General features: G+C 42.6%; 2 protein-coding genes across 6 annotated transcripts; one reads left to right on the forward strand and one right to left on the reverse strand.

The window, feature by feature from the left end:
* The first annotated feature begins 331 nt into the window (after window positions 1-331).
* RTF2 (replication termination factor 2) lies at window positions 332-58499 on the forward strand. Of its 2 annotated transcripts, none has more exons than XM_066623074.1 (9): window positions 332-446; window positions 2624-2718; window positions 2819-2912; window positions 5561-5700; window positions 8078-8156; window positions 48394-48507; window positions 56050-56104; window positions 56834-56926; window positions 58146-58499. In XM_066623074.1, exons 1-9 carry the CDS (start codon window positions 378-380, stop codon window positions 58334-58336), a joined length of 930 nt encoding a protein of 309 aa, XP_066479171.1. In that variant the 5' UTR covers window positions 332-377; the 3' UTR covers window positions 58337-58499. The 2 variants fall into 2 exon arrangements, with proteins under 2 accessions (XP_066479171.1, XP_066479172.1); XM_066623075.1 differs by having other exon boundaries at window positions 58149-58499.
* On the reverse strand, window positions 24044-38247 carry LOC136647498 (beta-1,3-galactosyl-O-glycosyl-glycoprotein beta-1,6-N-acetylglucosaminyltransferase 7-like). 4 transcript variants are annotated; one of them, XM_066623072.1, is made up of 7 exons: window positions 38196-38247; window positions 37381-37416; window positions 34546-34706; window positions 34012-34145; window positions 31514-32545; window positions 27833-27928; window positions 24044-25833 (listed from the first exon to the last, which is right to left on the reverse strand). In XM_066623072.1, the coding sequence occupies exons 5-7, from the start codon at window positions 32538-32540 to the stop codon at window positions 25607-25609; spliced, it is 1350 nt and encodes a 449-aa protein (XP_066479169.1). In that variant the 5' UTR covers window positions 32541-32545; window positions 34012-34145; window positions 34546-34706; window positions 37381-37416; window positions 38196-38247; the 3' UTR covers window positions 24044-25606. The 4 variants fall into 4 exon arrangements, with proteins under 4 accessions (XP_066479169.1, XP_066479168.1, XP_066479166.1 ...); XM_066623071.1 differs by lacking the exon at window positions 38196-38247 and adding an exon at window positions 37572-37878; XM_066623069.1 differs by lacking the exon at window positions 38196-38247 and having other exon boundaries at window positions 37381-37878.
* Window positions 58500-71300: the final 12801 nt, after the last annotated feature.

Raw genomic sequence — 71300 nt, forward strand, 5'->3', positions numbered from 1 at the left:
GCCTGGCGGCTGAACAGGCGTGTACAGGATCGGAGTGTGCATAGAAAGAGCAGACCTTCTTCTCCCGTCTCCCAGCATGGAGTCCATCTGCTGCAGAACAAAATTCCAGCTTTAGTCTTCAGCCCTTCGGATTATGAGCAGCCGCAGACTCAGAAGTCAAATGACGAAAAAGAACCAGAAAAAAAACCTTCCAGCAACTCAGCCCCCTTCAGCGAGCGGCAGGAAAGAGGCGCGCTGCAGGGAGACCCCTGGCGGTTGCTAGGGGCCCTTAGCAACGCGTGCCGCCTGCGTCATCACCCCTCGCCCCTCTTCCTGCCTGCGCCGGAAGTGCAGCTGCTGTGCGACGTGCAGTGCAGTCCCTGGGAGGCGGCGGCGGGATGGGCTGTGACGGGGGCACCATCCCCAAGAGGCACGAGCTGGTGAAGGGGCCTCGGAAGGTGGAGAAGGTGAGCGGGGCTGGGGAGGGGAGGGACTGTGCGCTGGCCAGCCCTCAGCCCCAGGCCTTGAGCTCTGGCCGGGCACAGCAGGGCAGCCCCGCGGGTCAGGCCAAGGGGGCCCGCCGAGCCCCGCCTCCTGCTTCTCCCAGTGGCCCACCAGGCGCCTCAGACAGCACACCACGTCCAGTGGCAGGGAGTTCCATAGGCTCACGTCTCCCTCCCAACGCTCAGTCTCAGCGGCTGCCCCCTGGTTCTGGCTGCCCCCCCGTTCATTCTGTGAGAGGGAAGAGAACACCCCTCCGACCACTCTCTCCACACCGAGGCAGGCAGGCCAGATGCTGCCACCACATCCAGTGGCAGAGAGTTCCACCGACCAATATTTTCTTTTAAGAATGTAAGGACAGCCCCACTGGGTCAAACCAGAGGGGACCCACCTAGTTCGGCCTCCTGCATTTCACAGTGGCCCACTCAATGCCTTAGGCGGCACTCAGGACAACACACCACAGACTGGAGTTCTTTAGGCTGGTACTGTCTTGACCCACAGTTTGAGAAATACTGATTTAGACAATGAGAGTTCAGAAATTGTTTTTTTCTAAGCTAGCAGAACGTGTCTAGAGACAAAGAACCTCAGGTTATTTCTTTCATGCCCTATGGCAGGAGTGTCAAATATAAGGCCTGGGAGCTGGTTGCGGCCCGCGGAAGGTTTCTATCTGGCCCAAGGGCTCTCATCTTCTAAGCAGTCCTGAGGTGCTACTTCTGAAAGGGCAGCCCACATGAAAATTGGGCTCTCCCATATCTTGAAATATGATCAAGATTTGCATGTTTGCAGCTAATGATGTCCTGAGTGAGACAAAGTGCTTATTTTTGGTTATGACTTGTTTATTGACATCATTTCCTGCCTAATGACATCACTTCTGACCTTCAGCAGGCATCACAAATGCTATTCAGCCCTTGATTTGAAATGAGTTTGACACCCTGCCCTATTGCATGTGGTGTTCATGTATTTCTCTAATTCTTAATGGGGAACTGCAACAGAACAGATAAAGGATTGTTTTCATAATTGCTTTTCTTAACAGGCAGGTTAAGGTAGGCACTTCTGATGCCTTAACCTTAAGTTAAGGCACTTCTTAACCTTCTGACAGGTAGGCAGGCCTGTCAGAAGTCACTGATGAGCTTAGTGGTCACCAGGTCTGTTTCAATTCATTTTAGACTATGTTACTACTTGAAGGTATAAACAGATTCGCTATTGAAATGATTTGGTTCCTGTAAACAGTTGCTACTTACATAAGGATGAAGATTTCAATATCCTCTTGCAGTTCAACTTTTAAGAACATGAGAACAGCCCCACTGGATCAGGCCATAGGCCCATCTAGTCCAGCTTTCTGCATCTCACAGCGACCCACCAAATGCCCCAGGGAGCACACCAGATGACAAGAGACCTGCATCCTGGTGCCCTCCCTTGCATTGGCTATCCGACGCAGCCCGTTTCTAAAATCAGGAGGTTGCACATAATCTGAATTTGAACTATTCAAAATTTGTCTTTTGCTCTGCCACCCACATATAAGACGTTGCATTTGATGATTAGACATGCACATTCTTACACTGCATGTACATGTTGTCCACATGTACTGGATGCTCATGGTGTATTCTGACTTTCCAGCATGTGCATACGCAATATGCATATGAATCTGCCTTATGCTGAGTCAGATAATTGGTTCTTCTGACTTTAGTCTACATTGACTGGTAGTGACTCTCATGGGTTTCTGATAATCACCTTTGCCAGCTATACCTGGAGATGTCTGGGACCTGGTGCATGCAAAGCAGATGAACTATACTATAGCTTCATCTGCAATAAACATTGTGTGTTCTTGATTCCTTTGTTTCTTTTCTCAGCAAATTGTGCATATAAACACTGCAAAGGACTACCTGGAAATCTTTACTCATGAATTTGAAGGGCAGCCCTAGAAATCTCAGAAATCAACATGTTTCTTTGAAGAAGCACTAATCCTGTACTTGTCAACTGCAAGCAATTCTCCCCCCTCCCCCATTTTTAAAGCAGAATGTGCACGAAATGTTCTGCGGAAGTGGGATTTCAAATATGGAGCCAAAGTGAGGAAAGATGGGTGCTAAATGTTTAACTTTGATGCTGATAATGCCATTTTCAAACTGTGTATATTGTTCTTCAGGTTGACAAAAATGCAGAACTAGTGGCCCAGTGGTACTACTGCACTCTGAGTCAAGAAAAATTAAGCAGACCTATAGTAGCTTGTGAACTTGGCAGGTATGATTTCAATTTTGTTTTTCAATAAAATCATATTAATTTCTGAATCAATTCCAATTATGAAGTTAACTCATCCTTCATACTTCACTTTTGTTTGTAGGCTATATAACAAAGATGCAATCATTGAGTTTTTGCTGGATAAATCTTCTGACAAAGTCCTCGTGGAGGCTGCATCCCATATCAAGAGTATTAAGGTAAAATTACATGCTTCTGACGCATGGACGTTTTAGATCAGGGGTGCTCACACCTTTTTGGCTAGAGAGCTACTTTGAAACCCAGCAAGGCCCGGAGATCTACCAGGGGGGAAGGAAGCGTCTGACAGACACCCCCTTTAATGTATGGAGCCCCTGCTGGAGTCTAGTCAGTTTTGTCAGTTTTGTTGCTGCATGCCTGAAGAGCAGCTAAAGTGTCAGTTTCAGTTTAGTGTCAGCTAAATATGTCAGTTTCGTCTAGTCACTAGACAAAACTGACATATTAACAGTTTGGAGATACAGGGCTCCACGATCTACTCATTTTGCCTTGCGATCTACCGGTAGATCGCGATCCACCTATTGAGCACCCCTGTTTTAGATATTCAGGTCAATAGTTACTGGGCAGAATTCTAAATTGTGTATAATTTTGTAGCATGAGTTGTCACATTGGTTTAATGAAACTGGGGAGCACTATATTTCTCTGGTATGCTCCTTTTGGGGTTTTTTGGGGGGGCATTCTTGAGGTGCATTTCTTCTTATACATGGCAAGAGTCCATTTATTTCTCCTTGCTGCTTGAACTCCTTCCCCACTCATCTGCTGGTGAACCACTTGCTTTCTTTTTCCTACTCTTACCTTTGTTTCTTTTGTCATGATGTTCCTTATACCGGAAGTAGTATTTCCTCCACTACCTGCTAAGTAACTTCTTCTTCAGGTCTTCAAAATGTTTTTGCCGTTATATCTTTTTTGGATAGTCCATAGCCTTTTCCTTATTTCTACCGTACCATGGTTGGACCCTTTCTACTTTGTCAAGCTCTCTGTTCTCCCTTTCGCTTCTTTGCCAGAGGGCTCAGATTGAGAATCTTCTGGGCAGACACAATGCTATTTCTGTTGTCCCTATGCTGTTTGGCACAGTGGCACTAAATTGTTAAATAATAAAAAATAGTGTAACTCAATTTCAGTGAGTTGTGCATATACAATCAGCAGTTAAGAGGTAGGCATAGACTGAAAGTAGCTTGAAATTTTCTGGTTGATCTCTGGAATATTTGCACTAGATTGGCAATGGTTTCTGATTCCCAGTTGGGGCAACATAAGGGTAGATTTTTGTTTGGAAGGATTGTGAACTCAATTATGGTACTGAGAATGAATTCCTGAACTAAACGTGTTTTTAGGCAACCTGCTCCTTAGTTCTTATTAAATGGCCACTCCCCTGAACCAGAGTGTTTTTCCTGGTCTGCTTGGTGGATCTTGGGGTTTAATAGAAAGCAAAATAAATCTCACAGGCTGAAGTATGTCCCCCCATAGTTTTAAGAATTATTTCCTGTGTCTTGTTCTCTATAAGTTGAACTGTTTTGTTAAATATTGGTGAGATCTGTTACAGTTGAGTAGATCTGTGAGTAGAAAAACAAATAGGTGCCGCCCCAAGAGGTGTTTGTTTCCAGTGAATAAGATAGGATTGTGCCCTTAGGCTGTAGTACTAACTTGCACTGAAACAGGCAAGCCAGGAGGCTTGTGCTGTATCCAGCATAGGATTGTGGTCAGCAGCGGCTTAGCCAGAGGCAAGGGGAAACTTTTCCCCTTACCCCTGGGTAAGGGTTGCTGGCCACAATGGGTCTCCTCAGACTTGTGCCACCTCAGGAGGTGGCACAAGTCTGAGGAGAGCGGAATGGCTTGAAGCCGGTCCGTTCTCCCCGGGGACAGGGATTGGAATCCGACATGACTGCCGGATCCCAGCTCCACCTCCACTTCTCCGCCTGCCCCCAGGGCCGCCCATCGCCCTCCCTTCCCCCGCCCAGGATTGCCCCCCTCCCCGTCCCCCCATGCCCACCTTTCGTCTTTGCATTGGCTCATACGAGCTAATGCAAAGAGCTGGGGCGGGGGAAGCTGGCGTGGAGGCTTCCGTCAGCCTCCGCAGGCCGGCGCTTTTCAGAGCGCTGGCCTGGCTTCCTCCTGAGGAGGTGCAAACGTGCTTTACGGCATGTTTGCGACCCTCCCAGGCCGATCCAAGGGACTTGAGCCGGCATAGGGCGCAGTTAGGATTGCATCCTAAGTCTGTCTTAGTCTGTGGGCTTACTTCTGTGTTAGTGGACTTACTTTTGAGTAAATAACAGTTTTCAAACATCTCTATCCATTACATTTTGTAAAGAAGTTTTCAGCCAGGACCAACCTTAAGTGTTCCATAGATGGTTTTGTTATCTCAGTATTGTATCCTAAGAAAGATAGCCTGGACCAAACACTATTGGGGAAAAAAAAATGACTGACTTAATTTACTTGAATTTCAGTGTAACTCTTTTTAGGATACAACTTATGCAGCATATGCATCCTATGCATATTGACTTAGAAGTGCCACTGTGTTCATTGGGACTTTACTCCCAGGTAAGTGTGTAGGATTGTAGTCATAGAGCGGTAGAGGTAAAAGCTAGAATGTCTTCAAGAACATCAGTTCTTCAAATCCCCACTCAGCCATAAAGTTTCCTGAGACCAGTCACTATCTCTTAGCCTCAGCTGCCTCCCAGGATTGTTGTGAGGACAAAAGGAGGGAAGGAACCATGTATACCACCCTGATCTCCTTGGAAGAAGGGCAGAATAAAAATTGGAGAAAAAAGTAAATTTAAAAGTAGCTCCTGTATAATGTGAATTTTTTTCCCCCCAGAATGTCATAGAACTGAATCTCACAGACAACCCAGCCTGGACTGGAGACAAGGGGAATACAAAAGGAGATAAATATGATGACATCCAGAGTGCACGTTTTATTTGCCCTATTGTGGGATTGGAAATGAATGGAAGGCATAGGTTAGTGTTATTTCATTGTAACCCCCCCCCCCCCCCAAAAAAAAAATTATAAACAAACTGTGTATATCATTGTAAATAGTCATCCCTGATTGTCTTGTTGATATAGTTCATGCACTTCATCAATTCTGATCTGCTGAACTGTGACCTTCTGGCAAAATGGTCATCAGTAAATGAGTAATCTCAAATATTAGCTTTTTAGCAAGCAAAGGAAAGGCAGAATAGATGTAAAACCTGGACAGGGAGCCAGGGTGGTTGAGTGGTTTGGGAGGTGGAGTTAGACCTGGAAGATTCAGTTTCAATCCCCCCTCAGCAGTGAAGCTTCCTGGGTGACCTTGGGCCGGTCACTTTCTCTCAGCCTCACCTACCTCACAGGGTTGTTGTGAGGGCGAAAGGAGGGGAGCAGCCGTGTACAGCACCCTGAGCTCTTTGGAGGAAGTGCGGTATAAAAATGCGGAAGATAAAATAAAATAATAGTGATGGGCAGTTGACTCCTATGGTGGAGAAGCCTTATTTGATAGTTATGACACAATCTTATGCAAGTTTCCTCAGCATGCTTAGGAGTTGGTAGGACTCATGCCCTCTAGTAAGTGTGCATGAAATTGGGAGTAGCACCAATAGGTCTGCTGCTGACCTCCTTAAGGATGAGAAGGCTTCCCAATGAGGGTTACAGTGGATGAGAAGGTTACAGTGATTTAACTTCTGGGTTAAAGTGGAGTGCAGAATGGTGGTTTTGTGATATTTAATATGTCATATGTAGCCTAATCCTATGTATATTTATTTGGAAATGCTTCCTACTGTGAACCAGGGCGTATACTTCCAAGTAAGTGTGCCAGGGTTTGAATCCTTAATGACGCAATCCCTAATACATTAAATATTTCAGTATGAGAAAAATTGTTCCCAGTTTGTAAGTGCTTGAGTACTACATTAAGAGATAGTATATGTACACTGTAGATCAGGGGTCTCCAAACCCCAGCCCGGGGGCCAGATGTGGCCCGTGGTGAGCCTCTATCCGGCCCGCAGCCAGCCTCTTGTCCCCTGAAGAGGACTCTGGCCCACTCAACTGAACATGGCCGGAGCTGTGCTCTGGTTGCGTCTGGAGGGTGTTCTGAGGGCCGGATGAGTTGAATAAATGAGACCATTCAGTCATTTATTCACTCATCTAAGATCCACCTCTCATTGATTTATTTAAATTTTATATTCAAATTTTTTTTCTGGCCCTCATCACCGCGCAAGATATTTGATGTGGTCCTCTGCCCAAAAAGTCTGGAGACCCCTGCTGTAGATTAAGAGCCCAATCCTATCCAGTTTTCCAGTGCTGGTGCTACTGTGCCAATTGAGTATGCACTGCTGCCTGTGTTGGGGAGGCAGTCACAGAGACCTCCTCAAGGTATGGGAACATTTTCTCCCTTGCCTTACGGCTGCATTGTGGCTGCACCAGAGCTGGAAAATTAGATAGGATTGGGTCCTAAGTTAGGAATGGCTAAACATGTCATATTCCAAATGTTTAAGTAAAAAAAGAAGTCCATAAAATGCAAATATCTGATTGTGTGATTTTTATTGTGTGTGTTTGAACAATCAATGCAATAATAAATATTACAGTTACGGAGAGATTTTTTCTTCTTCGTTTGTGTTTCCTGTGTTAACCACAAGGGGGCATTTTGGGCATGTTTATGACAGATTTGAGTGGCTGATAAAGTTTTTTATGTGGGTCCCGATGCTAAAAAGTTTGGGAACCACTGTTATAGACAATATTGAATTTGATGGATATAGCACAGTGGTTTTCAAACTCTCCAGGAGCATTTGAGCCACTGTAAGTTCTTGCGGCAGTGGGGGGGAGGCAGCGGGGGTGGGTGGAAGGCAGCGACACGATTCCCAGGATCACGCCGCTCAGGGAGCTGTAGGGGCTTGGGAGCACTTACCGAACGAAGCCACCTGCAGCCTTCCCAGGGTGCAGGGAGCCCGGTGTGCACCTTTGTTAGAGCTTCCTGCAGCAGTGAATGTAAAAGTGGAGTACTCGCACCCTGCCTCCGCTAAAGCAGAAGTGGAGTGCAATCGCTCTGCTTTCACTGCTGTGGGGAGCCCTGCCAAAGGTTCGCACTGGGCTCCCCGCACCCTGGGGAGGCTGCAGGAGGCTTGGGTAAGTGCACCCAAGGCCCTACAGCACCCTGAGTAGCGTGATCCTGGGGATCACGCCGCTGCCTCCTCCCTGCCTCCAGGCCACCCCTGCCCCTTAAGGGGGCAGAGGCCAAGGCCCACAGTCTGGGACGTTGTGACGCCCCAGTTTGAAAAGCCCTGATATAGCAGACAACGCTCTGACTTGAACTAAGGCAGCTTCCTGTCTTCCTAACATTGGTTTTTGTGTCTTTGCTTCTGTAAGGTTTTGTTTCTTGCGAAACTGCGGATGTGTGTTCTCTGAACGTGCCCTCAAAGAGATTAAAACTGATGCTTGTCACAAGGTAAGTTTTGTTCTTCCTCTCCTGATGCAAGTTTATCCTGTATTCTAGCCCACAGTTACATAAGTTCAAGTCTTATTGACTAAAGTGAAACATTACACAATTGTGGACTACATAACTCACAGCTCTGAAGGAAGAATTCATCCTGATTTCACCTTGTATGCCTGTGTTAAGTAGGACACACATTATTGAGCCTACAGAGCTTTTTGACTTGTGCTTTAGTTGCCCAGAGAAAGTAATTCAAGCTTGTAGCTTTTTTTCTTGTGCCACACTGTGACAGCTTGTTTGGTCAGTCAGTCCGCAGGGATTCAGCAGATACTGGAATCTGTGGGGGCCCTGGCGTGGTGCAACAATTACTCATCTGGAGGGGTGCCCAGTCCTTTGGAGGTCACGCCAGCTTCTCAATCTCCTAAGAGGGCTTTCTGGACATGACCAGAAGTTGCCAGCAAAAGGTGGCTTCTGGTTGTGTCCAGGAGGTCCTCTGAGGCCCTTTGCAGTGCGGGCTCAGCATCTGCAAATCCTCAAGCCAGCAGATGCCAAGCCTGTGAATAATGAGGGGCCACTGGTTTGGGTTTATGACAGTCATAAACTTATTGCTGTTTTGTTCTTTACAGCCGTATGAGGTAAATTGTAACATTGCCTGGTTTTGTCTATCAAAGTGAATTCAACAATGGGCAATGAAGTGTCACTTTCAGAAATGACATGATGATACTGAACTGTGACCTGCTCCCTTGGCTTTGAATATTAAGATGTTTATAGAGGCTGATCTATTAAGTCTTAGATTGTGGTTCTTGTCTTGATTCTCCTTGGAGCTGGTTTGTTATGTTCTCCTGGCTACTGGCAAACAAGAACATGTTTACAGTGATATGCTCCGTTTTGGCTGCTTAAATGTTAGCTGGTTGGAGAAAAGGAACTTGGGTAGCAAAGGTTGTTATAAACTCCGTCGCCCTTTCTTACTGTTCGTATTGCAGGAAAAGAGGATTTAAATCCATTTGTATTTTTAGCTTAAGGCATAAAAATAGTTGAGGTGCATAATATGTGGGTGGTGGTTTTTTTTTTTGGTGTGTAAGAGGCACCCCCTTGGTTCAGGTGCTGCGCTAGGGGGCAGGCATAGGAAGTCTGGTGAAAGACCTGGCAGCTCTGGAGGAAGGACTAAAGCAGCTTTTGCCTCGCCTTGATTGCAGTGAGTGCATGGTCGCAAATCCCACATAAGTTGAAACCCTCTGATGTGACCCACAGATGTATTTTCCAATGGAATAAACTGATTGTTTGGTCCGGCCCTAAGATGAAATTTGATTGACCTTGTGGTATTTCAGGGCATCCACTTCTAAATCTAGTGAAAAACTGAAATACACCATGTGGAAGGCAGCAGTTGGGTCCCTACAGCTCACTCCTTTTTCATGTTCTCTCCTTAGATGAAGCAGGAAGTGTAGAATACGCTGGGGCTGCTTCCAGCCTGACTCACACTTCCTGTTTTGCTCCAAGGGACCATGCAAAGGAACAGCAAGGTGAGTGGGTTGGAAAGTGGATTGCTCCATTCTGCGCAGTTTTAGGGGACGTGCATGGCAGCAGCTCACTTTGCTACCCCTTTACTTTGCTCCTTTGCGCAGTCCCTTTGAATAACACAGGAATAAAGCAGGTGAGAGCAGCTCTGTCCACAGCAAGCTGGAGCGAGGCAGCACAGATTCAAAGCTGAAGGCATCTACTGCCACTCCCTGTGAGCCACATTGCTGTCATCATGCAGGAGCATGCCTTAGTAAGGATTGTATAGCTCAACTGAAAGTGAAGTGCATTTCAGAAATCTATATTCTTGAGTCTGAATTGATAAGATCTCGGTGCTGCTTAACTCATTTGCTACAGTGGCATTTGCTCTATTATTTGTGCTTTTGGAGGTTATAGTAACCCCCCCCCCAAAAAAAAAAAAAAAAATCTCCCAGGTTGGGAAATGACTATGAGATGTCCTTAGGGAAGCATTTCACCCTCCTTTTTCCCAGTCTCCAGCTCACTGTAACCATCTCCAATAAGAGGGTGATGCCAGCCTACCTTCCAGAGCGGCAATCAAGACTATTGCATTAATAAATACATGAAGCCACCTGAATGCATGAAATGGCCTTAATGCTCATTATGCTCCTCTACGCTCCTTGTGCTTTTCAAAATCCTGACATCCAAGTCTCAGGACAGAACTAAATTAATTGCCCATGATGGATCAGCACAATTTGCTCAGAATGCATTAGGTCACAGATTGTTCCCACTAAGTGGTGAGCAAAAAGTGTATGGCCTTTCATTTCCCATTAAGATTTTTGAAGTTACATGCCTGAATAAACCAAGCCTTTGCAGCTCTAAAAGTTCCACTTGAGAAGACTTGGAGGCATAGCAGTTAGGAAACGCTTCCTGTTTAGGAAACTCTTCTTGTGATACTAATCATACTAGAAAGATTACAGCTGAAGACTGTGTGTCAGGTGTGTTTCTTGGAAGGAGGGAGGATATTTGGAAGACCCCTCTCAGATAACTGACTAAGTCTTTGCTGGAAAACCTGGAGGTTTCAGGAAGGAGTTAGGAGTCCTAGGAACCATTTGCACCAAACAGCATCTGACCAATTGACAAAGATGCAACTCGATATCTGGCGCAAGGCCAGATTTGCATGGGAGAGAAAAGTACTCAACTGATAGTACTCAACTGACAAAAAGATAACAGAGCAATTTAACATACATCTTCCTCTAAAAAATGTACGTTCCAAAAGTTTGCAACAAGTATATTGACATGTACATCCTACTGCATGTACATCCTGTTTCAATAAATACCCTTGTTTGAGGCTTTAGTTTGCAACTTTGATGTTTGTGTGTTTTCCTTGTGGATCTAACAGACAAACATTTTTGTTTTGGTTCCAAAGAACGTATACAGAAGGGTCCAGTTTGGCATGGAATAGACATACACACCTGTAATTTCTCCTTGGTGTTTCTCAATCTGTTGTAAATACTGGAACAGACTGTAAGCTACCCGTAAAGGTATGATGGATGATGTGTTCTTAAGATGAGCAGAGGTTTAGTAAATGAGTCCAGTGGGAGTTGGTTGCTATGCGTTTGGTAGTTAATGTTTTGTTTTCATTTCAAGCACCAATTAACTGTTTGCGCGACTCCGTGCAAACTTGTTTGATACAATATACTGTACATCCCTTAAGAGTAGCAACCATTTCCATTTCCCTCAGACTCTCAGATTAAAAAAAACAAAACACTTTTAAAGAGAGCTTCTGTATTCCAGCTAGAGGTATGCTTTTGTGCTGACAGCTAAACACGGGCATTGTGGCTATAGTTCATCAACTCTACCACCAGACTCTATTACTTGGCACAATAGAGGATAATTAAGCACTCTTGTTTTATTCATTGCCTCCATTGCCCATTCATCAGGATTGAGACTAAAGTGTATTGTTGTGATCACTCAGCACCTCCTGCTGTATTTCTGTTAGGTCACTTGGCCCAGTTTGAATCCTTGCTTCAGGGCTCACTATACCCCCCCCCCCCAAGCACTAGAGATGCAGTCTGTCCTGCCTATACCCCATTTAGGCCTTCAATGTAGTATGCAAACATATTTGAATGAATTTGCTTTTTGTTTCCGTGTGGATGGATTTCTATGTGTAGTTTTTCTGTCCTAGAACAAACTCTCATCGTTCACCTTATATGGCCTCTTGGGGGCCCCTGTTATATTGGTGGTAGGTTAATATGTAGTTATTGGGTAGCCCTCATGCAATTTGTGCAAGGGCAAGCCACCTTCCCTGTTTCAACCCTTCTGCTTAGAGCAATCACTGAGAGTCAGGGAACCTCCACAGAAATGTGGAATGTGACATAGGGGAGGCTTCAAAGCAAGCAAGAATACCCAGAAGCCAAGGCTGGCAACTGCTTCTGAATCTTCTCTTCCTTTGCCCTATGGTCTTAAATGAGGGCCCCTGGATCCTCAGCAGTGGGTTTTAGGTGGATGGGTGGGAATGATGGCTTGCTTTTGCACACTTTGTGAGAATGTAAGGTGGTGAATTCTACCCTTAGGGTTTTTATTCTGCGAAGTTTTGCTGAGTGCATTTAGTGCTTCTTTTGTTGCTGGTGTTGGTGATGATTATATTTTGCATATCTGGAATTCTGTTGCCTTATAATGTTAGTACTGTGAACCATTTTGCTATTTTGATGAAAAGGTGAGCTAGAAATCTCTAAAATAGAATTCTTACAAAAGCTTCTTTTAGATGGTAGAAGCAGTGGCGTTAGTTGGAGACTTTGGTTGTCCATTTAAGCAGAGGCAAATTCATTTAAGGCCACTCAAAACATTGATGTTGGAACTGATCCAGTGAGCAGCCTGTTTTTCCTTTGTATGCATCCCGTAAGTTGTGATTTGGCTTGTGTGATTTGCATGAACCATCTCAAACAATTGATTCTAGGATTTTTTTCCATACTTGCTCTCTTTATTAATATATTTGATACTTACCCTTATTACAAAAATAAGCTAACTATTATGTCACAGTGGTTTGCATCTATAATAGCACTTTCCCAAACAAACAAACAAGCTTAACCAGCTCTGTCTCTCTTTTGCAGCCTCACCCCTTAAAATCTGCTCCTAAGTGTTCAGGGACTCTTGGTAATGGGAAATGCAGGGTCTCCAGGGGATGCAGGGTCGGAGTGGACTCCTGGAAACGGATGGAGTTGTGTTCCATCTCTCATCCTTCCCATAGGTGATCTCTCATCCAGGCATTAACCGAACCTAGACTGGGTTCATCAGGGTGGCTACATTGTGTGCTCTAGACATACAAGAACTGTCTTCAAAGTGCTATTCTCAGTTTTCTCTCTAAAATGGAACCAATTTGTTTTGATAGAGATAGAAACGCACTCTCTCTCTCTCTCTCTCTACAGAAGTAGTGTTTTTATTAATGCATAGATTTAATCAGTGAATTGATTATCCAGAGTTTTCCAAACTTTCTTAATTCACAGCAACCTTAGTATCTTAGAACTTTTTTCACAGTGCCCTTAGTCGGAAAGAAATAACTGTTTCCCTTGAAAATTTAAAATATCCTGCAGCACCTCTGTGAGTTTGCTGCAGTACGCTGAGGCACCGCAACGCAGTTTGGGAACAGTTGGATTACACTATTATTAGTATGCTATTATGTATTTAATTAGATTGTGGTACTTATCTGCAATCTTATTTATGCTTAATCATTGCCTTGGTGCATCAGTTCTTGGCACATCAGTGCATCCGGGCAAATGGACAGTTCATTGACCCATAAGTAGAGGTGGATGAAAACTTTGTGTATGTGTGTGTATTTTAGTCCTGGTTACTATGCTCTAAAGAAGCTTTGCCTGCGTGTTTGAGAAGTAGTCGATATGCATCATTATTTATACAATGTGATGAGAGATCTGTTTCTTGAAATTGTTTTTCCTATGGCTCCTCTCTTCATTCCTAGTTGTATATGAAACACCTGATCAAAACGTAATTGAGAGATATCAGCCTGCAGATTAATAAAGCAAGAAACCTCCTTTGCGTTCAGCTGGAGTGTGTCAATGTGTGAGACAATTCAAGCATGGTGTGACAGGTTCAGTTACAAGAGCAGTGACTATGTAGTTGCATGGAAATTTATAAATAAGGTCATACAAAGCGCATTGTGCATCAAGATATGCCCTTCAGTTTACCTTTTCAGGGTAGAACGGAAGACTTTTACATGTATATGAGATGCAGAATAGTGCATATTACTTGTCAAATGTTGCATAGCCTCAACTTGTTGTAATTGTTGTGCATCTTACTACTATTAGAGAGCAGAGGTGGGTGAGTAGATGGAAGATTAATGAGCTTGGTCATTCAGGTTTCAGTTCTGAATTTCAGCAAAGGAAGAAGGGAAGGCACTGTGTGCAGGAGCAGATCTCAAGGAGCAGAGAAAATAACCTGTTGCCCGATTTGTTGCATTCTAATCCTCCATCAGAGGCAACTGTAATCCAATTATTTCAAAGCGAAGTCAGAATGATTTCGTCTTGTTTTGAGATGAAGTGGTAGTTCTGGTCTCTCTTTGAAATAACTGAATCAGCGCCACTTCTGATAAAGAACAACTACTCAACATGTGATGGACAACAGACAATTCTGTTTTTAAGGTCTGTGCTCCCTGCGTATGGATTTCATCAGGCAGAATATATCAAATCTTCCCTTGGTGGTGTGCAAACTGCATTGTTTGGTCAGACAGAGGTCCACACCCATCCTCTTCCTACTGAGAATGTAAACTATAGAGTTCTGAAGTATATTTTTGCATGTTCAGGGACCAAAATTCAGTCCTTGTTAACTTTTAGTTAAAAGATCTCCAGCCAGAGAGCTGGGAGACTTTGGAGAAGCCCTGCCAGTCAGATTACTGTAGCTACAATTGGGTTTGCTGGACAAGTGATCTTATAATTAAGACTGCTTCATTTGTCCTACAAATTTCTCTTAAAATAGTGTGAAAGTTCTATTCTTAAAAAATATATAATGCTTTGATGGATATGCAGCTTTCTTCAGTAGCTAAATGCAAATATCTGTACTCCACCTTGGCACACACAAGTGCAAAACTTTTGCTTTTCCTAGCTATTGCTGAGAAAAACGTGATTCTCTATAGTTGTGCAGCCATACAGAATTCTCTGATTGCTTCTGAAGGCCTACCAGTGCTCATCATTCTATTCCTGCAAAATTAAGTCCTTCACAGATTGTGACTGTGCCTTTTAATCCATAAACGTCTCAGTGCCAGAACTTTGCTCCAGGGATTCATGAGAGGCTGCATGTTGTGCCACCCCTCTTGCAGCTGGAAGAGCTGTTCTCTGGAATCTCAGATTAGCCGAAGGCATATCTCAGTAATCCGGCTTTACCAGAAATGCCTGTTGGAATCTACATTTCCTCCACTATTTGCAGGCATCATATAGATCATGTTGCTGTTGTGGACTAACAACAGTTTCACAACATCATAAGAACTTAGTGGCTCAGTGGTAACAAGTGTAGTATCTATAACTCTGGTACATTTAGACGCAGGCACTCATTTGTGGTGCATTGTTAGATCACTGTATATTACGCTGTGTGATCTTTCCATTTAGTTGTACAATTAAGGGTAGCTGGGCTCAGTCGGTCCCACTAACTTCTACAGTGATGTAGATTAGTTATATTTATGGTGACTGAAATTATGAAGAGAATAGTCTCTTCATACAGTTTAAAAACAAGTTTCATGGCTAATCAGGGATTGTATAAGCAATCAGATCCTTGCAGCCTTCTCAGATCCTTGCAGCCACTTCTGGGTGTTTGGAAACCCAGGCATTTGTCGATGTGTGATAATGTCGTGGCTGAGTGTCTGAGCCCTTGTAATGAAAAGGTTGCCGACCCCTGTCTAATGGCTTTCCACTGTCATCAGAGGAAGCGGGGCCAGAGGAGGCAGCAGTACTGGATGCCAAAGAAGAGAGGTGACAGGTGGGCAAATGGATCCCACCTATGCAAATCATTGGTGGTATGCACATGCTGGGCAGGCAGTAGAATTGGGGTGGGATTCAGGGACTGTCCCTGGATGTGACTGACTGACAACCTTACCAAGCAGCTGAAATGAGCTCTCCCAGGACTCGTAGCAGGCCCACAAGATTCACTTTTACAGCTTTGTCTTTGTGCAGCCATCTAAATGGGAAAGGGGCAAGGGAGGCGGAGGACTTCATTCAGTCTCAGACAGCTACCAACTAAATGAGGAGAAGCCCTTCAGTCAAGAACAGTGATGAAGGCAGTTACCCATTTGCTCTCTGGCAAGCACTAGCAAAGAAAGTAAGTTTTAGCTGCCCTCTGGCTGCAGATATGATCTCAGTACTGCCCACTAGCACATGTACACACTCTTCCACTCGCTCTGCCACAAAATCAGTGACGTAGAGAAGAGAGGTGAACCAAAAAAATCCTGCTTTGGTGCTGCCGGGTAGTTTCACCCAGAGCAATGTGTGTTGTAACAAAACAGTGTTATAGAAGAGATACTCACTCTTGTACTCACTCACTGAGCTCTGCCTCCCCCTTAAAGGTCCTGCCTGGATTTGAATCCAAGTGGATCAAATTGTCACCTCCAAACAATTGGTGTGAAAAAGCTGAATCTTTGAAAAATGGCTAATTGTATGTAGCCATTTGGTCTCTCTCCCTTTAGTTAGTTGCATCTCACCTCCCCAAAATGTTCTATTAAATGTAAATGCAGCAACTGTGTTGCAATAAGTGGTAAAAACATTTGCTTTGTTTTTGGAGATCTTTGCCCATGGAAACAACTGAAGCATAACTATGTCTGTTGTGAATCAGTAGAAAGAAGAAAGCTCTTCATGTAGAAAGCATTTATCTTATCTAATCTAATTAGACTACTTTGTTCAGAAATTGTGCTAGTTGCTAGGCTCTCTGAAGGAAAATGGTGTAGCACTACCAGGTTCATTTATCCTCAGACAAATTGTGCAAATCTTTTTTGGATAGTTTGCAGATTTAATCCCCCCCCCCATTAAATAAGCCATTTTTCTTTTGCTGTTATTGCTATCTTCCATCTCTCTGTTGGCACATCTATATAATAATAATAATAATAATAATAATAATAATAATAATAATAATAATAATAATACAGGTATTTATATACCGCCTTTCTTGGTCTTTATTCAAGACTTTATTCAGGGCGGTTTACATAGGCAGGCTTATTAAATCCCCGTAGGGATTTTTACAATTTGAAAGAATGTTCTATCTTACAAGAACCACAACATTCAGGTGTTACTTTCTTGATCTGGTTTCACATTCTGGCCTCCATCCTCCCACACTCAGAGCAGATGGAATAACTCGGCTCAGCTTGTCAGCTGCTTCAAGGTTGCACGGTGCTGGTGGCCTCGAACTGGCGACCTTCGAATGTTATCTTCAGGCAAATAGAGGCTCTACTCTCTAGACCAGACCTCCTGCCCACCTGTATGTCACCTGTAAGAGATAGAACCAACTTTGTTCATTCTGCATACATTTCCTGATCTGGAGGCAGTTTTTAGGCTCCCTTCAGACATTCCTTTTGCAGAAAGGAGCTGTACTGCAGCGATTAAAACATTGTGGAGGAAGTGTCAGAATGGTCTGTTGCTTGCCACAGCCTTTGTGCGTGTTTACAAACTTGACTAAAATGCAACCTTTTCACCAGATGGGTCATAATATCTCATTGTTGGTCATAATATTGTTAACTGTTTTCATGGAGTACACCTATCCATCCAGTTTGTTGACCCTTCCTGATGCTCTCAAATGTTACATTGGCTGTAACATTTGAATAGCATAGGCTGATTCTGTGTGGTTGTGTTTTGAAACAGAATAAACTGTACACGTGATTTTGTATGCATAGGTTGTATTCTGCTGTTATGGCTCCATGTGAATGTCTGAAGTGAGGCTTGAGCAGACACACTTTCACTCCACTTGGCTTGTACGTGGTGGATCGGAGAGAAGTACGTTCCAGTCCAACCATAATTTGTATAGATTCTCACATGAAGGAATTGGAAGTACTACCAAAGGAAAACAAACAGCCCAGTCCTATGCAGGATGGGGTTGCTGGAGAGTGCACTACAATTTCCATCCCATAGACTAATGCAGGGGTGCCCAAACCCCAGACCTGGGGCCACTTACGGCCCCCAAAGCCTCTCTATGCGGCCCTCAGGGAGCCTCTAGTCTCCAATGATCCTCTGGCCCTCCGGAGATTTGTTGGAGCCCACACTGGCCCGACGCAACTGCTCTCAGCTTGCGGGCAACTGTTTGGCCTCTCGAGTGAGCTGTGGGATGAGGGCTCCCTCGACTGCTTGTTGTTTCACATCTGTAATGCAGTAGCAGCAGCAAAGGAAAGGCCAGCCTTGCTTTGTGCAAGGCCTTTTATAGGCCTTGAGCTATTGCAAGACCTTAATTCATTCATACAAGTTCATCTTTAATATATTCATTTATGTAAATTTATTCAAATTTATTCAAATTTATGTAAATTAATTCGGCCCCCGACAAGGTGTCAGAGAGATGATGTGGCCTTCCTGCCAAAAACTTTGGACACTCCTGGACTAATGCATGTGATTGGTTTTAAGATTCTCCCCAAGATCGGATGTCCACCCAGGCTCTTCAGCATCATCAGATCTTTCCACAAGGACATGAAGGGCACTGTAGTCTTTGATGGCTCCACATCAGACCCCTTTGACGTTTGAAGCGGCATGAAGCAGGGCTGTGTTCTTGCGCCAGCCTTGTTTGGGATTTTCTTTGCTGTCCTGCTGAAGCAGGCCTTTGAAACTGCAACAGAAGGCATCTGTCTCCTGACCAGATCAGACGGAAAGCTCTTCAACCTCTCCAGACTGAGAGCAAAGTCCAGCTGAAATGTCTGCGTGACTTCCTCTTTACCAACGATGCAGCTGTCACTACACACTCTGCCAAAGATCTCCAGCAGCTCATGGATCGTTTTAGCAAGGCCTGCCAAGATTTTGGACTGACAATCAGCCTTAAGAAAACACAGGTCATGGTTCAGGATGTGGACTCACCTCTCTGCACATGAACTGGAGGTTGTCCATGACTTTGTGTACCCTGGCTCAATGATCTCCGACACTCTTTCTCTCGATACCGAGCTAAACAAGCGCATTGGTAAAGCAGCTACCACGTTTTCCAGACTCACAAAGAGAGTCTGGTCCAACAAGAAGCTGACGGAACATACCAAGATCCAGGTCTACAGAGCTTGCATCCTGAGTACACTTCTGTACTGCAGCGAGTCATGGACTCTTACCAGCGCTTTCCACATGTGCTGCTTCCGATGCATCCTCGGCATCACCTGGCAGGACAAAGTTCCAAACAACACAGTCCTGGAACGAGCTGGAATCCCTAGCATGTATCTGCTGCTGAAACAGAGACGCCTGCGTTGGCTCGGTCATGTTGTGAGAATGGATGATGGCCGGATCCCAAAGGATCTCCTCTATGGAGAACTTGTGCAAGGAAAGTGCCCTACAGGTAGACCACAGCTGCGATACATCTGCAAGAGGGATCTGAAGGCCTTAGGACCTCAACAGGTGGGAAACCCTGGCCTCTGAGCGGCCCGCTTGGAGGCAGGCTGTGCAGCATGGCCTTTCCCAGTTTGAAGAGACACTTGGCCAATAGTCTGAGGCAAAGAGGCAAAGAAGGAAGGCCCATAGCCAGGGAGACAGACCAGGGACAGACTGCACTTGCTCCCGTTGTGGAAGGGATTGTCACTCCCGAATCGGCCTTTAAGCCACACTAGACGCTGTTCCAGAACCACCATTCAGAGCTTGATACCATAGTCTTTCGAGACTGAAGGTTGCCAACAACATGCTTTTGTAGAGACTTGCTAATGAACAAAGTTGTTAGGGATTCTGCAGGGTACAGTTCACCTAAGAACATCCATGCATGTGCCATTAGTAGAAGTACATTGAGTGTGAACCTCATGCGAGTTGATAGAATGGGTTTGAATGCATTCTTGAAAATGATTTTTCCCCTATGCTGTAGCATACTTTTTTGCATTGGTTCCCAGTGTGTCTTTATTATTTATGATTGGGCCTCATTGAATCCTGTATATATACATGGACACAGCAACACAAAATGTACAAATGCCTTTGCTATACACAGCATTATAAGACTGTTTGTCTGTTAAGAACGTAAGAACAGCCCCACTGGATCAGGCCTTAGGCCCATCTAGTCCAGCTTCTTGTATCTCACAGCGGCCCGCCAAATGCCCCAGGGAGCACACCTGATAACAAGAGACCTGCATCCTGGTGCCCTCCCTTGCATTGGCTTTCTGACACAGTCCATTTCTAAAATCAGGAGGTTGCACATACACATCATGGCTTGTAACCCATAATGGATTTTTCCTCCAGAAACATGTCCAATCCCCTTTTAAAGGCATCCAGGCCAGATGCCATCACCACATCCTGCGGCATGGAGTTCTACAGACCGACCACACGCTGAGTAAAGAAATATTTTCTTTTGTCTGTCCTAACTCTCCCAACACTCAATTTTAGTGGCTGTCCCCTGTTTCTGGTGTTGTGAGAGTGTAAAGAGCATCTCTCTATACACTTTATCCTTCCCCTGCATAATTTTGTATGTCTCAATCATGTCCCCCCTCAGGCGCCTCTTTTCTAGGCTGAAGAGGCCCAAACGCCGTAGCCTTTCTTCATAAGGAAGGTGCCCCAGCCCAGCAATCATCTTAGTTGCCATCTTTTGCACCTTTTCCATTTCCACTATATCCTTTTTGAGATGCGGTTACCAGAACTGGACACAATACTCCAGGTGTGGCCTTACCATCGGTTTGTACAACGGCATTATAATATTAGCCGTTTTGTTCTCAATACCTTTTCTAATGATCCCAAGCATAGAATTGGCCTTCTTTACTGCCACCGCACGTTGGGTCGACACTTTCATCGACACCAGTTATCCAGTTCTTTGAATGAAAATAACGACAGCCCATCATATGTCTGTTAATATAATAAGGGTTTTAATGCTTTTCCTTTTGGCTCATTACCTTTTCCCCCTGTTTTAAATCATTTATGCTGAACCCTTTTTCAATAAAATTTCGTGTAATATAAACATAGCAAATTCAGATTCTGGAACTAAGTACTGTGGATTCTTTTACATTAGCTCTCTCAAGAAGACCAGGATTATGTCCACTTGCTATCAAAACTTGTTGACAAACTAAACATTGCTGTCAGCTTGATACTGGGTTACTCTAAAGGCTAATTTTAAATTACAGTTGACATCAGAAAAACCCTTCTGTGCAGAACAGCTTTTGGCCTGTTTCTGTGACTTAAAAACAGTAAAAATGCTATTAGGATTAATTTGATTTTCCTGGAGAATTTTTTCCAGTGAAATCTGTGATTCTTTAGAATAAAAAGTACCCAAGATTAAATATGCTCATACTTCAAGTGTCTTTTTCAAAACAAAAAAAGAAGAGAGAAATAAAAAGGATGTATGAGAGAGATGCACATAGGGGCTAATTTTCCCAAGTAAATAGTGGAGCAAATGACCAGTGCTAAGGTTGGAGGTTATTTAAAATAAACCCTGCTACCAAAGACATTTCTCATAACTGTGGGAAAATGTTTAATTACTTGTTCCAATGGCTTTCTGATTAAGCCATAGGTTAGGAGGCCAACACTGGGAGACTTGGCTATTTTTTTCATTGCAGTGGGTGGCCTCAGTCCAACTGCAGTACGGTAATTCTGGCTTAGCCCCATCGCTTTTAATTGGTAATCAGTTGCTACTGTCTCACTTCTCTGTGACTCAGATTCTCCATCTACAAAACTGAAACAAATCCAGCCCTGAAATTTGTTAGATTGATGGCTAGATTCAGGGATAAAGTTATTAATAAATTCTTCTGTATGTCACTTAGGATCATTTATCGAAGTGCAAAATGAGTATCTGAGAATGCACCTTAATAGAATTCCTCTATTCCCATGGACATATTTAAAGGAGCATTCAAAAGTAGATGGTGACAATATAAACTTCTCTTTATAATCTTGTTGTGCTGTTAAAGTATCAAAATACATACTGCTATGAATGTCTGGTCTAGGTCAGGGGTCTCCAAACCCCAGCCCGGGGGCCAGATGCGGCCTGCAGCGAGCCTCCATTTGGCCCGCGGCCAGCCTCTTGTCCCCTGAAAGCCTCTAACCCACCCAACTGAACATGACCAGAGCTGTGCTCTGATTGCATCTGAAGGGTGTTCTGAGGGCCAGAGAGGCTGAGTGAATGAGCCCACTCATTCATTTATTAATTCATCTAAGTTCCATCTCTAATTTATTTATTTAAATTTTATATTTAAATTTTTTTCCGGCCCTCAGCATTGCACCAGATATTTCATGCGGCCCTCTGGCCAAAAAGTTTGGAGACCCCTGGTCTAGGTCATTGACGTGGCAAGTCTAATGTGTACACTGTTTCTAACATCTTGATATCAAAGAGGGAGTACTGTATATCCAAACAGCAAGCTGCTATCAGCTCCCCAAATCATCTTGTCAAATACCTAATTGCAAAGTAGGACTAGCACTGCCTTCCTAGAAATCAAGAACTTTAACCCGGTGGTTCCCAAATTGTGAGTCAGAAGTTACCAGTGAGTTGCGACTTGATTTTTGGTGGGTTGTGAAACTGATAAACTGATAACTGACAAGGAAAATGTATTGAGCCCTATGGAAATTGAAACTGAGCAGAACGTGCATGTTTGAGAGTAGGCAAGTGTGCCTTGGTCCACTTGAGGGGCAGGCCGAGGGGGAATGCAAGGCCACCAGAACAGTCCCTATCAGATGAATGTGGAGTTCAACCATGTTGTGAATGTGGAGCTGAAGGGGGAATTCCCCCACAGTAAAAGGGAGAAAAGCAGAGGCTTGAGTGACTGGTAAAATGAAACTTTTTTTTCTAAATCTCAGTAAAGCTAGGTGGGTCCCAATAGAGTGCTGTTTTAAAAAGTGGGGCCCAATGCTAAAAAGTTCAGGAAACACTGCACAAACCCCAGATCAAGCAGCATCAGTGGTTTATGGTTTCTGGGTGGTACGTTCTTCCTGTGGCTTTCTTTACAGAGATGATTCTTGTTCAGGGGCTGACGGAAATTGCTTATCTGCTTTTCTTTTTCTTTTTGGGTCTTCAATAGTACAGTAATCCTACGCAGCACTATTGGGACTGATTTGATTGTCCAGCCGCATATAGATTCCCTTTTTGTTCTCTATCAACCTGCTCGGAAAAAGACCCACCTTAGTTGGCAACTCAGTTTCAGCAGTTCTCCCTGAGCCCTTCTTCAGGGTTCTGTAGCACACTAAGCTGCAGTGAAATTGTGCTTGTGTAAGTCTTATTGATTTCAGTAGCAACATCCATAGGGTCAGGATTTACAGGTTCACATCTGATATCTGTTGTTAAATGATTTCTGCAGTGTAAATGTACTGGCAAAAGCTTCAGATGCTGCAGATCATGCCCAGATTTGTATAACTGGAATATAATTTGCATACTCAGGTCGCAGAGCTTGAATAAGACAGCTGTATGGGGAGATACTTATCGGGTGATACGTTTGCTTCAATTGACAACTGACAAGTTCCACATGAACTCTGAAAACAAGTCCATCATAGTCTCTTCCACATAACCACAGAGGAAGACCAGTCATGAGTCTGGTTGCATCCCTCACCTCAAGCAGCAAGCTGGGGAAAGGTGATATACTGGCAGGGGATGCTCTCCTCTGGCCCACCTCCTTCTTATATGCACAAAAGGCAGTGCACAAAAGGAAGAGCTTACCTCTTACTCCAGCTCTGCTCCCATTTCTTGTAAAGTAAGCAGTGGTGTAAGAGCTGGGAGCATAGAGATGGGAGCATAGAGGTTCCACTCCAGGATTCTCCCAGCCAAGCTACTTTACAAAAGGATCAGTGGAGTGGGAGCAGGAGAACGAAGATTGTAAGGTGCAGCAGGTGTTCTCTTCCTTACCACTCCATTCTGCTGCTAGTGGAGAACTTTCCTTAGACTCTTCTGCTGTTGCATGGCAGTAGAAGTGGTTTTGGTAGCTATGGCAAAACCATTAAATGAGATTATCCCAAATGGTCCAAAACAAGGACAACCAACTTTGGGGTGGGGAGTCAGGAGTCAGCAGACAGTGTGCTGGGTTCTAGAAGGGAATTCTCTCACAACTTCATAATTGATCAGGTACTACCTAGCATTGTTACTTAATGGTTATGGCAAACTTGATGAGACCGGGGCATCATTGTATTGTCTTTGTTTTCTTAAAAATGAGGCCTCATTGGGTTCTCAGAATACTTTTATCATCTTTTCCCTTTCAAGTAAACATGTGGACCAAATTTTATGTGTGATACCAACAATCTTGTGGACCAGATTTTGTAGACAAGATTTGGCCATCCTTGCTTTAAAATTCCCGAATACTGTATAACTTGGGGGAAAAACCTAACGTAGTTCTGAAAACCTAAATAATCATCATCATCAGTATTTATATACCACCTTTCTGGTCATTGGATTACTCCTTTGACTTTATTCAAGGCGGTTCACAAAGGCAGGCTTTCTCTAAACCCCCAAGGAGCTTTTTACAGTGATGTAGAGGTTCTATCTTTCAAGAAACAAACATTCCAGATGGATCTTTCAAACGGTCTGGTATCACTTCTGGCCTACCCCCCCCCCCCCCCGTTGCCTCCCACGCTGGCTGACAAGCAGCTCCTTCATCTCTCACTTGAAGGGTGGCCAAGACACTTCTTCGCACACACTGAAGAGCAGGTGAAAAAACTTAGCTCAGCTTGCCAGCTACTTCTCTAGTTCTTGCTGCTCATGGAAGCTTCTGGTGATCTTGAACTGGTGACCTTCAAATGTTATCTTTGGGCTAAAGGCAGTTCTATCCTCTAGATCAGATCTCTTGCCCTCAGGCACAGTATTTTTCATATTCGCTCACACACACAAAAAGATCCATATACTCAGTGTAGATACATCCTCTTTTGATAACAGGAAACTTGTAGTCTTTGCGGTTATAACTTCAGATTTTCCATTTAGATAACATAGGTGACAGTGAATATAGTGGTTTATATCTAAAGTGTTTGTTATAAGATTGCGTTCTCGCTGTAAGTCTTCTTGCAAACTTTCTGTTTGAAATAGATATTGTATTGATATTCATCTGAAACCTGAAGTATTAACCATGCAACATCTTTGTTCAGTCCATTTGGTCATTTACTGTAGTTGTCCTCCCAGCAAACTGTAATTTCCCCTTCCACCTGAATCTAGGCATGTGGAACACTATATTTCAGCTCAGATCTTTTCTGCAGAGTCTTCACTTAGTCTCATGGCTAGTGCCAGATGAAAATGTTTTTATTTCAGTTGATCTTTCCCTCTTAATTGTGTTGCTCATTTGGTTATTTAATCGATTAACCATTCTAGTTAATAAACACTGCAGCCCTGGCTTTGGGGGAGGTATCAGGGAGAAGTCTATATTGGTAAAGATATGGATTCAGTACACGTTGATCTGTTAATCTTTTATTTTACCTTTCATACTATTATTAGTATGGTAAACATTGAATCTGTATAGTACCCAAAATGTATAGCACACTTTGGAATGGAAGGTTGTTTTTGGTTTTGTGTAGGTGTTTTTAATAATAATAACAACAACTGGGTATTTATATGCCGCCTTTCTGGTCATTGGATTAGTCCTCTGATTTTATTCAAGGCTGTTTACATAGGCAGGCTGTTTCTAAATCCCCGAGGGGATTTTTACAATCATAGAAAGGTTCTGTCTTGCAAGAAGCACACAACATTTCAGATGGATCTTTCTGACCTGGTATCACTTCTGGCCTCCAGTTGCCTCCCACGCAGGCTGACAAGCAGCTCCTTCATCTCTCACATGAAGGGCAGCCAAGATTCTTCTTCACTCACACCAAAGAGTAGGTGGAATAACTCAGCTCGGCTTAAATCCTTTTTTTAAAATCCTTTTCTTGTCCCTCTCTCTGCATTGTTCTCTCATGGTTGGCTTAGATGTTCAGCTTCATATTAAAATGAACATGTTCTTGCAAATACCAGTGTTCTTCCAATGGAACTTCAGCCTGCTGCAGGAGTTTCAGCCTATGTCGCCTCTCTAGACACTCCATAACAAGTGGGTAGGTTGTTGGCTCAAATTTGTTAGCAAACAAATTAGGAGATTCAATGATCCACTTTAAGTCTCCAAGTCCATACACACAAATATCTCTGATATAGTGACCTGAAAGAAAAAAAATTAAGAGAAATTAAGAGAGAAAAAGAGTATACCATTCAGAAAGTGAGATGTACAGTGGGCATTAAATGTTGGAAGTGGGGAAATACAGTAGCTTAAATGAGTGATGATGATGATTTAATTCCTGCATGTTGTAAGCTGCCCTGGATCCATAAAAAGGGCAGGATACAAATTTTTGGGATAAATAAAATAAGCCATGCCCATGGAATCCTCTACCCAGTCCCTTGCAGATCCCTTAGGTTCACACAACTGCCAGGTGGCGAAGCAGTGGCGGTCCACCAGTGCTAGCCCGGTGCCGGCCAGCACTGAGCTGGCACTGGCACTGGATCAGCACTGGGGGCCACAGACGTACCTTACGGCACATTTGTGACAGTATGCGCCAGCAGTAAGCTGGCACGCACTGTATAGGTTTGGACCCTAAATTACTTGCCAGTTCGTAGCAAACTATTCTTATGTACAGACACCCATCTCTTGTCTGTCATTAAACAGACACCCATCTCTTGCCTGTCGTTAACTCTTCCACTTTACATATAAGAAACAGAGGTAATTGAAGAAACATAAATGACTCAACCAAAGCCAGAGAATGAAACTGTTGGGTACAGTTTGCATTTGTCCAGCCCTATAAGAGCCACTCTACAGCTCAACTCAGGGGTGCATGATATTGAAGAATGAGTGGGTGCTTCTGTCAATGGCAATTGCAGTAAATGGTTGTTTGCCAAGACCCACTTTTTAATTTGAGTTGAGTTGGAGAGTGTCCCTTTTAACTCTGCTTGCCCTTGTTTTGTATAGCTAATACACTCTTCCTGAACAAAGTAGCACAGTGGCTTGTTCAGATAGAGTGTATTGGCTATAAAGAACAAGGGATGGTAAGCAAGATTCTGAAGTAGTAAGCTACCTTGCATGCCAAAGCTGTTATGGAAATAGTCTGCGTAAGGGAAGGGAAACAAAGTTGGGAAACAATTGGGAGTTGTTGCCTTGTAGACTTGCCTGCCTTTTGCTCTTGTAATATTCTTTATGACGTAGTAAGAAGTCCATATGTAATGATTCAGAATTCTCATTCTGATAATTATTATGAATGTTACCCTGATGAACTCGAAAAGGTTGGCCACTCCTGCTTATATTAGTGGATTCAAAGTTTCCTAGAATATTTCCTTAAGGTTCTGACTAATGATCCTCAACGCTAATAACTCATTCTTTCAGCTAATGTCATTTGATTGTAATTTCCCTTTCTGAGTCATTTTGACAATAGATACACATCATGGTCGCACCACCTGTATTGCATCAATAGATACTTGGGTCTTAAATGTGCAGACATGACCAGTTACCTCTTTCCAGGAGAATAATTTCTTTGGCTCTTTAGCATTATTTCAGCAGCCCAGTGGTTCACCTTTGGTTATGGGTCTATCTGAAGTCTCAGAGGAAAAACATTGGGGCGGGGGCAGCATTTCTAACTCGCCATCAAGAAATAAATGTACAAGTCAGTTTCAAAATTCATGGAGCGTTGGTGAGAAGAAAAAAAAAACCCACCTTTTTTCTGGTATACAGATGCTAATATCCAGACTGTTAAAATTGCTGGAGGACTCTCTACCAACTACAGCTGCATATGTACATGCATGTTTTATTTTTTAAATGCTTCTTGTATGAATATTGAGGTGCATGATGTGAATAAACATACTGGTAAGCAAACAGCATAGGGAAGAAACTGCAACTGAAACTCATAAATCTCCCTGGTTCAACCTTCTCAGCTGGGCTGCTGTGCAACCTCTGTTTGCTTCATAGTGTGTGTGTGTGGGGGGGGGGGGGAGGTTCCTGGACTTTTTGTTCAAGCCCCATCAAAGTGAATGGAGGTTGTGCATTATCAGTGCTTGGTGTGCTTTGGACTCAGCGTTTTTAAAAAAAATTTATCTTTCAGTTTACTTGATAGATCACCTTTTAATTGAGGTAATTAGGACTGTTCTCACAACACCGTATTCAATAATTGTGTTACCTCTGCATCCATTGTGGGATTTTCCTTCTTGATCTCTCCACTTGATAGCACGTATACCTCCTTCCCATTTTGCATCTGGTGTGGCACCTGGAGCATCTAACAATCGGCATGGAAGCAGAATTACCAGTGATTCTTTTTTTTTTTATTCCTAAGAGAGTTACTTCTGCCATACTGGAGCTTCCTGTTCTTGCAGGGGTTTTTTTTTTGTGTGTGTGTTTTTTTTTTTGCAGCTCCCTTTTTTTTTGCAGTCACAAGATAGATTAATCATGTAGTGTTCTTAGCTTTCTTTAGAAAAATATTGCTTCTCCTTTTGGTGGTTTGGGGATGACATGCACTGAGAGAGAAGATAAAATCTTCATATTCTTAGCAAAACTGAACAGGACAGCCATGTGCATGGCTGCCCAGTTTATAGAGCTAACGTCTTAATCCTACCCCCTCCCCCCCCCCACTGGTACAACCATCCCAAAAACGGGCACACTTTATCCTGTGTGTGTGGAGGAGTGCGGATTGGAAGACTTAAATCCCCCTACGCTGCTGTACCCTGCTCCACCATGGATCTCCTTGGACCTGCATTAGTGATTTCTCTAGGGGAAAGAAAGGGGGTGGAGAAGCTGAAAGGAAGGGGATAAGATCCTGCATGTGCTATCACTGCTGGGTCTGCAGCCTCCCCACCCTCTGACCCCCTCCCCTCCCAGTTTCACCCCTCCTCACCCCTGTCCTACCCCCCCCTCCATCTCCTCCTGCCTCTCCCATTGACTTACCTACTCAGGCAGGAAGACTCCAACCTCCCTGCTGGTGTCCCAGCAGCATACTATTCAACACACTGTAGGAAAAGCCATTTATGACACATTTTCAGCAGTAGCTGGCAGTAGAACATGTGTTCTGCTGCCAGTTGGCCCTGATAGGATTGGTTGGTTGGCAACCTTCAGTCTCGAAAGACTATGGTATAAGCCTAAAGCACCCAGTATTCCCAGGTGGTCTCCCATCCAAGTACTAACCAGGCCTGACCCTGCTTTGGAGGAAATCTATACATCTCGCTGTCTGCAGAAGTCACATAGTATTCTGAGAAACCCCTTCCATCCAGCTCATAAGTTCTTTAAACTTTCCTTCGGGTAGACAATACAGAGCTATTAGAGCAGCACCACACGATTCCTGAACAGTTTTTATCCCACAGCCATAATTGAATAAGGCAATATAGTTGTTACCATAAGGCAGTATAGTTGTTACCATGCTCCTAGGCATTATGGTCTGTTATACTGTTTTTATATTATGATGCATGTTGTATAGAATGTGTGGGTGAGTGTATAGAGTGTGATTGTTGGAATTGTAGTATATGTTTATGCTAGTATCTCAAAGGTGCATAAATTTCGTTGTGCTGTAGCACAATGACAATAAGGTTACTTATCCAAGATCAGATGTGATCGGGCACGTGCTGGGTAACAGTTGCTGATAGGATTGGTCTGTAACCATGCTAATCGGATGGAGACCAGCTTTTTTTTAAATTTATTTTTAATTAACACACACAGACATACAAACATATAACATACATTTAGGAGTGTGAAATATCATTTACCATTGCTCATTAATCATACTATATCTCCTAATCTACTACTCATCTACTTCTACCTCTTATTAGTTTATCCATTTATTTGTATAATATATACTAAATTTTCCCTAATGCCCTGTACTATATTTTCTAAATTTTCACTTTCTATCAAACATAAACTTACTTCAATATTACTCATTAATATTAAAACAAAATAATCTAATTACCAAAATATAACAACGTATAAAACAATTCTTTCATCTACTTCTAACTCTTCTACTCATTTATATATTTCTTATATCAAATATAATAGATTTTTCCTAATTCCCAATAATATATTTTCTAAATATTCACTTTTTATCATCTCAACTAATTCAATTACTCATTAATATCAAATAATAATAATCTAATTTCCAAATTATAATAAAACCAACAATCTCTTGTAATATGTTCTTTACCATTCTCCAATCTAATTCTCCAATCTGATTACATTTTTTTCCTTTATCATAATAACCACCTATAAAACAATTCATCCACACGCTAACATTTCCAGCTATTTTTTCTAATTCATTCTAATTCATATATATCAATTTCGTATGTATTTGTTTTTTAAGTTAATTTAAACCAGTTATTAACTAGATAAAATCCTACAAATTTTCTTTAACCCTCAGGTTAACCTCAGGACGGAGACCAGCTTTAAAGTGGTGCTGCTCTTATATTTAACCGGGGGGGGGGGGGGGGAGGGCTGTCCCTGTTCACGCCAGCATAGCATCTTTTCTAGTGGCTCTTTGCTGATGTTCCTTCTGTTTCAAGATTGAACCCTAATGGGACAAGAAACTATTTATTTTGTCAGGTAAACTGCTTTGTGAACTTCCTTATTGACAAATGGTGTGTGTGTGTGTGTGTATGTATATATATATATATATATATGCTCTTATTAATAATTCTTAATAATAAGGTGGGATTAGTATTTGCAAGTACAGAGAGTAGGGGAGGCGAACCTTCTCCCACCACTTTGAGCATTTTTCCCCATTGCTTTAAGTGGCTTTCCATGGCCCAGTGTAAAACCAGAAGTGAGCTCTTGGGGGAGGGGGAATTACACAGTGAGATAAGGCAGGGGTGGGTAGTTTTACTTCGCATTTCTGTTAAGAGTAGCATTGCCCCCTCCCAAAAAGAGTAGGTCATTCACTCCTACTTTATCCCTAATTTGCATGTGGGCTGGGCAAACTTGGACAAAATATACATGGCTGCCCTATCACATCTTAGACTCAGTAATGCAAATAAATACCTGTGATGTTATTACCTGTTATTTCTCTTTATCTCTGGAGAGATACATGAGTCATCCTAGAAAGAAGACGATGTGGGTCCTATTAGAAGAGAGAGTATGGGCGTTCTGCCAAGTGTGTGCTTGTTCTTTTTAAAGAACAGATGTTCTTTAAAACATCTGTGTGCAAGCAGTTTGCTGTGAGAGAGCTGCCAGTCTAATCTAACACAACTGTGCCTGAAATGGGAATACTACTTCAGTGCAAGACTGTGGCATAAGGGCCTTTATAACTCACTACTAACTGCAAGGAGCAGCATCTCAGGAATTTCCTAAAGGATGGAGCAAAGAAAGCCCAGGAGGTATTGGCCACCCTGGGAACCAGTGTGCTGGCTTCTCCATTGATGTCATTGAGATTCGGAGCAAACAACCTGGATATACAGCTGGGTAACCTTGGATGGGAGAAACCTTTTGACTTCATTCCCCCATCTCATATTGACCCACTTATTGTATTCAATCAAACCCTCAGGGCATTGGTCCTCCTTTGTATTTATTACATACTTATTTTCCGGCCCTTGACACTGTGTCAGATATGTGATGCAGCCCTCGTGCCAAAAAGTTTGGACACCCCTGTTCTAAAGAGTTGTCTGAAATAGAGAGTTACCTCCTGTTTGTTAGATAGATAGTTCATGTTTTAAGATCTGTCTACTTACCAAAGTTGAAAATTAGGTTTTTGGTATGTTGTGAATACTGGAAGGCTAAAATGAATGATGAGAAGTCCGCAAATTGAAGTTAATGGCTCCCCGTAGACTTCCTCAACGTGAACATTCAATACCTGGTGGAAGAATGTGTAGTATGACTAACTCTTGCTTACCTGGCAGCCGGTTCAAGGTGATCCAGAAGTGTTCATCTGGACTATAGGTGTCCCTTGACCATTCGAGCAAATCCTTTGCACGTTTATCAGTCAATGTAAACTCTACAAATTTTCTTGTGAGTATGTAGTAGGCACCCCCAAAATATATAGTCAAATTATGAGGAGGCTGGCTTTTCACATTCTTTGTTGGATACACATAGGCTTTTCCCGAATGTATATATTCTTTGTAACTCACATGTGTTCGGTGTTTTATATGAGGCGGCTGAACGATTCCTGGAGTCATGTTTTTACCATTCCATTTGCTTTTGATATACTGTATAATTTCCTTGTTAGTTTTGATTGGATAATCCTGGCCACATAGATTAATGACATAGTTCCATTGGTTTTTTGAATGAATCAAGTCCTTCATGCAGTTGATATCTGCTTGTAATCTGGAAAATCCTGCGTAGATAACGTTCTCTCTCTTGGAAGCAATGAATATGTTTTCAAAGCAGTTAACCAGGGTTTTCACAGCCGCCTTGTAATCCTTTGATGATTTGTTGTCAATGTGTATGCAGTAAACATTCTGAGGTGCATAAATGGCTCTGAGTAATTTTATAAACATGTCAAGCTCCTTGTGAATGGTGATGATGTACGCCAAGGAGAAGTTCCCTTCTTCTTCCGACAGTGGACTTGTAATGAAATGGAGTCTCTTCTGAACCATTGAGCAGTTACAAGGTGTTCGTATACAGGCAGAAATTTCTTGTCCACCAAGGGCCTGTTGGCATAAGTGACCAATTCGAGGAGCAGCCTCTTTGCCTTCAAACAGAGCTGAGCAAAGCTCGTCGGGGTAAAAGCCACACTCTGCTAATTCTGGAACAGCTTTGTGCTCATTGTCTTCTTTGGGGATTGTATTCCATACATAGATAAAAGCAAAGATGAAAACGCTGCCCACGATGCATACCAAAAAGCCAGATTTCACAGTCTCAAGTTGGGTCATCTTTTGGATTCCAGGTTTTTTCTGATCATAGTTTGGTGCAGCATTCATTCTACCTGAGAAGGGGAGGAAAGAGGAATTCTAATTTGAGCCAGTTCATTCTTATGAAGTGATAGTGATTCGTCTGATGTATTGGGGTGGTTGGGTGTATCTTTTGGCACTGAGTGTAACGTGAAGTTTCATAAGCACAGGTGTTCTGAAAGACATGCTCAACTGTGCATTAAGAATTGTTGTGTGGTTTGGCTATAGCTTTTTTCTGCTAGCTAAAACTTTTTTTTCCTATTTAGGCATCCCATGGGATGTGGTGGTGATGTGTGTCTTTTCATGTGTCCCTTCCATTTATGCATAAGGCAGTGTGATGTGTCTTTAATTGTTAAATGAGTGTATGGGAGAGGAGTGCCTTCCACGTTCTCCTTCCTCAGTTTGTTGCTCCAACCACTTTGTCCCTTCTTACTCACTTGTGAGGCCAGAGCTGGGAGGGAATAAAAATAGCTAGAGCAATTGTGTGAATGATGGCCACGTCACATGTAGTTTTCTTCATACTGTCTAGTGTCAAATTCACAATGCTGATGCAGCTTAGTTTATTTTGTCTTATAACACTGGACAACAGATTTTTACATAGGTCATGTCCCCAAGATTGAATTAGTCACTTTTTATAGAATTTGAGATGTTGAATATGACAATGAGAATGCAAAGTTGGCTACAGTTTGTGAGAGATCCACAATAGACAGTTCCATAGACATGTGCTGGTAAATGTCCACTTCTTTCCTACCATCTACGTAGGCAATACCTTTAGTTTCTCCTAAACTAGAACCAATTGACAGATTTCATTGTCATTTTCGTGTTCAGCACATTGAAATTAGTAAAGATTAGCTGTTTTAATTTCAGACAAATTGTGTTACCAGTGCAATTTGTACTTTTCTTTATTTTCTCCCCTGCCCCCCAGGCCAGTCCCACAGAGCTACATAATTGTACTCAAAAGGTTTTTGAAATGAGTTCCTCTTTGCTGTATCACAAACTGCTTTTGAAACTGCACTTAATTGCAGACAGAGGGCAAGGTTGCTGTTGACACAGCTACAATACCCTATTGGTGATATGAAATTAATTGCACAGTTCTTTGTCTCTTTTTAGAGAATAGGTGCATGTCATAGATTTGGCTTACTGTTACTTTACCTAACTCATTTTCATCCAAGTGAGTAGAGAAAAATCTGTATGCTCTGCTAATGCAAATGACACAACATGCTCTTGCAAGTTGGGTTTTTTTTGGGGGGGGGGGGACAACTGAAAAGACCACTGTTATAAAGACAACCAGAACTATCTTATGCTTGCCTGTTACTTATATTGGCTTAATTAGCATCAAGAGAGTGCTTTTGAGCACAATATTTAAAATGAAAGAAGATGTAGTTTGCCACACTGGAAACTGCTAAGTAGAAAGCACGACCCTTTCAGCACTGCTATATGTTCCTACGCTAGTCAACGGTAACATTTCTATTCCCCCATTAGCAAAGTTGCATACTTTTACCTTTCTGGACATGTTCTTATACAAACTTGGCTTTGTTGTTACATGCCAAGCCCCTCACTGCTGCATTGTGTTCTCCTCGAGCTTAGAGGCAAAGTCTCCATCCTTGAACTCTCAGATGCTGGGTACGTGCAACACTAAAAAAAGAGATTTAGAAGAAGGAACAGCCTTTTGAAATGCTTCATAACTTCCCCATGGACAGTTAACCGGCATTGATTTTATCTTGCAGCTGAAATAATGCTGATACTTGAAAACAAGAATATTGTGGTGTTGCCATTTTTCATCATCTAAGATAACTGAATTTCTCACTGATATCTTGTGAACTGCTATCTCTGCCTTCGGACAGCAAAATCTGTAGCTATCTATATTTTTAAAGAGGTTTTTCTTTTCATAATCTCCATAATTGGTTTAAATCAATTATATTTCTTTAAATTGCATATTTATTCAGATTTCAGGCTTTCAAAGGACAACATGCAAAGAAAAAATGCGTACTTAAAATATTCCATATTATAAAGAATAGTTCTCATTTAACCTTACTGTCATGCTGTGGACTTCAAATCAGAAGGCTTGCCTTTCCCCCACTTCATTTTGTTCAGATCTGTTCCGTGGAGTGCTAGATGGAAGGTGCATCCATTTTGCTGTTTGGTCCTATCTCTGCCTTAGTCACACTGTTCTTCCATGGGGCTGCCTTTGCAGGCCTAAGAAAAACATCAGGAAAACCAGTCCCAATAGAATAGCATTTGTCTAGAGGCTCATATAGGCGTACTGTGTAAACATACACATGGAAGCAAGCATCTTCTTAATATGAGCCCCAAGCGTCCACTGAATCTGCACATTCTCAACTCTTGCATCAGTCTTTGTATGATGTGGGTGGGGGGGAAGGGGAGGAGGAAGTCTTTGAAAGGTGGCTGTGAGATTTCTGAGCTAAACAGAATCATGCTTGGTCGGAGATTGCAGCCTTCTGCCAAGTGACTAACAGAGCCAAAAATAGGGTGGCATAATGAACATTGTGTACCCTGTAGGGTTAAAGATGTGTGTGGGGAGGGGTTTGATTACGGTAGTGTATCAGTGGCTGCACCAAACAGCCAGAACTGCTGTGTTTCATGAACAAGTAATTAAAGAGAGAACAACATTATCATTCCAGGTTAGACAGATGGTTGATGTTATGCAGCACTGTCCCTGGGAAGAGTGTGAATGGCACATGAAGGGGCAGCATAACCTACAGTTCAGTAAAGCTTTTTAAACCCCTCTGCATAAATATATCACAGGAAAGTAATTTTTGTTTTGTTCAGCTCTTGTCCACTGAGGGAAGACAGACTCTCTGAAATGATTGAAGCCATTTGCATTTATAACCATCATTACTCTAGGTCTGCCTGAGATTCAGCTAACTTTCCATTTCCCTGATCAAGAATTCTCTGCAACTCAAAAGTGTGAATAACCCTGCAGTGTTATTAGCATATTACTATATCTGATTTTTTGTGAGTGTGTTTTGAATTGTTTGTTTCCAGACCCAGCAGAAGCAGCAGCCTCTATATTGGCTTAACAAAATAAATAAATGAATACTTAGAGGAACTCAAAAGTATTTTCATCTGAACCATGGGAGCCCCTACGTAAGCCCCTACGTAAGAAAAAGAGGTAGGAGCTTAATGACGATAGCCAGTGATAACTACATTCAAGGTCAAACTGTGGCAAGATAACACAGCAGCCTCTGTCAATGTTGACAGCAAGTTCCAGCCATACAGTTCTACCAATACATCATAATGTAAAAATTACATCCAAAGATTCACAAGTAGGTATATTTAACAGCCCTATTATCACAGTAAGGATTACTGCATGAACAGCAGCACCCAGAACAGATTGCCAGAGGCTCTTTTCCACCTGCTGAGCTCTGTACTAATGTAGTCTGGAGAAGACTATCCTGCATGGATTTAAAAACAAACGCAGGCTACTTTTGATTAACGAGACACTAGAAAAGTATAAGTACTGTATAAAACAGGACCAACAGGTTAAAATGAGCCCAACGTGAGAAATGGCAGGCTATGTGGATTGATTTGCATCTAATTTCTAGAAACCCAGAGAATGAGACTGAATCTGAACACATGCAACTCAAGTGATACACACTGACAAGAGGTATCCCTGATAAACCTACATCCAGAGCAACATGGGGTAGTGATTTGATAGGGGACAGATACCAAGGGGAAAAATTCCAAGACAGAAAGCAAGGGGACTGTTGTCACACATGACACTGTAGTGTGAGCTAGGCTGCTGCAGAGTGGTCTTTACATCAGCCATTGCCGGATTTGGCTGATCTCCCCACCAAAATCTCCCCAATTTTCCAGTGAGTGAGACGAGTTGGGCCATGGAACCTTCACTCCTTGTGAGCAAAGTCTTTTCCTTGATTCTTACAATGCAGTAGTTGACTATAGCCACTTAAAGGGATTTATTGATGAGTAATGCTCAGTTTGGGGGGGGGAACCCCTATTTTACTTAAATGTGTTAAATAATTAAAGTTGGTGAGCTCTCAGAGTTCAGGCTATAAAATGCTGAAGAATGCACCCAAGAGAACACCAGTGAGAGCTTCCTGCATCCTGTACTTTCTTATTCCAATTAAAGCTTCTTAAAGTTTTATTTTTAAAAATTATGTCTTGCTGTGCCATTAAAAAAGAATGCTCAAGGCATTTTTAGAAACAACACCACAAATTAAAACAAAATAATATCAAAACCAGAGATAACTTATTAAGAATAAGCACTTAATAAGAGGAAGTGAAAGGGGGTGACCAGCTCAAAACCAATGACTTTCAGAAGGTTAGGGAGGTTAGGTTATTTTTGAACCCTCCAAAGGGCCCGCCAAGGATTACTGAACACTTTTGCACCCATAACCTTCATGTCAGGGTGACTATCTCAGGGCCTGCCCAGGTACAAGGGGGCACCTAGTAGACAATTTGCTGAGTACCCTATGAAATCTTGAAACTGTTTCTGGAGTAGATTAAAGTTTTAGCTGCCCTTTTGGACTTTGGCAGACACATTTAATCAAATGCAGGAGCAAATGATTGAAAACTGTGTTCCGAAAATTCTAAGTGGATAAGCACAGACATGAGCAGTTTTAATGGGGATATCGACTGGCAATCACTGAGATTTTGTCTTTAAAATGAACCACATTCCCTTATCTCCTATGAACATTTTAAAAGAACATACCCAAGAGAGAATTTTCAGCCAAAAACATGTTACTGAATAAACTTGTTCTAGAAATGAGTGGTACGTAGTAGTGAGATCTGAGCCATTTGTTTTTTTTTAAGTTACAAGTAATCTTACAGCAGGTTAGAGCTTTTAAAGAAATGCATGCTGTATTGAAAGTTCAGAAACAAAACTCACCCAGTCCTGGAAAAAGACAGACGTTTGGAGCCAAATCTGAAAGAAATAAAAGGAGAAAATTCTTAGGATTCATTGCCCTTGAGGCAAGTTTGGGCTTTCAGTTCTTTCCCTGAGACCATCCATCACGTGGAAGGAGTTAATATTTAACATGAAATGTTTTTAATTTAGGGTTAGTTCAGGTTTTTCTTAACCTCTTCATTCCGTTGTTCTGGAATTCAACTTCAGTAATGTTCCAAATAATATAATTAAAAATAGCCTGCTTTTTCCTGGATTTTTTCCCCCCTGTCGTTCTGACAGCCTTTTAAGGCAATGAAACCAGTCTTTGTAAATGAGATCTGTAGATACTGCATTGCTGTTGATTATAAATAGTCTTAGTATGGCTTTAACCTCTAGGCTGCTAACAGAGTACAGTGAGCAATGTAAAAAAATCTTCTCCTTTTTTTTAACTCTCCAGTTACTGAAATTTTCCAAGTGGTGACAGGCAGAGTAAAGATTTCTTTGAACTGCCAGAGAAGCATGAAGAAATCATAAATCAGAGCTGACTTTTGTGCCTTCCTCCTCATCTTAATAGTTTTCTTCTTTTCAACTCCCTAAGGAGGAGCCATGCCTTGATTTAGTCATTTTGTCCCCCAGTATTGAGCAGTATGATTACTGATCTTTTTGAAGAAGGCTGCTTGACTGCAGGATTCTAGTACACCTAAGAGGATATTTTAGAGATGTGTCACTGTACATGCAGTTCTTTACACATTTATTTTTTTAAAAGAGCTACTCCTATAAGATCACTAATATTTTAGATGGAAGTAACTGTTTCTCACCATTTGTGATGCATTCCCAAGATACCTTCTTGTATAACAGAAGCAGATGTATCCAGAAAGCAGTCAGCTCCTTTTGTCTCTTTTCCTGCTACACCCTTAGAATTGATTGCCCTATTTGCCCTCTATCACTTGCTGTCTCATCACAGTTCCACTGAAAAAGAGTGTCTGACTGGTTGTTGAGTGATATGAATGTTCTAATTCCAGTGAATTAGTGGTGGCTGATTCATTTGATGTTGCAGTTAACAAATATTCTTGTTTAAGATGGCCCTAAGGCTGTCTCTAAGCTTATTTTTATTCCTTGGAACAAGCAAGAGAATGCTAGTTTTGTTTCTCCCTCTTAATCTTGACTGATTGTGCCAACTATCTGCGACTCCATCACCAAGAGAAAAGATCAGTTTCTTTTATATTTCCTCACACTGACTAATTAGATGCTTCTGGAAAGCTCACAAATAGAGCATGAAGGCAACAGTTCTTTTCCATTGTTGGTCGCCTGCAACATAGGGGAACCTATGAACCTGTATTCATAGGTATGAATGAACCTGTATTCATAGGTATGCCTCTGAATGTGGAGATGGCTCATAATCATCTAGTTACCATTGATTGGCCTAATTTTCATGGATTTGTCTAATCCTCTTTTAAAGCCACGTGAGGAAGTGATGATCACCACATCTTGTCGAAGCAAATTCCATTGATGAATTATGCACTATGTGAAGGAGCAGCAGTTGTGGAGACATAAGACTGGGTTGTATTAAAGTCAGGAGGGAATATACAAGTGTGCACTCCTTAGTGATGTTCCGGCTAATGGTCACGTGGTCATTTGGGGGGGGGACATACCCCCACCCTCTGAAAGCAAGGGGAGCTCTGCTCCCATTTCCTCCGGAAGGTTGTCTGAACCTCCCAGAGGCAGCGCATGTCCAAGCGCTGCCTCTGCAAGGCTCAGACTGAGAGAAACTGCAGAGGCAGCGCACAGACATGTACTGCATCTGGGAGACTCAGAAAACCCTCCTGGAGGGAAGGGGAGTAGAGCATCCCCTTCCTGCGGAGGGTTCACATTGTGTCAAGCACCGCTTGACAGGGATCGCAGTCCCATCACTGTTGTTAAGTGGCTCATGACTGTACTTTTGTATGGTATTGTATATCATGGCTCTAAGGTGCCGTGAAAAAGTATAGCATGTTTCAGGCCTTTACATTGATAGGACAAGCTAATAGCCAAGTTCCATTTCTTTCTTGGGGGAGAATCTTTCTTGATTGAATGTTTCCATTAATGATCTGTTAGATAGATTTTTTTCCTTCCTTCCTCTCTCTCCTCCCCGCCTTTGTCCCCATCCCACCTTGAAGTTTTAGATAAGCCTTAACAATAGATGGGAAGGGCACTTGTATATTCTTGTGCTTAATCACTGTTTATTGACATCCCTCATAAACTAGTCCTCTGTGACCAAGACAGCTTTTTTAGAAGTCCACCAGGTTCCAGGCATTGTATTACTCATTCAAGTTTGAATAGCTTTTCAATTTTTGTTCTGTAACCAGAGTACCCAGTATACTTTTCATCATTTGTAGGAATACGGATGTTGTCTTAACCGGTCTCCAGTATAACAGTTCTGTTCTGCAAAGGGGAAAGTTAGCCCTCACATTATGCTTTGTAATGCCCTGGTCCTTGATGGGCATTTCTCCAAAGTTGATGAGTTGCACCCGTTTGCAGGGGAGACAAAGAACTGCAACTGGTTTGCCCAATCTGAGAGTGTTGAAAAAAGAAACCTAAGGAAAAAAATTAATATGTAGTTCACAGAGCACCCATTCCTTTTATCACTTAACACTGTTTGAGATTCTAATAGCATCTCTTTGACCTCTGTTTAATCCCGTTGTACAAATGGATGGTAAGACCACACCTGTTGTGTCCAATTCTGGTCACCATATCTCAAAAAGGATATAGTGGAAATGGAAAAGGTGCAGAACAGAGCAACCAAAATTTGCCGGGCTGGGGCACCTCCCTTACAAGGAAATAATACAGTGTTTGGGGTTCTTGAGACGCTTGAGGAGGGACATGATTGAGACATACAAAATTATGCAGGGGTTGGATAGAGTGGATAAAGAGATGCTCCTTTCCCTGTCACACAATACCAGAACCAGGGGACATCCACTAAAATTGAGTGTTGTGAGAGTTAGGACAGAAAAAGAAAATATTTCTTTACCTAGCGTGTAATTAATCTGTGGAACACTTTGCCATAGGAAGTAGTGATGGCATCTTGCCTAGATGCCTTTAAGAAGGGTTGGACAAATTTCTGGAGAAAAAGTCCATCACGGGTTACAAGTCATGATAGATATGTGCAAGCTCCTAGTTTTAAAGGTAGGCTACCTCAAAATGCCAGATGGAGGGGAGGGCACCAGGATGCAGGTTGTGTCTTGTTGTCCTGTGTGCTCCCTGAAGCATTTGGTGGCCCACTGTGAGATCCAGGAAGCTGCTGGATGGGCCTTTGGCCTGAGCCAGCGGGACTCTTCTTATGTTCTTATGTGTAGCATCTAGACTTCATGCTATTTTATTCTCAGTTTCTTTTGGATCAAACAAATAGTTCAAAGCCATCTTGGAAATGGATTTACTCTCAACTGCTTCATGTAATGCCTAGAATAGTATATGGCAGTGATTTTCAAACTTTTCAGTTGTAACTTTTTTCATGATACCCCTCACTGTGTTTCTCTTTAAATATTCTTTGGCACCTTTAAACTACCTTGCAGCACCATGACAGCCATTTGAACTTGTTGTGGCTCCCCACAGTGCAGTTTGGGCACTGCATATGTATGTTGTAAAAGACTATTCCAGTTTGTCTTTGTTTTCATTACTAAAATGCTTTAAAATTAGTTCATCTGTGGTTCTGATGTCCCCTGAAGTTGAATTTCATTACTAAATGAAATGCTTAGTTGTGATGGAAAAGATGTTTTGAAAGAGGTACCTACTACTGCATGTGGTGCTCTATAGTAAAATCTCTAGTTTTTAGATTACTGTGTTTGCAGAGAACATGCTTACACCTCAAAATTGTGGGTGTCAAGATTTGTGCACTAGTTTTTAAAATGACTTCTTAAGAAGAGCCATGATGTTTTATGCAGTGTTTTAGTTATTTTTCTATTAATTGCTGCAAGATTAGAAATTGTTCTGCATTAATGTGATTCTTGCTATGTCTCTTTTGCTGAACTCCAAAATATACCAGTGTGACAAATAGTCCTTGGAGAAAAGGTAAAGTTGATCATTTCAAAGGTCTGGCCAAACCTGAAACATTTTGTAATAAATTGTTTGCCTTTGTTATGTAAACAGATGTATGTGCTTTTTGTGTCCTAGTGACTTGCCATCATTTGAACTCAGGGAGAGGTGTGCATGGTTAGTGTTTAAATTTTGTTCCTTTTGATTTTCTGCTGTTATGCAATTGACTAAGCATGTATCTTGTTTGGTTTTGGTGCTGTATGTTTTTAAATTCTTATATGTAAAAACAGTTTCAAAAGCACCCCCATGTGCTTTTATATTTGAACTGAGAGGTGGGGACAGAGGATTGCAAATAGAATTAGGCTCATATTCTGTGAATCTAATACTGCCGTTATATCTATCTCTGCACCCACAGAATGTGCATTCAGCTATGTGTTTGTAAATGAACAAGGCATTCCCCAAATACCCAAACTCTCTAGTTTTGTTTTCTTCAGAGAAAACTTAGCCTGTGAAGGTTATTCTGAACTTCTCCTCCCTGCAGGAAAGGGAGGTATGAGCAACATAACGGAATCTTTTACAAGCAGCATTATGGTTGCCGATATCTTGTTTACTGAAAACCCTTTATCTTGTTTACCCGATATCTTGTTTACTGAAAACCAACATCCTCGTTTGAGTTGACATGTTAATGGTTTTCACCAGCTATTAAAATAGTTAATTCTCAGTAGCTGGGCTAATAACCTATTAGGCTTATCAGTTTAAAAAAAAATACAAATTTTAATGCTTCTTTTTTGAGAGGTTAAGTTCTTTTATCCCACTCACCGCCCACCCCATTTTAAGATCTTTAGACGTGTTTGAAAAAATATATTTTTAAAAATGCCTACTCAGACCATGACTACAGGGGGATCTTGGGCATTCATCTAATGTTCCTGATCTGTATCAGAGACAGCTTTTGTGCAGAGCCCATGCAGATCTCCTGAAGCCTGCAATCACTGGTTGTTGCTCAGACGCCCCTTTCCTGCACTGTAACATAACTATTGGGCAACCCAATTCTAATCTGCATTGGAACAGTATCCAGTGCAAGTTAAGGGCAGGCTGGAGGTCACCTGGGCTAAGAGGATATTTTCCTCAACCTGTGTCAAATCCAAGCAGGTCGTTCAGGCCTGGGATGGAGGTTAGAATTTGTTCGAAAATAAAATTGAGCATCACTCTAGCTCAGGGATGCTCAAACCCTGGCCTGGGGGCCACTTGCGGCCCTTGGGGACTCCCAGTACAGCCCTCAGGGAGTCCCCAGTCTCCAATGAGTCGCTGGCCCTCTGGAGACTTGCTGGACTCAACTGCTCTTAGTGTGAGGGCGACTGTTTGACCTCCCGCATGAGCTGTGGGATGAAGGCTCCCTCTACTACTTGTTATCGCACATCTGTGATGTTGCAGCAGCGGCGGCAGCAAAGGAAAGGCTGGCCTTGCTTTGTGCAAGGCCTTTTATAGGCCTTGAGCTATTGCAAGACATTCATTCATTTATATAAGTTCCATGTCTAACACATTCATTTATGTAAATTTATTCAAATTTTAAATGTAAATTAATTCTTTTTTTCCCCGGCCCCCGACACTGTGAGAGAGATGATGTGGCCCTCCTGCCAAAATGTTTGGACACCCCTGCTCTAGCTGATCAACTCTGTAGAGACTGGAAATGAATGTGTCTCAAGGTCCTTCAATTTCCCTCTCCTCCTCCCAAACTTTCCCCTGTAGCCTGATTGCCTATATAACCTAGCACTACGTCCACAATTACAAATCTAATTCAGTTTTTTTAAAGCTAATAATATCTATTGTAAAGGAACAGTCAGAATTTTAATTATTGGTTATGGTTGTTCCCTTAGAGAAGCTGACAGGATTGATTTGCACATTCAGTGACTACAACATCAAGTGTTAGTTTTGCTTTTAACTATATGCAATATAAATCAAAACTGAAACATCCCATGCAGTTTTCCTGTTTGCTGTACCATCTCATACAATATCTGCCAATGGAAAGTGTTTCCACTGGTTTTCTTGAGAGGCTTTAAGTTATAAATATGCACTTGTGAATCAGTCGTAAAACACATGTGAAACCCGTTTAAATTTATAGTGAAGCTGCCTTGGTCGTCCTCATGTTCCTACTGTGGCTCACTGCACTTTGGCTATTATAATTCTCACAAAATCCCCAGTCTACACCCATAGTGGGTGCAGCTTCTGCTTTTCTGACTCCACATTTGGAACGTTCTTGAAAACATCCTAAGACTTCAGCCAGAGAATCATTCAGCAGCACCTTGAAAATTGAGAGGGCCATAGTCCCCTGAATGTTTCTGACTCCCAGAAATGTTAACTGCAACTTCTTCTAAGTATCTGGGAGAACAAAAGACTTGTAGAATTTCGTGGAAAAAAGAAACTGGTGGTTGTGACCCTGAAGAGGAAATGGGTGGGAAACTCCCACATAGTCATATTCTAATTTCTAGCCTTTCCTTGAAACAGCCCATGTGCTTCTGGGTCTTTGGTTTCTTTTCTTGTCACATGTGGCTTAGAAACACTTTCTTAACAGGAAAGCAGAGAATGTTTGAAGTTCTTTTCTTCAGTCATTGACAATGACAGAATTTCATCCTTGATCATTTTCAAGTCAAGGAAGGCCGATTACATTAGATTCATAGCAGCATTAATCACAACCTGTATTTTAGATTGTAAATTCCTTGAAGCCTGCTTTGGCCTTTGTGCTGTATAAATGATAGCTGATAATATTGGTTATTGGTCCAGGGTAGGTGACACACAGTAGCAAAGATTAGCAGCAGGTGCAAAGTCATTCTAGGGAATATAGAACATGAAGGATCTTGGTAACAACAGATTTTTGTGCATTCTGACAAACCATTTGTGAGTTTACAGCCCAAGTGTAGACTTCCACATCTGGAAAGTCTTTGCACTTTTTTCAGAGGGGTAAATACAATTTTTAGTATCCCTAGGGGAGTTTGAAAAGGAGGGGACAGTGTCTGGGGGAAGGGTCTGAAATAATAGTGCCTGCTAGCTTCTAGTGGTAGCATGATGGTGGTGGGATGGGATTGTGCACCATTCCGGTTTCCCATTCCTGTTGTTCCATTTCTTCCTGGCACTACTACCTTCTGATCCCCAAACTCCATGCCTTTTCTTCCTACATTCTCTTCCCTCCTTGACCTGCGCAGTCAACTATTGTCAAAGAAAATTCTTTACAGAATAAATTATGCAAAGGAATATGCAAGTGTGCTTAATTTGAACATCTTGTTCTGACAGCAGAATATGGTTTTCTTTTGGCACAGTGTGCAGAGACTACTATAAAGGATATAATCTCAAATTGTCGCCAAAGCTCAGTAAGGAAATGACAAGTGTTTCTGATGACTCCCTAATTGCCTTGTTTGTTGTACAAAGCTTATCAAGAGTAGTCTAAGTAAACCAAGATCAAGTAAGCCAGCAAACTTACCCCAAAACGTAGACCGAGAGCAGCACAGAGCCAGGATCTTCATTCATTAACAGCACAAAGGAGCATTTGCCTAGGAACTGACTTTGATACTGTGGCAGAGGAAACATTCAGGTTTCTGTGCGTGTGTGTGCATGTGTGTGTTCTCCGTTCTTTTGTAACAGCTTCCCATTGCATCAGTCAAAGTGAGAGACTGAAAGAAGAGGAAAATTGCGCAACTAAAATCTAAAGCTAGATGTAAAACTATCAAGTGATACACGGTATCCTGTCCTTTTTCTCTTTTTGTTTCATGTTTCCATGAGCAAGCATAATTTTTGGCTATACAGTACCTGTAGGTGTATGCCAAGCTAATGGTGTGTCAGAATTAAACAGTAGCAGTCCACTGCAATGGCCTGACTTGCCAAGGTAGTTCAAGGAGAGCACTTGCTGATCCAGCACTCTGCAAATGATCTCTCTCTCTCTCTCTCTCTCTCTCGATCTCTCTCATTCTCTCTCTCTCTCACACACACACAGACACAGACACACACACACCAGCAGTCTCCGCTCTGACTCTCAATCAGTCACTCTGTGTCTCTTTTTTAATAGGTGAGTTAGGTACCGGATATTCTGCCAGGGATTGTTTTGAAATAAACTATTTCTTCTTGAGTAAAAAGAGTTCATGCACAGCACATCAAAGAATAATATACCTGGGCAACATTAAAACAGTTAGTTAAAATACATTTTCTAAATTGATATTTATTGGCTCTTATTTTGCTCTACCTTCTAGTCCAGGGATGTCAAACTCATTTCATACAGATGGCCGAAGTTTGCATTCATGATGCCTGCTGAGGGCTGGAAGTAACATCGTTAAGCAGATGATAGCCAGAAATAAGCACATCGTTTTCACATAGAAACTCATTAGCTGCAAATGACAGAAGAGAAAATGTGCAAATCTTGTTTTCATATTCTGAGGATATGAGAGAACCCAGTTATCTAGCTGGGAGAGCCCATTTATAACAGGAACCAGATAAATAGCTTCTGGGTGCCACATTTGGCCCGCGGGCCTTATGTTTTCACACTGGTCTTGTCTAACGAAGCTTATTACCCTGATTATTTCTAGTACGTTTATAGTAACCATTTTAAATATTGCTGTTGACTTTTTAAAATCTAAATTCTTCTAGCCTTAATATTTCTTCCTCGTACTGCTTCAGCTGTCACACCTCAACTGACAAATCCTTTGTCTCTCAAAAAGAAGTGACTTACTGTGTGACCACTTCAAATACAAGTCAAATGGACAGTCAAATGCAAGACTGTAAACTGTCTCCCAGCCAATGAATACCAATTTAGAATCCTAACCAACAGAACTCTGAATATGTATATAATATTTAAATATTTAGTAATCAAACACAACTCATTAGAGATGCTGTAGCTTAGCAGGAGTTGGACTAGATGACCTCCAGGATACCATCCAGTTCTACCATTCTGTAAGCCCAATCCTAACTAAAATTCCCACATGGTGATTCAGCGTCATCAGTGCTGGCTCCATTGCATCCTGCAGGGGAATTTTGACTGCTGAGGACTCTCGGGGTAAGGGGACATTGGTTCCCTTGCCCCTGGGTAATCTCCCATAACCGCAGTGGGTCAACTTGGAACTGTGTCAGTGATTTTGCTGGCACAAGTCCACTTTGATCCGTGTTGGGGGATCATGCCCAGGAAGGGGAATAGGATAAAGCATGTGCCAGCTCTGCCGATCCTGTCCCCTCTTGGGCCCAATCCTCCCCCCCATCCCTGCACTGGACTTACCTTATCTGGCGGGCATTCCTGCGGCTGCCAGCACCAGCGGGAAGGGTCTGGCCTTCCCACCAGCATGCCTGGCCTTTGCGCTGTCACAAAGCACCGTACGGTGTTTTTGCAACAGCACACGTCAGCGGAACACATGTTCTGCTGGCCCTACTAGAGGTTAGGATTGGTCCATAAGATTCTATACAAGCATGACAGTTCTCAACAGAAAAAAATATCAGGCTTGTTCTGTTGTCTAAATCTAGGTATTTTGGGATAGAAAAATAGAAATAATGGAGTAAAGGTTTCATGGAGTTTGAAAAATATTGCAGAAGCAAACGGGAGGTCATAAATGATTAAACAGTTTTGGCATACTGTGCTTCAAATATTTGCTTTGGGGGATGTGTTTTATTTCTCACTAAATGGCGAAACACCACTTTCTAATATTTTATGAGATGTTAAGGTTGTGAAATAAAAATGAACAGATGCAGTGAGACATGCTTCCATTTAAGAAGTCACAAAGCATAGTGGATAGAAAGTTGGATGTGGTGCGAGAATCCCAGTTCAAGTCCAAATGCAGCAACAAAGCTTACTGGGTAGCTTTGGGCCTGCCACTGTTTATTATTTTGATCTGCCTCACAGGATTATTGTAGATAAAATGGAATGTCATCTTGGAGCCCTCCTGAGCTCCTTGGAGGAAGGGTTGCATTTGCCATCAGTGTGTTTCTAGGTGTGATTCAAGATTCTGTTACCTTTAAAACCCTCACTTATTTGCTTGCTTGCCCATCCATCCGGTGTACACACCTTGCTCCCATCTCCATCTCCCCACAAAGTAGGTGATAGATCCCTGTGAGGGGCACAGCAGGTTGTCTCTGTCTTTGGACAGAGATACCTGACAGACCACCTTCCTCTCGATCAGTTTCCCCATCCATTAAGATCTAGGGGTGCTCTCTTTATGTCCCACCTCCTTTTGAAGCTTGGTTGGTGGTGACACATGAGAGGGTTCTTTCAGTAACAGCCCCCACATAATGGAATTCCCTGCCGTCTCATGTGTGCATCTCCATCCTTGCCAGTGTTTTGTCAGAGACTGACAACAGATGCTTTCTGAGTTTTTATGCTCTCCTTCACTGTGTTGTTGCATGTTTCCCTTGGGTGTGTTTTTAATTTCCATTGTTGTGTTTTTAGGACCTTTTTGTACTATTTTGTTTTATTATAATATAAGCTGCATTGAATGGAGAAAAGTGAGATATCTATTTTTTCAACATTACTAAAAGAATAGGATACAAAGTTGATTCCATAAATTGATTACTTTAGGTTCATATAAAACCAGTATTGGGGTGGGGTCTTTGTTGAGTTGAGAGAGCAGATAGACCTGAACAAGAGAATGTGTTTCATTTTGGCCCTGTTAAAATTGATGGGGCATAAGTTAGTCCAAGTTGACCTGTCTTTCATTCCATGTGTTACTAACTTATCTGGATTGGGGTCTTTGTGCATTTTTGTGAAGAATTTGGCTGCTTAGAAATGAGAACATTAAGTAGTTCCCTCCAAAGAATCAGTGTCCAGCAAGCTGGGACATTTCAGAAATGACAGAGAGCTCAAATACCTGGGTTAGAGGAATAAAGAAAACATGGACTTTTGAATCTACCTTGATGTCTTTAATTTTGTGTTCAAGCAAGCAGAATACAGGTGATATAATTTGTACTCTTGCTTTTTAAAAATCTCTGCAGAAGGCATTGCATCTTTTCAGGGCTAATGTTTACATTCTCTCTTTTCCATTGAAGTGTGGGATTCCTTTTCAAGATGATGATGTGATTGTGCTGAATGGTGCTAAAGAGGATGTTGAAATGCTGAAGAAAAGAATGGAAGAGAGGAGACTGAAAAGTAAACTGGGGAAGGTAAGATTGTTGTACATGTCTTGTCTGGAGTACTTGCACATGTGATGACGCATTATTTTAGAACTGAGCAAGAACTGATGGATTGCTCATTGAGCACAGTTGTTCTTCAATCATGAGAGTCGCCATTGGTGACGAATGCTTTGGTTTTCTGGACAGTGACCAAGATCCAAAGAATTGTTTTTGGCTGGTGAAGGGTGTGCCCACTGTCACAGGGTTGACCAAATGACCTTTCCCTTTAAGAGAGATTTCAAACTGGTTGCTAAGTAGAAGAAGATGAGAGGTAATTCTGGTGTGGTTAATTTGTAATTTGGAGTATCAAACCGGGGTGTGGGTTCACAGAGAGGAGGAAGGAAGCTTGGGTAGCACTCCTTAGGCAGGAGCATGTTAGAAGGCAGCTTATGGAGTGTTATGCTTCTGACTATCCTGCAATACTGGTAATTCAGTAGCCTTGCTATCCTGTTAGATAAGCTAGCGAACTTGTTCTTGTTTTGCATGCTACTGTAAATACATGATGGTAATATTTATGGAGCAACAAGTGATCTCTTAAGAACTCACCTTTTCTTGTAATAAAGTTCGTCTGTTTTGAAAATTAAGTGCAATCCATTTTATTGACCAAGGGAATGCATTTTAAAAGAACCTGGGTGCTTAACGGACCACATTTTCCTCAAGCGCTATGTGGATTAGGCTGGTGAAAGAAGGTGTGGGTTGCATCCTGCCAGGGTTTAGAAATTTCCCCAATTTGCCTTTGGGTGATAATTGTGACATGGTAGACAGCAGTGGCTCCTGTTTAGTGTCTGGCATAGTGTATAGTTAGATGGTGTATAACCATCTGATAGATGGTGTATAAACATCTGGTTAGATTGTGTATAACCATAGTGTATAGTTAGATTAAAGACCGGGTAGATGGGACTCGTCAGCCTGGGAAGGCAGCTCATCTGAGAGAAGGAAAACTCTGATCCCAAACCTCCACTGCCTTGTGGCTACATCCAGTTATGGAAAAGGCTTCAGGAGTCAACCTCGAGGCAAAATCCAGAGCCGGAGTCCCTGAGGCAGTTCATGGCTGAACACAGTCACATTCTGGCAACTCCTGCGACGCCGCTGGAACCAACCGTATTGGCCTCTGCCTTTCCATTGGACCATTTCAGCGACGTGGAGAGGGGGGATTTGCTGCATGGGTAACAGCCTATCCTCCATACCTACTTTACCCAGGCTTCGCGCACTGGAGAGGACACTCTGTTCCGGAACCACCATTCAGAGCGTGACACCATAGTCTTCCGAGACTGAAGGATGCCAACAACAGTGTATAGTTGTGGTTGCCTCCAGCTGTGACTTGTTGGGTGGTGGTGTGTGACAGGGTGCTTAGTGGTGTACAGCTGTACATGACATAGTTAACAGGGTTGTTTGGTGACCTGACACTAAATTTAGTGGTATTAACTACTTGAGACACATGTTCCTTGGTCAGTTTGCACTGGTCACAATGCATTTTACAGTAGCTGTTTGTTGTTGTTGTTTGTTTTGTGGAGTGAGGAATAGAGCAAGAGATCAGGACAGATAAGGGAGCTGTTGAAGTAGTTCCTGAAGTGGTGCGGCTTCTTGTCAGTGATTGGGAGTTATTGTGGAATTTTCCTACACCCAAAACTGAGCACTTAGAGTTTTATTTGTCCCAGAAGCAAGAGGGTGATGCAGTGATGTCGGCAGTGGACAGTTTGACCCCTACTACTAATCCTGGTGACCTGGCTGGGTTGCAAGAGTCAGAGGAAGAATTGCAAGTTCTGAGGCAGATACTGAAAGTTCAAATGCAAATGCTAGCCCAGTACCAAAAATTTGCTGAAACTAATTTCCATGAAAAACAAGCAGCTACAGAACAACTGACCTGGCAAGAAAGAGAGAAAGAACCAATTGATGTATTGGAGTTATCCGATGTGACATCTGAAATAGACGCATCTGATTCTGCAAACTGGAGGCAACCAGTGGAGCAGTGGAAATTGGAACCAGTGAATCAGCTGCATGCCAGGAAGTTGGCAAAGGAGAAGATGTGTAAGTCTGGTGGAGACTATGCTGAAGTGGCAAGCAAGTACAGTTCCTGCAGAAAAGTTGGCAAGTCTGGTTGAGATGCAACTGGAATTTGACTATGAGAACTTTTACAGAAATAGAACTGTTGCTTCTTAGACCCAAGTTGTGGCCCAGTAAAACATAAGTAAGGCTGGAAAGGAGGTTTTCAGGAAAGAAGGGGTTAAATAGATCTTACTAGGTGCAGGAGAGGAGGAGACTATGGAGGTGTCTGTTAGCATTCCTCAAGGGCTGAGTGAGTGAAGGAGACAAAATTGTATCCCAACTGCTTGTTTGCCTCTTGAAAAGCAAGTGGGAAAAGATCTATTTCATGACTTATCTGGACTTTCCTTAACATATTCTGAAGTAAAGGACTCCTCAGAGGAATTGTTTCCAGGAGTGGATGATCCATTGGAGTCTGTTTTATGGCTGACTGAAGTAAACTTTTCAACTGAATTGTTCCCTTATAGTTATGAAATGATTGAACCTGTTTTATTAAGAAGTTAGATCTGCTGAACCAACCCAAGTGGTAGTTGAACAAGCTCATAAATTTCAGGTTGTTTTACCTGGGTAAGAGTTGAACAGGGTAGATAAGGCAGATTTAGGGACTCTGCAGTTCTCAGCGCAATTGCAGAAGCAGTCTCTAATCCCTGCAGTTGTTTCATGTAAGCCAGTGTAGGAATGCTTCAAAATGCCAGGTTTCTCTCCCCCCCCCCCCCCAATAATTGGAGAAGAGGGATGGGGTGTGTGAGATGTCAAATTCAAAGTACCATCAAGAGGTTATAAAGGGTGAAACAGTGGCTTTAGTCTTTTACCTGGCCAAAGTTTTCCTTTTGTTCTTAAACTTTCTTTACCGGTACAAAGCTATCTGTACATTTTGAGTTTGGATCCAGCAAATCCATCCCGTGGAATCTGGTGTGCTTACTTATTTTTTTGCTTCAGTTGGACTATGAGTTTTGCAGAGGTTTTTTTGGCTGTAGTGATTCTGATTCAATGGAAGATTTCTGGAACTGACAACCTTGCTGATGGTGGAATATTGAAAAGAGTACATGGTACAACATGTTTTCCGTAACCCCCAAAACTGGCTATATTTCTGTAAGGGAAATGCCGTGGGGGACTTTTGTTCCTTTGTCGGATACCTGTTAAGGTATATGTCAGTAACAATTATAGTATGTAATTTCCTCTTAGGTACTAGTTTTCAAAATGATCGTAGAACAGTTGACATCAAAGTTTGGAGAGTATATCTTCCAACCAAAAGATTTTAGGGTGGTCCTTATTTTTACAAGATAATTCATATAATTCTGATATCAGGAAAAAATTCCTAATTTCCTGCTGTAGGGGGTTGGACTAGATGACCTATTAGGTCCCTTCCAACTCTATGATTCATTTTCTGTTTCCCCTATTCCCCTATTTTAAATTCTGTGGCAGATTCATTGTCACTCTGGTGGGAACCGCAGGAGAACGTTGAAGAAAGGTCTTAAAGTGGAAGTTAGCATTCTGAGCAGAATTAATTCAGAGTAAAACGTTGACAGTCTTAGTATAGGCATAGTGCAGGCATTGTGTCTTATGGGATGCTGGTTAAAGCATTTTTTATTGTTTTAGTGGTTAAATGTTTTACGTGGTTATATTTTATTCCTTGGGTTAGAATAATTCCTGTTTTGGGAGGGGTGTGTCCCGGGTTTGGGCAAGTGGCCTTTTCCTTTAAGAGGGATTTTAAGCTTGTTGCTAAGTAGAAGACAATGTGAGGTTAGTCAGGTAGCTGATTTGTAATTTGGAGTATAAAACCTGGCTGTGGGTTCACAGAGAGAAGGGAAAGCTTGGGTTAGCAGTCTTTATGCAGGAGCATGTTGGAAGGCAGCTTATGGAGTATTATGCTGCTGACCATCCTGCAGTGTTGATAATTCAGTAACCTTACTATCCTGTTAGATAAGCTAGCTAATTTGTTCTTGCTTCGTATGCTACTGTAAATGCATGATACCAATGTTTATGGAGAAACAAGGACTCCCTTCAAAACTAACCTTTTCTTGTAATAAAGTTTTTCTATTTTGAAGATTCAGTGAAATCCATTTTATTGATCAAGTGAATGTATTTCAAAAGAATCTGTGCGCTTATGATTTTATAAATGGACCACATTATCCTCAAGGGCTAGGTGGATTAGGCTGGTGGAAAAGGGTGTGGGTTGCATCCTACCAGGGTTTGGATTTTCCCCTAATTTGCTCCTGACATTTTGGGTGATAATCATGACACCCACTGCTGTTATTGATTTGGGAATGGCAGAGCCTCGTGCCATATTACTAATTGCTTTTGACAGTCTTGGTCTCGAACAAAACCATCTGAGACCATAAGGTTCAGGTGGTGACCCCTACCCCAAACGTTTCCCCTGCCTCCCCCTCTTCTTCTTGCTCTCACTACCCTCCTTTTCTCTTCTCTCACTCCCTGCTGTTTCAGAAAGCACAGGAGGCAAGTGTAGGGAGACGCCAGGGCAGGCCACTCATCTCCATTTTTGTCCCTGCCTCCTTCCTAGGTGTGTCTTTATTTGAAATGGCAGGGGACGGAATCCAAGGAGGAGGGTGGCAGCAGTAAGAATAGGGAGGTCAGCGGGTTTGAAAGAGGGGGATGCTGGGGGTGGAGGTTAGTGGCCTGCAATGGATCCAGTGCCCATGTCCCTCCTTCCCCCACCATCTCTGCCTTTGGAAACAGCAAGCGAAGGGGATGCAGGAGTGGCAGGTACTTCATCACTATGCTGCTGCTGCCACATAAATGGAGGGCACCTGTTCCCTCCATTGTGCCACTATGGACCATGGTATCAAGGGGGTTCATTAGAGCGTCCACCTTGGCGTTTAGAAGGCCAAAATCAGTTTGCCGTATGTCAAGGGAGGTGGCTGTCCTTCTGTTCAAGAAATGCAGACCCAAAGTCCTCTGCATAAACTCTTTGAGCAGCACCCCTGGCATCAGCAGTTCTCTCCTTTATTTTTATTTATTTATTAATAAAAATGATATCCTGCTCTTTTCCTTCCTGGTAGGGAGGTGCTCAAGGCAACCAAAAAACAAAGCTAAAATCAAAAACAGAGACATGCAACAGCAATTTCAGGATAGCAGTAGACAAAGATGCCAAGATGCCACTGGAAATTAAGAGAGGATTACTCTTAATTCAGCCAGTGTTGAAACTGCAGTGGTGATGATGCTGACTTCGCCTCCTGAGAGGGGGAGTGCTGCAAGCTGAGAGCTGTCCCCAAGAATGCTCTTTCACATGTTGCTGCCGGGTACACTGCTGTTGGTGGAAGAGCATGTGGAGGGGCAGTCTCTGATAATGTCAGGGAACAGATGGTTTCATGTGCAGAGGTGGTCCTTTTGGAAAATGCATTTAGGCAGGTGACCAGAAAATGACTGCCGCTCTGTGTTGCAATGTCAGCAATATATAGATGCAAAATTGAAATAATTCTGTAGGAGATGGAAGGAGACGTGGGCTCTAGAGTTGGCATCTGGCCCTGTCCTAGGATGTATGTATGACCTTTTTTGTTGTTGGTTTTCCTGTATGTGCTCTTTGAAATGCAAATAGGGATATCTAAAAGTAGAATTGGACCTGAGCTTTCAGCATGGATTTGGAAGTGTCCAGTGACCCAATTTGCTCTAAATAGATATTGTCTTCCTGAATCTCATTTTGTGCCTGATGCAAAGATAAGGAGTGGCAGAAAGGTGGAATGAGAGCTGCAATCCTTACCTTTGCTGGCCATAATTATCTCAGAATTTCAGAGATGTCCTATACTGCCACCTGCTGGATAACATGTAGATAGAAACTCTTGTGTAAAATTCTTAATCCTGTTATGAGAGAAGGATACTCTGTTGAGCATCCTTGTTGCCCATCTTGGGAAGTGAAAATACACACTGGGTAAGATGCTCCATTCTATCTGTCAGACATCTGAATTGCTCACACTTCATGCAACAGATAGTTTCATGTGGCCTTTAGTTTTAACAATCTCCTGTTTCATATTTGTTATGTGTTTGATCTAAAATGCCCCCACCCCGCCCTCCCAACTAGCCAAGTGCAAGCTTATCTGTGGCAAATATTAATGTAAAAATACATAAAGCGCACTTTTATTTTTATTTTTAAAAGGCTTTGTTACAAGAACAAAAAAAATTATTAGTTGTAAAGTTCATAATGTCTGTACAGTTAGTACATGTTATGTTATTAGTACATATTGGCAATGCTCGTTTTGAAAATAGACATGAATAAAGAAAAGGTTAATCATGTCAAAGTTTAGTGTATAATATAATAATCTCCATTATCCACATTGGATGCAGAGACCTAAACTTAGAAGGCTGCATCCTCGTTGAACTAATTACAATTGCAACTGGCTTCCAGACATCCATTAGTTGAATATAATTACCACTCTGTTTGGAAATACAGTAGTCAGTTTCAATAAGCCAATTATCTCAAATACTTTTTCCATCCACTCTTTTGTGACCTTGCTGATTTTTTTTTCTATTTACTTTTAAAAACTTGTCATGTTATAAATTATTATAAATTGACTCATGTGATTTTGCTGGTCTTATAACTGGGGATTGGGAGTTAATTGGATTTGAAAGATTCCCAAATAATAATTCTCTAGTATATAAGCCTATGTACATTGCTGCTACCATATGCGAATGAAATCTGCCTTTGGTTCTTGAGCATTGCCAACTTTGTCTCATCTCCAAGTGATATTCTTTTTCTCTTCTATCCAATGTGTTAAGTTCTATTGTCTGGTCATTTTTCAAAATGCTTTCCTTAAATCTCACAGTAAATTTCCCTTACTGGAAGCATGAAGCTATGTATTCCCCAATAATTCTATTTGCAAGTCTTATTCAATTTTAGTTGTGGAGTATTTTCAAAATCTAAAGTTTAGAGTAACCTGGAATATTTTAAAGGGGACGTCCTGTTCATTTCTGTTTATAAAAGCAGTTATCTCTCAAAGCATTATTCCTGGTTTTGCTAGTGAGCATACTTTGTAAATATGGAAATTCATGTCAATGTGGGCCACCATTTGACTTTTTATTATATCGTCAGTCATATAAGCTCTCCCTTTCCCTCTCTAGCTCAATATATTGCCATACTTTTTACCTAAATGACCATCTAAATGGAAGACTTCATCATGATAACAGAAGTAATTGCGAATACAGAGGGGATAATTTGTATTTATCACAAGAGTTCAACAATATGTTAAAATTTCCAAATAGCTGTTTGTAAAGAAATCTCTTATTAAAGGTGTCTCAAGGTAACTTATAGTTATCTAAATGTCTTTAAGTTCTTTAATAACATTCTCTGCACAGACACCTTTGCTTGCTGAGCATCAGCTCCTTGGCTGCATGGCAATGATGTCAGATGTACTCACTGGACTTCCAGGAACACCAAACTTTGAGCTGCATGGAGCTCAGCTTTGGTGGACTTTGAGCTGCACAGCTTGAGGGAACAGTGCTCCTGAAATGTTCTCAGGTCTGTCTTCTTTCTTTCAGAAATCCAGGAAATCCAAGGCAGCAGAGACCATTGTGAAATCTGTTGCCATTGAAGGTAAGATTGTTCTCATGTGAAGACTCACTAATGGGCCTTTCCAAGTCTTTATTCCAGGCTGCTGCACAGAGGACATAGAATGTCATGAGTTCTGCAAGATAGTACAGAGGGCACAATAGTCATGTTCGGCAGCAACCACATGAATGTTGTCATATCCAACGAACCTGTGTTGGATGCAGCGCAAACTTCCTGGCTTGCCTGCTCCAGCGCAGGTTTGGATTGCACCCATAGTTATGTTTTGTGTTCAATTCATCTAGAGATGAATGTTATCTGAGGGTACTAGAGAAAGCTAGAAGATAGGTCTAAGAACTGAGACTACAGTTGGCTTATTTGGGGCTATTTCTATGGTCTAGCTGCATTTAATATTCCCGTGTGGGATTGGCAAAAAAGGGAGTTTAAATCAATAATCTGGCAACAATTTCTACGAGCTGATTCTCAGTCCAGGTCAAAGAACGGAGCTGTTTACTAGCAGTAAAAAAGATCACCCTATCTCCAGGGCAAACTAATGCAAGATCATTCTTAAATCTTTTAGGGTAACAAGGAAGTAATTTTATAAACCTTCAATTTTAAAACTTCTATATAATTCTGCAGTCTTTCAAAATAAATGGAAACGTTCTGATTCAATAGGAGAGGACTAAACAAACATCACTCAGAGATAAATTAGATATTGCATCTGTCTTTTAAATTTTTTAATTTCTTCCTCATTTGGTGTGTGTGTTTTGTGTTAAGATTTGCCTGGACCATCTCAAGTAAATACCGAAAAGGAGACCACAAACAATAATTCTGGAGAAAAGAGGACCATTGCTTTCTGCAAAGAGGCAGGTTGGTGTAAAATTTCCCTTGCAATTCTATGTGGTGTTTCTCTTGTATTTCCTAGTATTATGAACACTCCTTTGCTAATCCCTTTCAGCCAAGCTTTCATCCAGAACTCTGCTTTGGGCTGAGTTATGCAGGCATAAGGCAATCAACCAGGCTAGATGGGATCAGAATAGACCATAAAATTGCAGGCTTCTAAACTACTTCTGCCTATCATTATTCTCCTCTGACCTTCTCCAGTGGGCTTTAAACATAGTTAAGCATTATTACATTGGCACCCACTATAAAACTCTATCTTTTAACTAATATTGGACAGCTGAATTTGAAGTTGGTTGAGTGGGCTGGGTCCTTGTGGACCAACTCAGAATGTGGCTGTCCATGAGTATGGATGCAGTACAGTGGCATAGCTAAGGGGATGCAGGGGGTAGCAGTTTCACTAGGCAACAAGCTTTAGTGGGGCAGCAAGCCGAGCTTGACACTAGTGGCCAAAACTGTGAAAAAAATGGTATGTACGAATAATACCATCATATTATATATCATTGGAAATGTAATTTAATGAGGGATGCAATGCCGCAAACCCCATTGGAATATCTGTATTCTATCAAAAGTTATGGCCAATTAACCAGAAATTGAAAACACAACTGCCTTATGGATCAAAAAGTGGATTTCTTTAACTCAAAAGTGATCTATGAGACTGATTGTTCTGAGAGCCATGAGACGTTGTTATGGTACAGCATCTAACCAAAAAGTGTTAATATGAGTCAACTGTCATTTCCATGTATCATAATACCGTGACCCCTGTTAACTGGGTAAAGAGGCACTTTTCCAAGTAGTGCTCCTCTTATATTTAGCAGGGGGAGAATTACCGTCCCTCTTCATCCCAGCAGTGTCTCTAACCAATAAGGGGCACACTTTGTATGTATTTACTTAATTAAATTTGATTTTGTTGTGGAGGGGGGCTACAAAATCTTCTTTGACTCCAGGTAGCAGATAGATGCCTTAGCTATGCCACTGTCTGGGGAGAAGCAGCAGAGCAAGTGGGTGGAGAGCTTCTGGGGGAAGGAGGCATGTTTTCCCTTGATTTTCCCTTTTTAAAAACCCAGGCGTGACATCACTTCCGGGGCATCATTTTGAACTTGGCACTGGGCTACACGATCATTAGCTATGCCACTGATGCAGTAGTACAGGTAGAGTTTGGCCACTAACTTTCTTGTTTCTTCTGCAGCAGTTGGTGAAAGTGCACCATCTTCATCTGGAAAGGGCAGCAAAAATGGACCTGTCCCCCCCAAGCGATCCATTGCAAAGAGTGAGGAGAAATCAGAGGCATACAAGTCTATTTTTACTTCCCACAGCTCAGCCAAGCGCTCTAAGGAGGAATCTTCCAACTGGATTACTCACACAGCTTACTATTTCTGAAACAAATTAGTGTCTGATGCCCTTTCCTGCCACTCTGTTTTTTTTTCTTTTTACGAGAGGTCTTTGTAATTGGGTATTATTCAGCTTGCGAGTTATTAATGTAAGAATAGCAAATTTATTTCTGTACCATAAAACTGTAGGTAATAAAAGCAGGTAACTGAAACTGGCTTTGTTTTAAATGGGGAGTGATTTGAGCTTGTACTAATTTTTAGCATTGCCGTATGTTGCTTTTGTTTTGCAACTAATGTAGCACTCAGATAATTTCACTGTTCCTGCTCAGTTTGAATGATTGGGACACATGTATCCCATTAGTACAGAAGCAGATGACCTGACCCCCGTCTAGGCTGCATGAGCACTAGCTAGTATCTCACAGATATTAAGTCAGCCAACCCCACTTTAGAGGGAAGTTGTAGGCTAGGGACCTAAAGTAGGAGCCCAGAACAACCCCTCCTTCCTGCCCAATTCTTCTACTAGATTTGTTACAGCTTTGCATAAATGGGTCAGGATGCAGTCTGGGAAGGCTTCAGCTAACTGACTGTTAGGCTTTGGCATAACTAACTGTTATGCCATCCCCATTCGCAAGTGCAAGGTGACTTCAGTGCATCCTAGGTTTTTGCAACATGTCAAAATAAACTTTTTGTTCTTAGTATTCAATTAAGTGAGGGCAGTCTGAACTGAGAAGCTCTTTGTAGAGGTTAGCCAAAAGGTGGGATGAACTTCTCTGACCTCATCTGGGTCTTCTCAGGAAATAATAATAAATAAAGGCCTTTTCAGGAAATGGTGTAACCGTGACAGAAGAGTTAAAGGAAGACCCCATGGCAGGAAAAACTCAAGTGAAGAAGCTTGTCTTCACATGACACCTAAAAGCTGATAGTGACCCTGGGGAGAGCAGTTGCATTGCCACCAGTGAAAAGTCTCCACATGTGGTCACCACCAACCTCACCTCAGCTACTTTGAGCACCCAGAGCTCTTTGAGCTCTTTCACTTTGCCAAAGAGCATGTTTGTTTTACTGAAATGTTCAAAATGCCTTTTTGTATTCTGACTTACTATGTTTGGCTCACAGTTTATTTTACAATCTTGTATCCTAGTGTTCCCTCCCATTTCAGGATGCTCAGAGCAGCTAGGAAGCTGACATCCTAACAGGAAAGCGGATTTCAACCATTCTCAAACTTTGTGGTACTAACTTGTTAGAAGAATTTGTGCACAGATCCTGGCAACATGCTGTGTGGTATAGTGGTTAGTGTGTTGGTCTAGGCCCAGGGAGACATGTTCAAATGCCCACACAACCATGTAGCTTCCTGGGCACCCTTGGAGGGGTCACTATATCTTAGCCTAAGTTACATCACATCACAGAGTTGTTGTATGGATAAAATGGGAGAGAGTACACCACTCCAAGCTGCTTGCAGGGTAAAAATGCAAAGTCCTTGATCCAAATCAATACCCTTCTCTCACCTCCATTCAATCTGGTCAGTTGCCAGTCACCAGCAAGCATGAGACTTGTGGAAAAAAGTGACTATGAGACTTCTTGTAGGGTAGTGGATGGGGCCCTGACCCCATTACACTCCATCCCCTCAAAGTGGACATCTGGTTTGACCCAGGTCAGAACTGTGACACAGGGAGAGGTTTCATTCTTTTCCCCGTGCTGGTTTTCCACTGAAAATTACTCCCCACCTCCTGCTTGCTTTTATGGTAGCTATTTGCTATCAATTTTCACTTTTGGTGGCAGGTTGTAGCTTTGGGAGAGGAAAACTTGCAGACAAAAAAAAAGGCACAGGGCAAAAATGTTAAATCCTCTCCCCTGCAGTCCAAATGTGCATTGGGACCCACCTAGCTGCTTGTTAAGTATAGACATTTGCAGTCTTAAGCATACCTCTTAATAATACGTTTAAAGTAATGTGTGGTTTGGCTCTTGCCCACATGTATTGGAGCTGTAAGATAATTGTGTGGTTTCTGGAACGACGTCAAACACAGATCCGCCTCATACCACGCGCAGTTTCTGAATTCTGTTCTCTTGGTTACAATGCAGCCCAAAGGGCCTTAAATACCTTGGATCTGGTTATGCAGCCAAAGCTGATTACAATATATATTTTTTACTCTTCAGGTTAGTAGGAGAGTAACAGCGCAATCCTGAGCTGCCCGGGGCGCCCAGCTTTGAAAATGGCTGCCACTGCACCCTGTGCACCCCGGGCTACCACAGATAGCATCTTGGGCACCTTTCGTCCCCTTCTCCTGGGTAAGGGAAGCAGCCCCACAGTGGTAAAGGCATTCGTGGAGGGTGCTGAGCCCCATATGAATGCCTTGGATTCGGTGGAACAGAGCTCCAGTGGACCCGCCTCCCTACCTCCCCCAGCACGCCTCCCGTCTGCCCACCTCCCGCCTCCCCATCACGCCTCCTCCTTCCTGCCCTCTCTCCACCCTCCACCTGCCTCCCCCCTCCCCAAACCCCCTTCTTGCCCCTCTTACTGTGCTGCGGCTCAGTGGTCCGTGCGACAGTCAAGCGGTGGAGGACGGGCGCCCTCCCAGCGCCAGCCAGCACTGGGCTAGCATGGGTGCAAACGTGGGCTAGCATGGGCGCACTGGGCTAGCATGGGCGCTGGCCCGGAGACTTGTGGAAAAAAGTGACTATGAGACTTCTTGTAGGGTAGTGGATGGGGCCCTGACCCCATTACACTCCATCCCCTCAAAGTGGACATCTGGTTTGACCCAGGTCAGAACTGTGACACAGGGAGAGGTTTCATTCTTTTCCCCGTGCAAACCTCGCAAACGTGCCGTGCACTTCAGTGGAAAGCCGGAGCACCAAGCTCAGGATTGGGCTCTAAGGGTACTTATTTTCACTCATTGTCTAAAAACCATGGAAATCATAAGGTGATCATCTTAATTTCCAAACCATGTAAGTAATAAAGACTTTTTAATCTTCTATATTGTGTTGGCTTTCCAAATCAGGCTTCTCGCACCCACCTTTGTTTTAGTGTCCAATCCTATCCAGTTTTCCAGCTCTGATGAAGCCATGCAAACATGATGTGCACTGCATACTTCGGGGAGGGGAGGCAGTCACAGGGGTCTCCTCAAGGTAAGGGAACATTTTTCCATTCCCTTGGAGTTGCATTATGGTTGCATTAGTGCTGGAAAATTGGATAGGATTGGGCCCTTAGTCTTTCAGCTCAACATGGCTGGGAACGATGTATTCAAGGAGAGATCCAACAGATGAAGATTTTTGAATCAATTGGTAAAAATGCACTTCTGCCAATGGGGTAGATGTTGGAAGCAAGCAACTGTTGTCTGTAGCTCCAAAATGGGGGGAGAAGCGAAGGATTTGGAAAGCTACCAGTCAGCCTGACATCAATAGCCAGGTTGATTCTGGATTGTTAAACAGAATGTCTGTGAGCACTTAAAAAATAATGGGATGATATCTAGGCACCAACATGGGTTTGTTGAGAATAAGTCATGTCTGACTCACCTCCTTACTTGTAGATCGGGGTCTCCAAACACCAGCCCGGGGGCCACATCCAGCCCTCCAGAGAATTTTATCCAGCCCTTGAGGTTCCCCAGTGTCTCAGAGCTGAAAATAGCTCAAAAGAGGCACTTCTGGGTTCTCATCATGGAAATTTACTACATTCAACCACTAGAGGTGCTGAACGTAATGCAGTATAATGGAAAGAAATCATTCCATTGCATGACATTCAGCATCTCTAGTGGCTGAAAGTTACAGAGTTAATGTCTGCATTATGCAGAACAGAAACAGAGACAAAAAGGTTTTGATTTTCGTAGATTGTGGGAATGTTGTGGTCAGACTGTACCTAGATTTCATTAAAGTGTTTGACAAAGTCTTCCATGATATTCTTGTGGATAAAATTGTAAATGTGGGCTAGCCACTAGATGGTACTTCTGTTAGGTGGAATCAAAGCTGGCTGAACTACCTTTTTTGGATATTGCTTTTAGGTAGCTCTGCATCAGTCTGGAGGGGAGGTACTAAGTGTAATTATTATTATTATTATTAACAGTATTTATATACTGCTTTTCAACTAAAAGTTCACAAAGCGGTTTACAGAGAAAAATCAAACAAACTAATGGCTCCCTGACCCAAAAGGGCTCACAATCTAAGAAGATGCAAAAGAACACCAGCAGACAGCCGCTAGAAAAGACAGTGCTGGGGTGAGGAGGGCCAGTTACTCTCCCCTTGCTAAAAAGAGGAGCACCCACTTGAAAAAGTGCCTCTCACCCAGTTAGCAGGGGTAATGGTCAAAATGGTTCAGCAGGGAAGGAAGAGGAGGCAAGGATGAAAGGTACAACAAAACAAAATATTGTGGAGACAACTAAAAATAAGAGAGAAGGGGGGATTGGTAGAAACCTGCTGCTGCTGCTGCTTCAGGCTGACAAAACTAGGCAAAGGGGGGCCATCTGGGAAAAACCACCTCTCCAAGAAGAATGCAGGGTTCTTGTTGTAAACCAAATAGCAGAAGCACTTGCAAGTTCCCAAGAGATGACACTCCACCACTTTACCAGCAAACATGGAACAAGCAGGCAAGAAGTCACAATATTAAAGTTTATTTTTAAAAAAAAACTCCAAAGAAAAAGGAGTTAAACAAAATGAGGAGAGTAGGGAGGAAAGGAGGCTGGTGAAGAAGGCCTGGGCTCACTGGGTGGCCACAAAAAATCAGATGCAGTTATTGGATGCAGTAATTAATAAAACCCAGCAGAGGGAGCTGGGAAGCTACTCAAGAGGAAAGCATACAAAACTCCAGTAGGCTGATGTTTGAAGGTTGGCTTGGAGTAGAAAGAGCAAGCAAAATAAACTTAATTCCCTATTTACTGATTATTTCTACTGTGCCTGCCTCCCCAAAGGGACCCGAGGTGGCTTACAACAATTTCAAAAAATACAAAGAACATAAAATCACAGTTAAAAACACAAATTGTACATTAAAACCCTTCACAATTAAGAATATCTTCAAACAGCAATAAAACATTTATACAATAAAATGTGATAGTAGCAACAGCTGATGCAAATCCAAGCCTTCTAGGTAGTTCCTCAGCCAGTAATTGTTAGCAACCTTCAGTCTCGGAAGACTATGGTATCACGCTCTGAATGGTGGTTCTGGCACAGCGTCTAGTGTGGCTGAAAAGGCCGATTCGGGAGTGACAATCCCTTCCACACTGGGAGCAAGTGCAGTCTGTCCCTGGCCTGTCTCCCTGGCTATGGGCCTTCCTTCTTTGCCTCTTTGCCTCAGTCTGTCGGCCAAGTGTCTCTTCAAACTGGGAAAGGCCATGCTGCACAGCCTGCCTCCAAGCAGAACACTCAGAGGCCAAGGTTTCCCATCTGTTTAGGTTCATTCCTAAGGCTTTCAGATCCTTCTTGCAGATATCCTTGTAGCGCAGCTGTGGTCTACCTGTAGGGCACTTTCCCTGCACAAGTTCTCCATAGAGGAGATCCTTTGGGATCCGGCCATCATCCATTCTCACAACATGACCGAGCCAACGCAGGTGTCTCTGTTTCAGCACTGTATACATGCTGGGGATTCCAGCTCATTCCAGGACTGTGTTCTTTGGAACTTTGTCCTGCCAGGTGATACCGAGGATGCGTCGGAGGCAGCGCATGTGGAAAGTGTTCAGCTTCTTCTCCTGTTGTGAGCAAAGAGTCCATGACTTGCTGCAGTACAGAAGTGTACTCAAGACGCAAGCTCTGTAGACCTGGATCTTGGTATGTTCCATCAGCTTCTTGTTGAACTAGACTCTCTTTGTGAGTCTGGAAAATGTGGTAACTACTTTACTGATGCATTTGTTTAGCTAGAGAAAGAGTGTCGGAGATTGTTGAGCAAAGGTACACAAAGTCATGGACAACCTGCAGCTCATGTGCAGAGTTCACATCCTGAACCATGACCTGTGTTTTCTTCAGGCTGATTGTCAGTCCAAAGCCTTGGCAGGCCTTGCTTTGGCAGAGTGGGCGGTGAGAGCTGCATCGTCTGCAAAGGGGAAGTTACGCAGACATTTCAGCTGGACTTTGGACTTTGCTCTCAGTCTGGAGAGGTTGAAGAGCTTTCCGTCTGATCTGGTCTGGAGATAGATGCCTTCTGTTGCAGTTCCAAAGGCATGTTTCAGCAGGACAGCGAAGAAAATCCCAAACAAGGTTGGTGCAAGAACACAGCCCTGCTTCACTCTGCTTTGGATGTCAAAGGGGTCTGATGTTGAGCCATCAAAGACTACAGTGCTCTTCGTGTCGTCGTGGAAAGACCTGATGATGCTGAGGAGCCTGGGTGAACATCCGATCTTGGGGAGAATCTTGAAGAGGCCATCCCTGCTGACCAGGTCGAAAGCCTTCGTGAGATCTATGAAGGCTATAAAGAGTGGCTGTCGTTGTTCTCTGCATTTCTCCTGCAGCTGTCTAAGGGAGAATACCATATCAGTGGTAGACCTGGTGGCTCGGAATCCACACTGAGATTCTGGGTAGACGCTCTCTGCAAGTACCTGGAGCCTCTTCAGTGCAACTCAGGCAAACAGCTTTCCTACAACGCTAAGGAGAGAGATGCCGCGGTAGTTATTGCAGTCATTCATTCATTTATTCATTCAACTAAGTTTCATCTCTAATGTATTTATTTAAATTTTATTATTTAAATTTTTTTCTGGCCCTCGACACTGTACCAGATACTCGATGTGGCCCTTCGGCCGAATAAAGACCCCTGATCCATGTTATCAGCTTTAACAAAGAGAGTCCCATTGTCCTCTTGGCAATGTGGTGACAACTCCTGATTGCATCTCATGGGTGGACACCATGCCTGGCACTTGCTAATGAACATCAATCATTGTTTCTTACTATTTATCTAGACATTTATATCCTGTCTTGCCACCTCCTGAAAGGCCTACAAGTCAGCTCAGTTTTGGTTTACAGTAGGCTCTTCCTTCCTCCTCCCCACAGATGATGGATGGCTGTGATGGGACAAGTGCAAGTCAGCATTTAGTATTTGTGCAATTGTGCCTAGTGGGGAACAGTGTGGTTCGCAGCACCCAGATTGTGAACATCTCTGCCCCAAGTGGTTTGTCTAACCCTCCTCACCCTAATATAAAGGCCTCTTGTTCTTGGTGGATGTCTTTTTTTCTTTGCTTTCCTTGAGTACTTCTTAGATCAGAAGGCCAAGGGTTCTTTTCAAAAGAAACAGCTTTCATAAGGACAGCCTTATTAGACGGTTGCAGAAGAAAAACAACAGAGGCACCATTAAATGGGTTGGAAGTGGAGCAGAGATGTGAATCTCTCACCCTGGCCACTTAAAGTTCTTCTGAGCCTTATTTGTTTATTTATTTATTTATTTATTTATTTATTTGTGCATTTATATCCCACCTTTCCACCCTTCTTAGGGGCCCTAAAGGCAGCTTACAAAATGTTTCAGTATAATAGATTTAAAAAAATGCTAAAACATGAATAAAAACAATTTAAACCATAAAACTGTAAGCACAGTTGGATCATTAAAAGATGTTTCATGAAAAGCACCAGCCCCCCAGTGTCGGCATTTAAAAGCTTCCCTAAATTTAAAAAAATCTTGAGACCCCACCAAAAGGATTTTAAAGAGGGACCAGTTCTCAATTCCAGGGGGAGGGAATCCCATAGGCTGGGAAGGGCCGAGAAGGCCCTATTTCTTGCTGCCAGCCCCCTCACCTCTACTGATGGTGGCACAGTTGGAAGTGCCCCCTCTGATGATCTGAGAGGATGGGTAGCCTTCTCAGTTCCATATTGTGTAGCTCTGTGTAGCATCTCTACCTGCTCTGCTCCTTTTTGAGAAGGAAACCAAAATGATCACCGTGTGATCCCAGCTATGTCGTGAACGAGTTTCTGTCTATTAGCAATTATCTAATATGGAAAAATTCGAGCAAGAGCTTTATTTTGCCTTGAGCAAAAGCCATACGTCTCGCTTGTCTCAGAAATGAACATTCACATGCTTTCAAATAAAACTTGAAACAGAGCAGGCACCTGTCGAGAAGCTTAACTTCCATCATAAGTGTCACATTTTTCAGAGTAGGAGGCTCAGCCATACTCAGCTTAATTGAAAAAAAGGGATAATTATCTTTTAATATCCTTTCACAGGTTTAAATCTGATAAGTGCTTCTCGCTGTTATGAGCTCTCAGCGCCGCACAGAACAATGTGGGTGTAAACTATCTTTTTGCTTGCTCACAGATCGGGGAGAAAAGAAGTACTGTACATTAAGATTCCTTTATGCTGACTTGCAAGCTCTTCTGAAGTTGACAATACTTTTCCTGACTTGCATCTTGAAGGTGCATGTTGGGCTTCAAATGGATTTGGATTTGGAGTCAATCTTTTGCAGTGCTGGCCATCAAGTGGAACTAGGTTTGGAAAGAGTTGATGTGTCCACCATGTGACAGAGGCCCCAGCTGGTTCTACTAGTCCAGGGCTGTCCAAAGTTTTTGGCAGGAGGGCCACATCATCTCTCTGACACTGTGTTGGGGGCCGGGGGAAAAAAGAATTAATTTACATTTAAAATTTGAATAAATTTACCTAAATGAATATATTAAAGATGAACTTATATGAATTAATGAAGGACTTTTGATAGATCAAGGCCTATAAAAGGCCTTGTACAAAGCAAGGCTGACCTTCACTGCCACTGCTGCATCACAGATGAAAAACAGCAAGCAGTGGAGGGAGCCCCCATCTCACAGCTCAAGCAAGATGTCAAACAGCTGCTCTCATGCTGAGAGCAGTTGTGTCGGGCCAGTGTGGGCTCCAACAAATCTCCAGAGGGCCAGAGGCTCATTGGAGCCTGGGGGCTCCCTGAGGGCCGCATTAAGAGGCCTTGAGGGCCACAAGTGGCCCCAGGGCCGGGTTTTGGGCACCTCTGCACTAGTCCAACACTGAAAATCCTTGGCTACTGTGGAGAGCAACACTGTGTTGGAGCCCTTCAAGCAACCTAGTTCCACCTGATCCCATTTTAGGACAACTGCAAAGTCCATGCATTAAGAAAGTACTTTTTTTTTTTTGAATGGATCCAGCCTTTGATAACCTTGGAATGGTTGAAGGTCTCCATTTGCAGAGGTGGCTTCGGAGATTTGTTCATTAGACAGTGAGAGGCATTTGCTAGCTGCAGTGTGCCTGTCCAGTGTTGAGCGAGAAGCCCCCCATGAGTCCAGCATTTTGTGACCCTTTTGAGTTCCCCTTACCATTAAATAACTCACCAGAAGAATCCTATTACTCTCCAGTGAACTGCCTCATGAACTGCTGAGGTTCACTTCAATCTCACTGAAAGGGAAGGCCCTTGCATGTCGAAGGAGACCAGTGTACTCATCAGTTGGTGGTTTGACCCATATTTGACACAGAACATGTGAATGGCCATATGTTTATGGGCTGCTTGTGTACTGGTATTGTAACCTTCCTACAGAGAGGCGAGAAAGCAAAAATCCAAAATTTCAACAAGTTGTTTTATTTGGAGAAGCAGTTCTTCGTGGGGAAAAAAGGACCTGTAGCAGCCATTGTTGTTAGAAAACTGATGCACATAATTCAGAGCAAAGGCTTGTTGGGTCATGCTCAGGTCTGACCTGAGCATCCATTCCTATATGCGAATGAATTTGAAAAGCATGAAAGTGACACAGTGGCATAGCTAGAGGGGCTACAAAGCACTAAGTTTTGCAGGGAGCCACACCACAGTGTGCAAGGTGTATGCCTCCCTTTTGCTCCCCCCCCCCGCCTGGAATGGCTCCAAAGGGGAGGGGGAGGGGCTCCTTGCACATTGCGGTGTGGCTCCCTGCAAAACTGTGCACTCCCTCTAGCTATGCCACTGAAGTAACATCTGTTTGGGGCCCCTTTGCGCTGTCTCTTGATACTTCTCTAGTCCTTTCTGAAGTAGTCACCAAGTCGTTTTTAGGGTTGCCAATCAATCCGAAATAAAAAATGGCAGCCTGGTTTTCTTTTTTCAGCTCTCAGTCCGGTTTCCAGAAAGGCAAAGATCAAAGGTGTCCATCCAATTCCCCACCACTGATCTTCCCCCAGTTTTTACCCCCGTCCACCTCCACTGAATAAACAGATTTTGTGCTGGGTTCTGCTTCTGGCCTGCTAAAAGTAGCTGGGCTCTGCCATTGGAATCTCCTGCAAACACCCCCAGACCCATACACAAAAACCTGCTAGACTGCCATCATCACCGGACCTGCTCTGGGCTCTGGCCCCTGAGCCAGAGAGTTCCATCCCATTTTAGAAGTTGGCAGTCCTTAATTCGAAGGTGGACACCATATCGGTTTATAGTTTTTCCTGCCTTCTATATTTATTTGAATTTTTCTTTCACCCTTCTTTCAAGAAATGTAGATAGCATAGACCAGAGTTTCTCAAACTGGGTGGGTTGCCAGCCAGTTTCAGGTGGGTCCCCATTCATTTCTGTGTGTTTTATTTTTAGTATATTAGACGTGATGTATAGTATCACGTCATGTGTTTAGTATACATGACATGTGACTACATTTGGGGAAATGTTACAGATCTGTACTTTTAACAGGCTACTGTATATGCTTTTAACAATGATAGTCAATGGGGCTTTCTTTCAGGTAAGTGTGGATAGGATGGCAGCCTTTGGGATATTTGGGTAATTTTTTAAAAATCAGATCAGCAAGAACTTGACATGGTTAAGAGGCTTCTTTTTTTATTTTAAATAAATTTTTAAGTTCATACTTATTGTAAACTTTTTATTCATTTACTTACTTGATTTGATTTGATCTTGTTCTGTGGGGTATTAAAAATTTTCCTGCTTGATGTGCTATGAGATCACATCCAGATTAATGACATCATTTCCAGTGGGTCCCAACAGATAGTCATTCTTAAAAAATGGGTCTTGGTGCTAAAAAGTTTGAGAACCACTGGCATAGATATTTTCACTACTTGTCCCCTCTTTTATTCTCTCAACAAATCAGCAAAGTTGAGATAACTCCAAGGTCTCCCAGTGAGTTGACTGAGAGCCTAGTTATCCCCAGTCCAACCAATACTCCACACTGTCTATGTATGTGTTGCAGCTGACTTTAAGGAGACAAATTGTTGCAATAGAATGTGGTGGCTGTTTTATCCATTTTCATGCAAAAATACCAGTAAAATTGGAAATAAAAATTGCTGATGAATGCATTTTGTCTACAGGAAACATTCTAAAAAGAGAGACTTTTATCAAGCTTCTGATTTTTTTCCTTGTGCAAATTTACAAATCTGCAGCAACATGCCCCTGTGCGCATTCAGAATTCAAGTACGTAACTTTTGCCCACAGTAACTTCATTGCTACAATTTAGGCAATACCTGCAAAGTGTGTGAAATATGAACTGTCAATTCAACAATGTGTATGTAGCATTCAGGCAGAATGGGCCACGCGAGGAAAAGCTGCAGTAGCCAGCTTTGTCCATTGGGTGGTGCCAACCCCCCAAGCTAGCAAGTAAATTAGTAAATCTAAAGTGAACTGATGGGTAACTTGGCAATGGTGGAATTATTAGACTATTTAAAAAAACTAAAAATGATTGAAGACATACAAATGAGAAAGATAGGGTGAACATTTGATATAATGTATTGCAAGCAGTCTACCCCAAACAAACAATGATCACATTGTACTCAAAATCAAGCTGCTTATGAGCCACATCTAGGTGGCATTTGCTTTGTGTACAGAATGTTCCAGGTTCAAACCTCAGCATATCCAGGTAGTGTAAAAGACTAGGAAGTAGGTGGTATGCCTGAGACCCTGGAGACTCTCTGCCTGTCAGTAAGATAATACTGATGAGTCAATGACTTAACTCAGTATTATTAAGAATCTTAATAGACTGCTATTTTTGCAACAACAAAAAAAAGTTCATGAAGCACTTTACACAGCAAAGCAAACAGTTCCCTGGGTTAAAAAAAAGTTGGATAACAGTAGAGTATTTAAATTATGTAGAGAAAGGACCAGCAAACAGCCACTGAAAAGGTGCTCTGCTGTGTGAAGAGGGAGAGCTGTTCTTCTAAGAGCTCTTCTAGAGCTGTTAAATCTAAGAACCACTGCAGAGGTGCTCTTTTGTCCTGTTAGAAGGGTTTAAGTTAGCTGTTACCCCACTGGGAGGTTCAAAAAGCAGGGATGTAGCCTCAAGTTAATTGACTCGGACTAAAGTCAGACTCAAGTCGCTTTGATGACTCAACTCAGACTCGACTCGTCAGTAAAACACGCACTGACTCAAGACTAGAATAGTTTTAGCCATAATGACTAAAACTAGACTAAAAATATACAAGTTGTGAGTTATGACAGCTGTCCAGGGCTCCCCTTACCTGGCGCAGCTGGTGAGCTGCAGGCCCTGGTCTCCCTGGTCACGCTGAGTCCTGGTGCTTTGACTGCCACAGCTACCTGGCTCACCTCCCAGGAGGGGCTGATTCTCACAGTGGGTGCACAAGAGGTTGCAATTGTGAGTTCTGCCTCTCAGCACGGCTGCAAACCCTTCTAAGGCTATCACTAGCCCCAGAGGCCAGAAGTCCCAGCCTGGCATAACAGCATCTCTCTTGGCTGGTTGATGAGGCTGCAGGGCCCTGACTGGCTGGGGGGGGGGGGAAGAGATCCTGCTGAGTACCCTCTGCAGAGGCAGGAGGACACCAGGACAAGCCCAGTGGCAGCAGCAGAGAGGGTGGAGGGGGCAGAGCCAGTTCAGAAGTCCAATTCAAAGAGGGCCATAGAGGGGAAGGGGCTGGCCAAGCCTGTATACTATACTGTCATGACAGTTATTTTACATTTAGTCAATGGAGTTTTCTGATGTAATCCTTTGATGAATCTTCAGGGCTTACTTTTCATCAAGGCAGTAAACATGTCTTGAATGTACCACTTGAATTTGAAGGGGGGACCTGATAAAAGGGAATGTTCCTTCATAAAAACAGATTCCTACATGCAGAAAACTGAATAAATAATATCAGGAAGAAGGCCAGGCCAAAACCCAGTGGCGTAGCTATGGGGGTGAGCCACTGAGCCCAGTGGCGTAGCTATGGGGGTGCAGGG

Source organism: Tiliqua scincoides, chromosome 4, assembly GCF_035046505.1.
Source record: "Tiliqua scincoides isolate rTilSci1 chromosome 4, rTilSci1.hap2, whole genome shotgun sequence".
NCBI classification, from domain to species: Eukaryota; Metazoa; Chordata; class Lepidosauria; order Squamata; family Scincidae; genus Tiliqua; species Tiliqua scincoides.

Excerpts from the sequence above, each read along its gene's own strand:
- RTF2 (XM_066623074.1), top strand. The coding sequence starts at position 378 with ATGGGCTGTGACGGGGGCACCATCCCCAAGAGGCACGAGCTGGTGAAG. Across the intron at positions 447-2,623 it reads GGCCTCGGAAGGTGGAGAAG|GTTGACAAAAATGCAGAACT; the intron begins GTGAGCGGGGCT and ends ATTGTTCTTCAG. Across the intron at positions 8,157-48,393 it reads AAACTGATGCTTGTCACAAG|TGTGGGATTCCTTTTCAAGA; the intron begins GTAAGTTTTGTT and ends TTTCCATTGAAG.
- LOC136647498 (XM_066623072.1), bottom strand. The coding sequence starts at position 32,540 with ATGAATGCTGCACCAAACTATGATCAGAAAAAACCTGGAATCCAAAAG. Across the intron at positions 27,929-31,513 it reads CACCTTGAACCGGCTGCCAG|ATGCTCCAGGTGCCACACCA; the intron begins GTAAGCAAGAGT and ends GCCGATTGTTAG. Across the intron at positions 25,834-27,832 it reads ATCCCACAATGGATGCAGAG|GTCACTATATCAGAGATATT; the intron begins GTAACACAATTA and ends TTTTTCTTTCAG.